Raw genomic sequence first — 72,089 nt, 5'->3', positions numbered from 1 at the left:
ATGAGAAAAATGCAAAACAAATGTTCTTGAAACAAAGCGGGACCATTCGTTCAGATGTAGTCAGTTATTAAGGCGATATTAATTTAGGCTATCCGCTCTATGTAAAGGCGAGCCAGGTTTAAGTGCTCGCCGTAATATTTCACTGTAATTACTTCTATTGAGTACAGTCAAATTGACCAGTCCGGTTATTGAATAAGTACTATTCCGTGTTAACAATAATTCATTTTCCTTTCACGGTAAAAGCTTCGTGCGGGGAAGCGAGGGTGTATGAGTTTATCCGCTGGCATTAATTATGAGCCAGTGTAACACTTATACTGTACAAGAATAATGAAGTAACTCTAAGCCGTGTGACAATTTTGGCGTTGTTTTGGTTTTACGACGAAACATTGATACAAAATGTAAAAACAGTCCCTACTTCAAGACAATAACGATGAAAAGTGAAAAAAAAAACATCATACGTGTATTTCGTATTATTAAAATCATAAAACGCAAAAGTTTCAACGTTATAAAGTAAATTATGATATTTTTATCGGTTTCATTTGGAATTTAATATCATTTACATTAAACTGTGAGATGAAAGAAAATATCGTCACGTATCCCGGCGCGGTGATGCCAGATATTTAATCGAGTGTCAGACCCGTTCTGAATGCTTCCAACTAAATGTGTCTACATTTCTTTAGTACTTAGTCCAAGCTCAAAGTGACATTCAATCGAATTTACTTCGATGATAAACATTTGATTAAACCATTACCATCGTTTTTTATATTACATTAAGCTGATGATACAGTTAAATTATGTATGTAAGTCTGACAGCACGTTGTTACACGAGGGTGTAGTAATTAATGGCTATTGTCTCTTAATTTCCTTTAATATCCCATGTGTGCTATTCGTAGATAACCCTAATTCGCGATGCCAAATAAACTATAAACTATAACTAGCACTGTGGAATAAAAATGTTGAAAGCTTCGGGATTACGTCTACATGTTGTCAAAGAGAAAATAAAACGATTTCAGCTTTATATTTTCTTGGTCGAGTAAATTTTACGATTGACAATTTCTAAACAGAATTTTATATCTGCCAAGAAAGCTTATAGTAAACATTAGTATTAGTATAGATATAAGATAAGTATTAGAACAGATAGTCCATATTATAAGAGTATCGATATGTGTTTACGACGACTTATTCATTCGCGTTGACTAAATCAGAGACATTTTGGAGATTTTTCGATTTGCCGCTACACAGGCGGGTGGCGCGATTGATTGACTCTGCGATTCGACGACGTAACGTTTTCCATTTATATGAAGATATCACAAGTTTCTTGAAGAAATACGCAGGGGAATTTAGGACTTTGTATAGTATTGCGTTGCTTCTTTACGACCGCGTCGAAATTAAGAATGATTGTGAATCAGACGAGTTTTCCTAGATATATATTTTTATATAACGCCGAGCCTAAATGAAAAACATTACGTAGTTTAGTGGCAAATTTACCGATAAATACAAAATATTTTATTACTGATTGTTTTCGACATCTATTTGATCAAATACTATTTATAGATAGATATCTTTTGTTAGAACTTTGCAGACGTAACTATCGATCAAAATGACAGTGAGATCAAAAAGCATTCCTTAGTTATCACTAAAGAATACCCATGTTGAATACTGAACGTTGAAAGCCGAGTTAAACCTCAGATGTACTGTCTCTTTAGATTTTCTTTATTCTCAGTCATTCAAAGCAGTGGCCGTTAGTAAACTGTAGAAGCGACAACAAACCACGAAATAAATTCCGAGGTGTATAAATACAAACGCGGTCCCGAGAGTAAGGTTCAAGATACAACTGAATTTGTGGAGCTTTTTGTACATATTCATTTTCCTAATCGGCATTACCGTGTGTAGGTGGGAGGTGTCGGGACTCGTTTTATCAGAAAGCATACATTTGTGTTCATTTAAAATGCAGCCCAAGTCCGCCAATTATACTGAAATAATTGTACCTATGTAAGTTGCTTGAATGTCGGGTAACAAATGCAATGTCTGGCTTATTTATGGAAGACGAAATTGCTGCGCTTCTACGTAATTAGGGAAGAGTGTGTTTTTATTTGTTTTTTTAATGATAAATTGTACATTTTCTGTAAATTGTTAACTTTTTGCTAACTATTACAGTTTATAGTTATCATCAATTGTTAATGGGAATATTTGTCTTGTACACAAGTAAACAAATAGGCGTAGAATCGATAGATATAACACCCCCTCTTTCTATTTTCAGATATCTTATAGAATTAGGTTAGCGGTATTTCTGTACCTCTACAAGGTTTTCGAACAATTGCCAATTGTTTCTGAGAGAATTTTTAAAGCGCGTTATAGACGGTTTTTTTGGCAACTAGTATCTTAGTCTCGTAGTAGTCGTTTCAAATTTACGAACAGCGTGTGTCTGTTTGTAGTACCTATAGTTAGTTAATTAATAGTTACTAGTATCTCGAGATTTCGTTTCTCTTTCAGTCCTATACAACCACAAATCATACCATAGTTTATGTTTCGATAAAATAGGCATGATTTAATAATAAAAAACGAATGTTTGATATTGGATATTTGTAAGTAAAGATATTCTTTAACCAGATAAATTTTGGCAAGTGAATAAATTGTATCAATATCTCGTTCAAGTCCGTAGCTACACTCGAAGTGTTATTCAAATTGTAGTGAGCAGCGCGAAGCTTAGAAAACTTACATTTGTGCCAGAATAACTGAACTCGGGTTTGTTTATTAAGGACTTGAGAGAAAGAGACTTGGCTTAAAATATTTAAATTGAGTTTCGTAGAGTAATACGTGCAGAAGTTATGGAGTTAAAGATGAAGTCTATTACTGAGCTATATAAAAATAAGGTTTGAGAAAGCAAGTATGTAAATTTCAAAACTTAAATCATCAACGCCGCTAGAGCCTGTTATTCGTTTAAGTTCTATTACAAGACTAAAGGCGGAATCTGCTTGAAGCAAAAGCGTGCACTCAAGCGGTTTTAATGTGACACGTCACTTACAGCTTCACAGAATTCAGGAACTACCGGCTCTGACCCACCTCAGACACCGTTCCTGTGTGACGTGGTCTTTAGTGATTACCCTTAAATACCATATCCATTTGCGATAAAGACAGAAATAAAATTAATGTTTGTTTTTATACCAGTGTTAAGCAAGTCCAAAGATAGACAGTGTTTCGTTACAAGAAAATAACAACCTTTTAATTACCAAATACATCAACATTAATTTTCTCAAAGAATGACGAAAATGCCAACATTTTTTTATCTTCGTTTTTTTAGATATCGAAAAAGTTCCTGTTCGTGAACCGGGTAAAATATGATACAAATGCCCTTGAAATTTGAAATAGATAAAACTTCCATTTAGAATCGGGTCCGACCTTTTTTATAGATAACAGGATGAGGATGGGTATTCAAGGTTTTTTCGTACCTACCTACTGTAATTTGCCAATCGAATGAGCTGACGGCTCCTGATAAAACTTGTCGACAGTTCGCACGATATTTGTATTATTACATGTGAACGTGGATGTTATTTTAATTATGTCATAATAAATGGCGGTCCTATTTATCAATAGAATAAAATTAATTTAATCCTCTACTATTTGTTTGCAGGATCGTATATTAAATTTACTAAATGTATGGGGCGTTTCATGTCGCGCGCGGGCGTATGTTGCGCTGCACTTTGTATTTTATATAAACTCTCGTTACCCGTTAATGAAAAGTCCAGTGCCGTGTATTCAAAATGTTGTGTATTGTTCATTTTTATTCATCCAAAACGTCGAATGAGTAAAATGTATCGATAGTAACAATAACGTTTCAACACAAGCGAGCATAAAATTTTATGTTCTCGAGTAAAAGGTAAAGGCATCAATCCACTTAGCGGCTTAAACGTTTTTAGCGAGATCTCTTACGTCTCAGAAATACAATTCATTGTAAAAAAGGTACGTAATGCAGAAAGAGGTTAGGAAATTGAAAATTGTGCCGCGGAATATAACCCCATTACTAAGGAAATGAGCTACGTGAGTATGTTTTAGAATTTTGCCTCCCTGCCGGCTTGCGGCGGTTCACAGTTAACTCCCTGTACCTGAGACGAACTCTGTTTTTAAGCAATGAGGAAGATTGTCCTTAAAATATCTCCACGTTCAACATCATAAATTGGTTTATCGAAATTTTATGTAACCAATAAATGTCGTATTTTGTTTTATATCGATGTTATGCCTGATTAGCTTGATGTGTGCTTGTAGACATGACTTGCTGTTTTACTTTCCTAATAAGGGGCGAGGAGAGAGTTATGTTATTGCATACGTTGCATTAAATTTAAATAAGTTTTTCGTTTTTACATTGTATAGCTTTTCTACTCAATAAATATAAAGGCACATCGTAGAGGAAACAATATAACTCCAACTACTGATGTCTCTGTTCTCTATCTACTTAGTGAACAGTGGCAGAATTGAATCGGCTTAATAGTTTACTACACGACTTCCACACGTACACTCAGGCGTTTCACTCAGATAGTAGGTCACTATTCTTTTTTAAAGGGTTGTGAGGAAATGAGTGGTATCTCCTTTGACCTAAGACGAGGAAGGCTGAAGGCTCAAATACAAAGAAGCTTCAGACTTTTAGGTAAGGTGTGTATCACTCACGGTAGCCACATTATAGATGCAGAATTATTTAAAATATCGTTTTTTTAAAGTCCATTCTGGTTTTGGCTAATGTAGTGGACGTCGGCGGCAACCTTTTTCGCGCCGAGATGGGAGCCGTGCCCGATGGGACAATAACGGGTTAAATTTATTAAGATTACTTCCCGCAGTTTTCAGGTAATTTTTACAGATTGCGCAGTGGCAGGATTGTTATGAATAAATTTATTTAATGGAACGAGATTCGATTAAGTAGGTATCTGTTACCGTCCGCATTCGCAATTAGGTGCGTCACGTTCTAATGCTATTAAACTGTATATTCACCGTAAATTTATATCAGTGTGATATAGATAGATAGGTGTTTATCTGTTTAGATATGGTAATGTGTTCGGATTAAGGTAATGAAGTTTCCAAACTGTTTTGCTTTGAGATTGGTTGGTTTTTGAAAGCTTCGGAATTGATTGAATTCAATTTCTTTGTTTACTATTACTACAAGCTTTGTTTTAATTTTAGAGTTATGATTGTATAAAGAGTTTATTTAAAAGGCTATGGTTATTCGTTTTGCAATGCAGGTCAGCGATTATCTGAACTTTATTGCGATGCACGAATACCGAGGGTTACGTTTGGCTAGGTGTTATATTTTTGTAATAAATACACCATACGTTTAAGAATGTGACACACGTGCGGTGGAGTCGCAGTCAGTTTATTAAATCCTTATATTATGAGTGTTTATGTAGTGACTACAACAAATAGAAAACGAAGAAAATATGTGATGTGTAAAAAGGAAAACTATTTACGTGGGTGGTTTCAGATCGAACCACGTCAACGACAAGTTTAGACAGTCCTATGTTCTAGGTCACTGACATGAGTGTCGACAGGTACGAACCAAAATAAACTACTTTGAATGAACTATATTTAGACCCGTAAACTTCGTAGGCGAGCGCGAGAGAAATTCCCATTTTTATAAATAGAAAGTGTACAGATTCTTAGGTTTTATATGTAGACTAATGTATAAATTGTCTTCACTGACAAAGTCATGCGACAAAATGGAGTTATTTGTGGAACTGCGAGAGAAAGAGGAACGATATCGATTAATTCTCCAGCTACAATCTCGACTGAGAAAAATGGATTGCCCAGGTGGTTCCGGCCGGCTAATCTTTCCATATTACAAAATATAATTAGAGCATTAATTAGCCGCCATGTACCTCCAGGCGCGATATCGGCCTGCACAACAACCGCTCCCTCATAGTAAACACATTCATTAACATACTTCTGTCGGTAAATAGCGACGCACAATACCAATAATACCAGGAAATCCGTTAATTAATACATTTAATCATACTGTTTAATTATTTTCCAATTGATGTCAAAATGTATAAATCGTAACAATTTAATTGAAACTCGGCGTTTCATAAAATTACCTATTGTTCATAACGCACCCCTGTAATATCGTAAGCGTTTCGATGGTGCGCCGCAACAGATCGCCCTAATGAGAAAAGTTGGATAGCCTTCGTGAGCCTCAGAAACAATGCCAACACCCAACAATTTCCTGACACTGGACAATCAATTCAAAAGCTTTTTACAGCGCCCTCCCCCACTTTTCTCGCCCCCTTCGTCGAGTTTCACCAACTTGCTTGTTTTCGACGTTTACGCTTTAAAAAAACCTGAAAATAAATTATTGCGCTTTGATTGTTCCGTTAAAAGTAATAAGAGGGAAAGACGGTGACGTCGACATTTTGGTGATTCGATTAAGCGCGCAGATAACTGTGCCGTTGCCGTGAGCACTGTTGTATTGTTAACTCTTTGTTTTTGACAGGCGTTAATAGTTTTGGTTCGGTTGTTACTTTACAACGTGTACGTGTGCCTATAGCGTTTTCGAATTACAAACTGTGGTTATCAAACGGCAGCCGTTTAAAGCGCCTTCTAAAGCATTATTAGTAAAGGAACTAGTGTTTTGTTCAGTCAGGCTAGCAGGTTTAACTGTTCTAAGTCTATAAATATATTGTTTTACGTTATACGGAATTGTTAAACATTTAGTGATAAGGTCAAAGAGGAAAAATATACTGCCATTGATACTTGCTGGATGAATGTATGTTTGTCCACACATCCCACTCACAGTCCTACCTATCTAAACATACGAATCTGGTAACAAAAACACATCTAATGACGCATATATTTTTAAACGTTCGACGATTCCGTTTTTTGTTTATATTTCCATCTTGTTCGCACCCCAGGGAATATTATAGGGGAGTTTGTTTTCTTGTTTACAAAAGATCATACAGAGTGCCGTGTTTGCCTTTGTTCCCTTAATTACATTGTTACTTTCGTACCGCACCTGTCGCCTTCAGATGCCGCTGACAAATTTTCACATTATAAGCTCGGAAACTTATTAAAAAGAACAATTAAGAACTTGAACTACTCGCTGTAGTGTTCTGTGTAAATAGAATTTCACACGACGGCGTAAATCTAAATCAAGTTATGAATAATAGAAGCTAAGAAACTTAATTACGACGGGAGGAAAGAATCACGCTTTCCGTGACGCCTTAAATCTTGTTAAATCAGAACTGGCTGTAATGAGCTCTCAAGAAACACTTTTACGTTTTCGCATTATTATCATTAGTGTGAGAAGCTACAAGACTCGCTTTACTTAACAACGTGACAAATATAGCTCTGAGACAGTGAAGATCTTGTGGCAACTCAGTTTTATTTCAGACCAAGTTACAGTTTGTGAACCACATGTTGGTAGTCAAACAGTCGAACTATTCAAAATTATGCTAAGTAAATAGTAAGTCTAGTACGTAATATATTTGTGAGAATGCACGCGATTGTTATCCAACAGTGAAGTAGTTCAATAGCGTGTCTGCTTGTCAATTTGTGACTGAATTGAACACCTTGAATCTAGAATGTGGCGGCTCTATTTACGTTTTCTTAGGCTGATCACGTACATAATACAAACCCAGGTATGATGTGGAACAAACATTTAAATAAATGTTTTCACAAATATATATTTGACATCGTTTCTTTATTTTTATGCCATAAAGATGTCATGACAACACAGAAACAATTAAAAGAACACATACCTAGGTAATTGCCTGCATAGGAACCTAATGACTTGTAGTAGGTATATTGTTATGAATGGGGGAAAGGGATCGGTCTTACCCACTTGACGAAAATCATGCATATTTTTTATTGCATAATATACGGTATATTTTACGTTATTTCAATATTTTCATCCTATGTTAATATTTATAATGAAACAAAGACTTTTTTTCAATATAAATTTACGTAAAAGTAATAAAGTTGATTTAAAAAAATATTCCTCATTATGACACGTATTTTCCGTATCACCGTTTCATTAATAAGTCTGATGAAGTCGCGCCGCAATTAAAATTGAATATTGGCGATACAATTTTATTTCATATATGCGTCAAACTAATTAAGGCCCGTTATCTGCATCAAAATACGAATTTGTAACGTATTCTCTGATTCGTATCACTCGTCATATTCAAATATGGCTGAAAATAAATCTGTATGTAAATCGGCGCAGTTCTGCGGTGGTATTGTTGGATTATTGGGTGTCATTAGTGGCCAAATTATGTACCTATTTTCAATTTACATAAAAAAATTGTACATCATTGTACGCCGTGTTTGAAACTGGCCTAATAACTTATAACGGAGCAGTAACGTATTTACGAGTAGTATTGTAAATTGCAACTAATACTGGCGTATAAAGCACAGATAAGGATATGCCACTAGAGGCCTTACTATATTAAACTAAAACGAATATCTGTGATATTTTGTTTGTTTCTTATCACAATTCTATCCGTTATAAATTGTCGAAACTTTGATACAGAAGGCATGCTACTCCGATAAATCCTAGTCCGTGTCAAAATAAACCTTCAATATTTCATGAAATTTTGATTCCACGAAACAAAGGAAGCCCTCAGTTTCCATGTTGTTGTACATTTATAGATAAGACACTACAAGTACGAAATATTTCTAAACAAAATCCACAGAACTTCTAAGCCCGTTGAAGGCAAAATCGTAAGTATTTTGTTTTACGTAGTCGAGTACTTTCTAAAAATAACTAAATAAAGAGCTACGTTTGTTTTTCTTGATGACGTAGCATTCACAACAACAAAGCTACGGAGGACTATTTGACTCAAATTCAAAGGATATTTTTTTCGGTCCATAGGAGAGTAAAGATGCCAAATATAGATTTGAGTTGTCAGTTCTTGCTTCAGAGGCCGTCCCTTGTCAAAGCAAGCTTGTCCTGTCGCAGTGGTACATTTTTTCTGACTCACTGGATTACCTTCAAATACATAAACATTATTTGATGTACACGCACGTCTTTTATGATTAGCTATCCGTTTATTTGCAATTTTGTTTGAATATCATGTTTTTTTAATAGTACCCTTCCTATAAGAGGGTGTACTGTAATAACATTCGTACATTCAACGTTGTATTTCAATTCCATGTATCTATTGGCATGTAACGGACAGTAGACATTGCACCCTAGAAACTAACACGGACATTCGTTGTCTAGATACTGGTATCTACATAGCGACATTTGAGCACAGAGATTGAAATGAACTAATTGCTTTCCTTGACTTATTGATGCAAGACATTGTCACTGATTTTGTCAAAGTCTTGGTATTGTTCGGTGTCAGTAATGTTGTGGAAATTGGAAGTAGTTTTTACTGATTTATATAACAGATGTACATATATGTGGTGAGACTGCTAATATACCGATAGTTATTTATAATTATAGATTTCAGTAATCAAAACATAGTCTTACAATCTCTACATAATTTCACGCCTATAATACTCGAAAGTAGGCAGAGGTGTATGGAATACACCTACGTTTCGCCGTCACCAATATCGGTGCCCGTGATAAAAGGGGAGAGTCTATAACCGTTGCCAGAGTATTGAGAGATATGCTAACATCAATTATAAATGATCATAAACAAGGCATCATAATCAGCAGCCGGATATCTACCTTTACGGTATTATAGACAAAAATAGGGTAACCTACAAGAAAGAAATCCAAACTAACATTCTTTTCTCTAATCAAACTAGAAAACCCTATTAGAGTTACAACAAGAATTACAATGAATAGGTATAGATAACTCTCGTGATATATCGATATAAAACAAGAAAAGAAACCGAAACAGTAACTGTTTTCTCAAATCCTCAGACATTATTGTTGCTAAGAGAATATCTTACGAGACGAATTATCTAACATGTTCGTACATTATTATAACACAATAGATATTGTTAATCGAATATTAATTGCTCGCTTCGAGAGAAAAATAAGACTCGATATTGAAATATTGTTGGAATTTTTTTATTATGTGCGCTAAATGAGCGTATGTTACTGCGGTGGGGACAATGTTGGGATGCTGAGTTCGTTCTGATACTACGATTTTCTGCAAGGAAATTGACTTTAACCGTCTCGGGTTTAGTATCAAAGTCAAGAAGCGACAATAACATCGTATATTTGGCTTATAGCTGTGATTCCTGTGCATCGAAAATCTATATAACGTCACCTTTGCGCCAAAATTAGCATTGTAGCAAGTCTATCTATACAAGCACTCTTCAGTTCAACGCTCTAGTTTCGAAACAATATTAACACAATTAAGTAGTAAACTCGTTAGCTAAAATATTACTATGTATTAAGCTATTTGAATAAAACCTGTATCTATCTAACAGCCGACAACAAAGAGAATACCTCGGCTCGTAAAATATTAGCACGATAAATGGTATTTCAAAAGACTTTTAACAGTTAGCACTTTAAACTAGCACGAGAGAGATTGCCGTTACAAAACAGCTTAAAATAACTAAAATCAATACGGAGCAACTAAGTATTTCCGATAGAGATTTACAATGTCTATCTGTTTCTGTTTGAAATCGGATAGTTTTAAAACTTACCACTGCCGCTTATTGTCGTAAATACTGTGTTGTATTATTTTATAGAAAAGAGAGAATGAGCTATTTTTATACAGAATAGAATATACAGTTTTGTAGCATTTGTTCATGATATTTTCGGTATGCATGTATCATCTCAAAAAATAATATCGTCATTATATCATTAGGCATTCAAGAAGATCTTATCGGGTAGCTAAGCGAGGTTAAGCCTTTGTACTAGTGTAGGAAATAATAATAGATGGCCCGAAGCAATATCGAAGAGCGTTAAAAATACAAGTTCCACGAAGTCTGGTTATAAAGGAGCCCGAGTTCATCGGTAAGAGGGTCTCAAGATTCTTGAGATACAACTCTTTTATGAACTAGAACTTTAATATAAATAAAAGTGATGCAACATCTAGGTTAGAAGCACAAGACCATACTAACACAATAGCTTTAAGTTTATAAACGGTTAAACAATTATTTTAATAACTAGTTTTAACTATCGATAATCCTGTTTTTTAAAAGCATTATATAAAACTGGGCACCCTTTTTACCTGCGGTTCCCAACCATTATGTGAATCTGTCTATTCACTGGTCCTAGAGTAAATTAGCTAGTCATTTAAACGAAACATCATCCAAATTACATTTTTCAAAGAGAATTTCATTTGCATAGATAGGAAATTTCACGTTAATTAATAGTCGACGTTGCTTTGAGAAATGAGGGTTACGTCTGACCACTTCATTCTCGTTTGACAAGATTAATGGAATAATGCCACGCGACCACTAATGTAGCAAAACAATAATTGAATCTAGGACTTTTGAATACACACTGACATTACAACATGTAGGTTAATTGTAATCTCCTGCAAACATACAAGTGGTAATGAGCAAGTGTAGTTATGAAATAAAAAACAAACTAAATACGTGAAGTTAACTGTTAACCACAAGAATCCGAGTTCTTAAAATAATGTAGGCAGTAACATCAAGTACTGTTAACGTAGTGAAAAGCCTTTGTTTTGTTAATTACTGAGCTCGGGGCCAGTCCGCACCTGCTTTCACCGCAGCAGAATAAACTGTGCGACTAAATTTCCTCTGTTTAAATTAAAAGATACTCCTGACCAATAGTTACTTCCGACCGCACAGAATGGAATTTCAAATTAACTCGCATTTCGGATATTTTAAGTGAAACTTTTTAAAATATAGTTGAGGCACGCTAGGTTGTATAGATCGCCTGTTAAATGATGACGTTAATAATTCCATTACAGGACCGGCCATAAATTCTTTGGGAAGAGTTTCTTGCGCTATAGAGAGTAGTTAAAAAGAGTAATGGAATGGCAGAGGTACTCGGAGGCAATAATTGAAGTTACGGTAAATGATAGCTACACATGTAACACGTGAAATGTTCGAGTGTTTTGTTTGCTCTCTGGAAATTTCCGCGTAATAATATTTCAACTAGTTCGTCTTTGTGAGTAAAAGCTTGTGGCGGTTTCGTTCCGTGAGTTTCTTAGAAACATTATTCACTTTTTACATTCAACAAAAGAAGGCAATAATATTACTATTTCCAACTTCGCTTGTTTGTAGTATAGTGGTTATCTAATTGTATCTCAAATCCTACAAGAAACCTACTTTAACTTTACTCCATATACAATAAAATTTAATTAGTGTTGTAATCTTGTCGTTAAACACTACAGTACATAATCTGGACCACAAACACAGTCTACCACAATCCACTTTCGAACATGGACCTTAGGTAGCGCCATAACGAGCGGTCACGAGAGGATATTGCCTTTATAACAGTGGACGAACCTGGTGATCGCAACCTACGTATAGAATGTGTTTATAAACAGGCATACCTTTGACAACGACTTATGCCCGGTTTCTGAGTACATTTAACGGTAGTTTATCTATTCAATAGCGTTTTTTTATAAGAGTTTAAACGCTATAAAATAGATTAACTACCGTTAAATATACCTTAGAAACCGGGGGCTAATGTTGTTGAAATGCTACTTAATATTTCACAAAAACAAAAAACTCAAGCGACATAAAGTGATTTTGAGAGATGATATCCAATAAACTACACAGATTGTTATCATTCGTTATCCTTGTCTCTTTATATTAAGAAATTAATTTGTCGAGGAATTTCTAAAACAAGTGTATTGTAAGCCGCCCTAATGAAATTCCGAAGTTGTACATGAATGTTTCTAGTGACGGATTGTCTTCAACAAGGAATATTTTAACGAATATCAAGATTTTCTTGTTTGACAGAATTAGCCTTGAACGGTAAAACGTCCGATCATGTCGCGATACGATTTAGACAACACTTTTATTTTATTCGCGTATCACTATTAATTGTAGTTATTCCATTTTAGGTTTTCGTAACTGTATTATTCAAAACTTATTTTATTTAAAACGTGTTTAAAGAAAGTAAACAATTTTGAAGTCATGAAAAACAAACTTTACATGTTACGCCTTAGGGCAGTGCTTGTCTGTAGACAGAGAACGAGTGAAAACGTACTTTTAAGTAGTCGAGTGCGTATCATAACAATCGTGGGGCTATGTAATCGCATTAACACTTGAGGGTTGAGGTGAGACGGCGCCACGCGTGCGCTATCAGCGCCGGGAGCCCAGGACTCGAGAGCGACGGCCTGGAGCATCCTTCAGGTCCCCACCGACACGCGACCCTTAATCAAACTACGCAGTTAGTAGCCCTGCCCCTTCAACCTTAAAAGCCGTTGTCTGAGCCCCCATTATATCGTGACTGAAGGAAAAATGTTCTGAAAGGACATGCATTTTTTATTATCACTTCGCTAGTCTGGTGTCAACAGACGGTGCGCCGTGCGAACGACTTACAATGACAATAGTCAAGTTGCTACTTCAAAATAGTTGATTTAGAAGAAACAACTTTAATAGTGTGTGGATTATAAAACAAAATGAAGTATTGGACCTAGGTGTGCTACATACAATCATTTTAGAGTTTTAGATTTCTTGATGTTGAGTGAGAACTAATTCATTAGTAAATTAAAGATCAGAAATGAAATGCTTTTAAATAAAATATCGGTGTTTAATGAAAATTTTCAGATAACTTTAAGTATTATGGTGCTCGAATAAAAAACCTTAATTTTAATTTTTAACGAATATATTTTGTTAAACCTTTTTACTTTGAATACAGCATACATTATATTGGAGCTGCGTAACCAACATATTAAAAGAATTCATATCGAAAATGAAAAATGGCTACAATATATTTTTACCAGTGTATATAATGTTAGTGATAATAACTGCTTTATTCGTATTAAATATCGTAAAGTATCTATTTTGTGTACCTTATACTTTAATTAATAATTATAATTTTTTTGTGTCCCTGACAACCCTTCTGTGCTAAATTATATTACAACATAATTGCAGATGTAAAATAATATTTAAACAATTAATTCATTAAACATTAATTATTGCTTTACGATTGCAGATTTAATTCAACGAACAAATGAAATAATGAACTCTGGTTGGTACCGCGAGATAGTAATGAGACTCATTATTACTTACTTCTGCGCTGAAAGGATAAATATGAGATTAATAAATGATTGTGCGACTGATAATTACAGTGCAGTCAGAATGTTCGGTGAACACTGTTTGATATTGAAGTTGTGTGCGAATACCACAAATATGTAGGTACAATTCTGGGCAAGTTGCGGCGCGCGGTCTCGGGCCCCACCGCAATTTCCCCCCGACTCGGCTACCTCCACGCAATTATAATAGAGCATAGAGAGAATTAGCTTTAAAGTTCATTTAAATAAAAGTACTTAAAAGACAATTGTACAGTATGGAGTCGGTCGAGGACTAAGGAATGTTTATTGTTATTTAGTAGAAAAGTGGTCGTTTGTTCGATTGGCCGAGGGTAATCTTAAACATTGTAGATGTTACTTTTTACTTGTGGAAAAAGTGGAAGAAACTTGATTTGTTTCTTTTGAAGTTCAGAAAAATGGATATGAGAACTTAAGCGGTACTTTTACTAAATCATTTCCAAGCTATTTTACTTCTAATTGGATAAGCAAAGAAATAGTCCAGAGAGATTACGGTCTTTGTAGATTTTTTTTATGTAAAGAACTTTTTTGTTCGGCTAGACTTAGACTAAACTACAAAATAATATATTTAAGATGAAATATATCACTACTTAAATGTCATTACGTAATTAAATTGAGAGGCAATGGAGATTAGAAATGGACGCAAAAGACACTATACTAAACTTTACTAAAATAAACGTTAATTCATCTATGATTTCTCGAGTTTGGCAATAATATGACACTCGTTGTAAGAACTAGAAATAGGGGAAATAAAACTATTTTTTGACTCGAATGTACAAGAGGCCCCTCCAACCGAGCCCCGCTTCCCCTAAAGCCACTGCGACCATGGACTGACCGAGATAAACTGATCGGTTACTAACCACTGAGTGCAGCTGGCCCCTCTTACACGATACTCTACTAACTTATTTTCTCCCAAGACCTACATTAGTGAAGTTCTTTTATATCTTAAACTGTTGCGTTATTTTTTACATTATGTACTTTCGTATCGCTTTATTGTTTCGAACGTTTGATATTAAAATTTTATTAAGAAGATTAGTTCTTGCGGAAAACACCAATTATCTTTTCTCGCAAAAAATAAACTACTGCTATTCGATATTAGAAAGCAACGAGGAATCTTAGCTAGTTATTTTAACTTACAAACTCCTTTTATTTGGGTACATAAGATCAAAATGTAGGCCATTGTAGGCTCTATTAAATGCTCAAGACACGAAAACGTAGTGGCTTTTTCTTATTTACTGAAGCCATGTAAATTTAGACGGTAAGTAAGAACATTATTCTAGAAAACGTGTACTTACCGTCGCTTTAAAGGATACGTTCATTTATTTTGAAACTAATTTGTAATTTTATTCTATAAAAAAGCTGTTCTTGCGGACAGATTGTATACATTTATCGACTTTCAATTATAAACTACTAGTTTAAATTTATGTCGTCTCAATGTTTTTACAATTACATTATGAAAAGAAGTCTGAAAATATCATTCATAATCACACTACAATTAAATAAACAACGTTTAAAGTTTAGTACAAATGTTAAAATAAATCATAGTTTTTAGTTTTAAACGGTTAATTCCAAGAATCCTACAGCATTCAGTAGTCTTTTGTGTAACGGTTAAATTCATATCATACGTGAATACTCGAAACAACTAAAAAATATTTGGCGCACTTTTATTGACATAAATACTTCGCGAAAGTTTGGGCTTTAAACACAAGAGTCTGAGTGGTTGATACAAAGTATACGAACCCTCTATGGACCTAATGGCACAGCATTTTGTATGACCTGAATTTTGGTCTTAATCCTCAGATACTTTGAGATATCGTACATCTTTTATGTTCATTACAATTTAAAAAAATAGTTGTGTTTTTTCGAGTTCTACATTTTGGTACATATTTTATTGACAAAACAAAATGCAGAGAGATGTAAAAAGACAGTTTGAGTTGGTATTGCATTAACTATATTTATCGGAGTATTCTCCGCACTTGTTAATTACGAAATACGAGAACTGAGATCCAATGAAAATAAACCCAAAATACTATATTTTTAATAAAGCCTTATACGCAAATTAATTAGTGAGGTAGAGCCGCTGTAAAAATCCAAGAGCATATTTTGGTAGGGTTTCACAAAACGCGCCATGAATAAACATTCGGGCTATTTTGGCATAAAAATTTCGTTGTCAATCGTCTGATACGTCGCGATGATTCCCTCACCCCTAATGGACATACACTCAATTAGGTTTTACTGTCGCACCGCCGTTCAATTTAACGCCTAACACCGACCGCACTGGAGCAGGTACCTATTTATTTTTATTGACAACAACAAAAAAGAACAAACTTTTATACCACACAACATTTGTACAATAAACCTCTGGTATTTAATATTTCATTACGAACAAAACTCGCTCTACAAACTTTACTTTTTAGTTTTATTTCGTCTATACAAGTTTGTGCGGTTTTGCGCGTAGGAAACCTCCAAAAGCCCTCTGTGATCAGCAAAATAAACGTTTAGAAATTCTTTAAGTTCACATTTCTAAAGGAAAAACTACAACCTCGCAAGGCGGACAACAATATATAAAAACCAGCCAAATATGTAATACGGATCGAACGACTTTTACAAATATTTTTCCCTTTTGTCATACCCATTGCCATTATATTTATCTTTGTAGACAGATAAAATGTCAGCAAATACATTGTTACTCACGTCACGTAAACATTAGGGCCAATTCTTTTTTATTTACCTGCCACGTCATATAACATTAGCCTTAATAAAAATAAGTGCGTACTTAAATTTAGGTGCAGTCCATAAAGTGTTCAATAGGTGTTACATGAACGTAACGGAGCGCAGACGTACACCGAAGACTAGGCGGTTTTACTATCGCGTAATTAAATCTTTTTTGTTCCCCATAAAAACTTTCGACATAAATTTTAGTGTCATTCCTTTAAAAATTAAAAGGTCGTTTTTACGAATTCTATACGCGTCTATTAACTGCTTTATCGTTAAAATTTGAGTCGTTATTTTATTGAATAATATTACCCTTACGGCTTGTGTGTGTTCAAAGTCTGGCCGCACATGTACTGCGGCCCTTATACTCATTCCTAATGTACCTATTTGATCGTTGAACTTTGCTAATAAACGTTAGAACAATCATTTCAACTGAGCTCGGCGGTCGGTATTACACAAAAGTGAATAGTTTCTGAGTTGCCACTCGGCGCTAGAAGTATTTGACTAGATATGTGATTATTGCCACCGGTACGGTTGGAAAATTACCATTAAATCTGCCTTCATTTATATTTCTCGTAAATGTCGAAAGTTTAAATTTATGGTAACTGCCTGATATTTTCGAGTCAATTAAAATATCATGTAGGGAAATCGTAATGAATTTTCGTAAGTCTGACTAACGAAAAATAATATATGCGTAAAAATAGTAAATTTAAATGATAAGAGTTAAAATTCTTCGATTTTAAAAGCGTTGCCCGGGAATGGTATAACAAAGTGAATAGTAATTGAGAGCTCTGAAACTGTTTAGTACTAATTGTCACATGACATGAATTCATAACACGGCTTTTAGATTGCAATAAAAGTCGAGGATCATAAACGTTAACGACTGCGTCATTTAACTTCGATTAAAAAGAAAACTCATAAAAAAGGGCCATTGCGAGTTGCTGAATTCGTACGAATTTTATGCCAAAACATTTTAGATGATGAGTTAAAAGCAACCACAAGAACATTGCATATAATATAAGCTTTGTTCTAATATATTCTGTTCCACAGCTGATTAAATCGCTTAATGTCATACGATGTCATACTTGCGTAAAGAGAATTCATTATTGGATGAAAAAGGACCAGGAAAAAACAGCAATTTAAAAATTCTGAGTGGAATTACTAAAAATAGACTCTTGATGAGAATTATCAGCTTAGTGTAAAGTACAATTATTCATATATTTAACAGTCTTTTAAACCTTAAGTATCTATATTCTGCGTATAACATTCTAAATAACAATAAACTTTAAATATAATATAGTAGCAGTCATATATTGTCTGACGTTAAGCTCGTAGTATCTGTGGGTTAAACTTCGGTAAAATGGAGCTAGGACATTGCTAGGGATTTTAATCATCCTATAGCAACCATCGCACTCGACTGCATCGGCTTTCGGCCGGATTATTCACCCTAAAAAAAGAAAACGGCTTAACGTTGTAACGTTTTCCATTCTCTCGGGTACCTTTAAAAATGAAAGAATAATACGCATATTTTTAACTTGATTAATATAATGTTTTTGCGGACGGTACCGCAGCTAATGCTTAAATTCTGTTAAAGCTCTTTAGTTGGAGCTAGAGACACTTCCGATTTCTAGAGCTACCTCTATGAATTCCAAATGTCTGTGTTAATAGACGCTAGAAGCTTAAAATGTTCTATCCTTAGTTCCCTACAATCTTCCTACTTATATTAATATCATAAGTGCGCGCGATTGTTTCAACCTTCGTTGCTGAAGTGCCTTATTGTATCGGGATTTTCACTTGAATTTTTTAAAAGATTTTTAGACAGTCAGTATTATTTGAATAAGCCAAAAAATGGCTTATGAAGTCTTATTCTATTATTATACACATTGTTTAGTGAGTGACGTACCACAAGTATTTAATTTTCAGGCCAAGGGTTATAATAAGTAGGTATACACGTAGGTATAATTTCGAACGGGATACGCAATTTGACTCATTAAACAAAATGTTTACTTAGGTCATCTTGTGTGGTGAAGGCCTCTCATAATGTGTTCAGTACAGAATATAATATATGCAGTAAGAAATTTAGACGCTGGCAGCTGGGCCGTTGGATATTGCCTTTGGCTCATTATAGTTGTCAAGTAATAATATATCGAAGGATTAGTTGCGTGCGCGCGGATTCCGATTAAGCATAGTTAAGTTACAGTTCGGAGATACCGATTTATGACGTTTGGGCTCTACGTGCCGAAGCATCGAGCACACGTTAAGCTGTCGATAAGGCTATGACTCGAAGTAGCGTTCATCATCTCATAATAAATGCTTTAGGAGATGTTCTAGCTAGCTAGCTATGTAATATTGAAGACAATAATAATGTAATATTATGCACGATGATACAAAAAACTAGCTTAAAATAGCATAGCATGTAAGCGCCTTGGTGTCAAGCTGTTAGCTAATATTGCTTTCTAATAAATAAATAACATAAGTAAGTTTGAATTTGAATTTACCAAAGCATAGTTTTAAGTATACTTTTTTAATTATAATACCAGTGAAACAATTTTTATTTGTATTAGTACGTACTGCATTCCATATTATAAATTGCGCTCCGCAAATAGTTTTGGATTTTATTTAATCTGCTGTTTGAGATTGAAATAACTCCTTAGTCGACAGAAGTTTCGAGTCAATAGCATTGCAGGGTTTAAATCAGCTAGCTATTCTTAGCTAACCACATGACGGTAATACGGCATCTGCCTTGAGGTTTCCACTTTATCTAATCTAACCAAGTTTGTGTTTCTACCCACTCCTACTATATCTTGCTTAATGCTGTTTGCTTTGAGGAAAGTCTTGATGAGTTGAATAGAAAAAGTTTTTGATAAATATAATGACAAACGACGTGTTAATATGTATTCACATACGCAATAAAGATTCGTCTAGAATGAAACTCATCAGTTAAGAGACATAATATACGAACGACAGAGTTAGTTCTTCGATAAAGTGTACAAGAACAGAACGGCACATACGTAACTATAGTAATATCTAGATAAAGCACATTTTCTTTAAACCCTAAGGTGCAGAAATTCTCAACGAACGGTCCCAAAAGTGAATCTTGTGAAGCTTTTAATGATGTGGTTATTACAGTGATTATTGTGCGATTGTGTTATTCTATTAGATGTGACTGTATCTCTGCTTAGCGGGTAAGTTAAGTGTTAACATACCCACTGACTTAATCACTTTATGTTAAACCATTACTTGTACCCTAATGTCGAGTAAGTATAATTTTGTTGGTGTAAAACGCCCAAATTGCGGAACACATGAGAGAGGTACAATATTAGTTAGTGGGGTTACAAGCAGCCGCGACTATGTTATAATAAATATATCATTGTCTAGGGGTTCAAATATACTACGGGGCCCGTGAACAGGTACACCGAGGGAGCAGATGCGTCTTGCTGCTCGTGAAACATGTTCCTTAGGTATCTTGATGAATTTGATTCTGGAATTACACTACCCCATTTCACGACAAATATTCTAGTTACTATTTATTTGTTGTTGAAATTCACTAGTAATATACAAAATATTATGATATTTTTTTAGAATCTAAAATTCACTTGAAAGAAATACGCAGAATGATACGATATTTTCTCAGAAGCTATCATAATCTGAACGATCTAGATCGTGCCAGTAGATTTCGTAGTTGACACTTGTCCCGAGTATCAAAAGTGTTGCGATGTGGCGACGAGCGCGGGGTGAAACGAACGCAAATTTGAAGCGCTTTTTAGTATAAAGCGTGCAATCTCGTCTCCAGTAGTAGGTAAAGTGTTGCCTACAATTTACTGTAGGGGCCATTGTGACGCTGCGTCGTGCGTGCTTCCGACGACTGAATAACGGATACAATAAGAATTGATATGTGTTGTATGTATGTGCGACAACAATATGCACTATTTTATTTCAACGCAGCGATGGAATATAGTGCAGCCGCCATTGTTTCATGTTATGCGTGACTTTGATCCTACGTCCGTGCACGGTATGATTTGTGAGCATATAGTTTCTCGGAACTGCTGGGAGATGTATTTACTTGAGAGTTTGCATACATTAACTCTAACCGGAGTTGAGATTCACCCAGAGAGTATGTTATCTAGACCGGCTGGATTAGTAACAAATATGTGGCGTAGAAGCCACTTATCTCACGTTTGCTTTATCGTATAATAGTAACATTATTTTATGTTGTGTCCTGCTAAGCAAGTATGTGTGCCTTTTCAATATAACTATACTAACAATAATTTCTTCTTAAGTGTATAAGTAAACAGATACGTTACTTTTACTCTAAAATAATATATGTATTGCACATGGCATGTACGTACTACATACACTATTATCTATTAAATAGTTTCGTTGCTTTTAGACCAAACCATTACACCCACTCATGCAGTATAAAGAGATGCTAAGTCATGAGTATAACCTCCTTGTATTTGGATTGTTGGGGAGCTGAGCGTTATCGGGGGAGTTGAATAGTTGTGCACCCAATGGAATATCGATGCCTTAAGATACATTCAAATGATAATCAGGATCGACAGTGATCGCTCTCCACCCCACATGTCCATCTCGATTATCATTCACTATGTAACGTATAACCAACATTTCATGCAAAGTGCTATCGAGAAAGCTTAAATGCAACATCCCTCACACAAAAACTATCGATAGATAAAAATCCCTTATTAAAATCGCACCTTTCACACTCAATGCTTAATGCAGACCTCGTTATCCACGTAAATAACAAAGCCTTTTGAATCATTACCATAATTCATTTGCAGACACTGAATATTGTTGCAAAAATAAATTCAATTAATTCGATAAATCGTTCCTTTCTCTCGACGCGGCGATCTTTTTGTATAAAATTTCACGAGGTTTGACGCAATATGCTGGAAACATACGTGTTATTTCGATTATTTTAACTGATATGTTATTTCAGCAGTCGTAAAAGAGCGCCATGAAATTCTACGTCGGATATTCGTCACGGAACACTCCCGAAATCTATGCACGTTTATGTTGGGTTTAAGTACACTTGTGCCTCCCGAATATACTCTTTTATCGTAAAACTTTCGCCTTTTGTTTAGAGAGTACTTGTCCTAGTTCCTCGCATTGCTTTTCAACTGTTGGCTGAATAATGAGGTGGTTTTGACGACATATCACACAGATAGTAAGTATAATATTGAAGTTTTGACATACGTACCATACCATTTGTTAAAACATAGCTCTTTTAAAGTTAGTAGTCTAGTGCGCTGCGCAATAAAAGCGCGCAATCTAGATAGCCTCTTCAGCTGAGTTCCTAAGCTAGTGTTTAGTGGCGGTTAGTGCAATGAGTGGATTCTTTACCACAACATCGCAGCTGAAACTATTCTTAACTATTACATCGTTACTTCAACTATCAGCCTTTGACCGCTGTTACAATCAAAACTCAGTCTCCACAAATTAATGACACAATTAACAACTACGGGCAAAATATAAAAATATTGAAGCGAAGATATAATTAAACGAAAAGGTTCATATTATTTTTACAAACAATTATAAACGTAATAATTCTAATGGAAAAGAAAATAATACTGTTTGACCCTAGTAGCTACTTTATTTGTCATCAATATATTAATGTCTGTTTCTTCGATTCCTTTAACTCGGTACATACACTCGCTAATGTTTACTCATTTATAATGATATGTAAATATGTTCTTAGATTGTAGAAGAAGCTATTTCATAAATAATTCGTGTAAACTGAGGGACGTAAGTATCACATTATGTCTTGCTCGGCTTATGTCAGAATCGTTCTCGTATCCCATCCAAGTTTCTTGCAGCTTACAACTCAATTTCCTTTGGCAAATCCTGGATCAAGAAAGGTATACGCTCTTCAGCTATTTTATGAATACATCAGGGCGTCAAAATAAACATAATGCTCAGTCAATCACAATCTCTTTAAATAAAATCACGCCGTTCTTGAATTTGTAAACAGTTTCCGTTTTAAAATTCTTTATTGTTAAATCTGTACGTATGTATGTAAGGTAAGACAATATTATATGGAATACGTGCTAAATAAATCGCACCTAGTTATTCTTAAATATAATGTCTTGGATGCGTGATATTAAGGTAATACGGTTGTGTACAAGTGAACAACAATGATCGCGCGCATCACGGCGCACGTCGAGCGAGTCCTTATTACTCGTACTTGTGCTCGCTTTTATCGTATATTCATAAGGGCGACACGTTATTTTGACGTGGGAATGATTATGTCACTCGTTACCAAAATGGCGGTGGTCGTCATTAAGTCGGAGTGCCCTCGTTTAAGTCCGCGGCGCGTAAACAGCAACGGAAGGAAGGCAGGCTAAAAGCTCCGGGGTAGTGGTGCAGCTTGCAAATTAGCCACGCTTGCTGGATAGAGCACGTGAGGACGGGCTAAGAGATTACTTTCTACGAAACACCAGCGTATTTGCATAGGTACGTTTAAGGGCTTGAGCTTTGACTTTTTTCACCGTTTGGAAAATTTGCACGCGCGTCCTACTTACCTACATGACAGCTAGTGATACAAGCTTGTTTACGTAGAACGGTTGAAACTCCTTACTTCTAAAACAATAAAGAAATTGTAACGATAAAAATAAACAATAGTTTAATAAGTTATTAGATTTCAGATTGTAAAACCTACTCCTGTCTTCTAAAATTCCATTTTAGTACTATTTAAAAACAATTTTAGAAGAGCTTATGAATTTTCTCACTAAACATTAATTATAATTAAATTAGAGAAATGAGAATTAAGGTGTTCAAAAATAAAACGAACGAAATACCAAAACGAAGATATAAAAAGCGGACTGTAGAGCGGAAAGTCGGGAAACTAATGATCTTATAATGATTTCATTATTTATCTTAAGCTTCAACGAGTCAAAACTCGCGAAGTTGTTAAGGTAATGGAATGAAAAATCAGTTAAATAGTATAACGTTGTTAATTAATTAACAAATAGAATTTAAACTTCTCCCCGTTCAGGGAAACGAGATTAAATATTTTATTTGTGTTCGGCGCTTGTTAATGTATAGTAACTTAATCCCCGCTCTTCTTATAGCCCTATAACGGCAATGACTTGTGTAGAAGTTTTTCTTCGACTCGCTGAGATATGATATTACTTTCTATAAGTTTGCCTACACTCGTACTTTTTTATCTCGTCGCTTTATTATGAGTTTTCTTTGAGAAGCACGTCAATTTAGGCACAGTATTTCTAGGTACCTAATTAAGCGATGTTTGCCAGGACTGGCTTCCAATAACTTATCAAGACTTAAGAGAACTTAGAGTGTAGTGAGCGAACTTGAGGGGTCACATTCTAGAAACGCTGTATAAGTTAAACGTTTATAAAACTACTCGTAGCTGAGCTCGAGAACTGGGGAAAATCGAAGTTTATTAAGTGAGCATTCAATTCTCATTAGCAGTGAATTTATTTACTGGGAATAAACTGATGCCATTAATTTTATATCGTCTTGATGCGCTGAATATTGGGTACAGGGCTTTTGATAAACAAAAAGGATAGATTGTACTGACGCATTAGGCTGATCGGACGAAGGTTAGCTCATGTCGTACACTTTCTAGTTAAAACTAATTAGATGCTAATTACATCGGAAGCATATGAATGAGGATATTACGAAGATAAAGTATTACTTTTAGTATTTGGTTAACAAACCCGCCTTATTAGCTAATCAATCAATGAACAATTATTCCAACTATTGACATTTAGTTTATTACAAGCATTGCAATACAATTGTTGTTTATCTTCTCTTAGATACCGTGATCGGTAACACGTAGAGAACAACAAAAGCGCCCAGCACGCAGTAAAAACGATCACAGTTAAAGATAATGCCTGGATCGTATTCTGTGTACAACATTTATTGGTCCCATATTCGCTAAACTCCCTGTTCAATGTGCGTTCCTTGTACGCATATGTGCACATGTGCGGTATATCGTGTTTGCGCGTTCTACACGGCTTAAGGACTGAATGTGTCGCTAGAGAACTACACTGATTTTGTGAGTGTTTCTTTGCCTCTTAGCATATTTAATCTAGAAATTATAAAAACCATACTCGTTTCAAACAACCTGCAAGGTATTCTACGATAAAGTTAACACTGTTTTGAATTATTTTTGCTCGGAACATTGACGTCGGAATTTCAAAAGATACAGTATCGTGTTACACGTATAAAGCAGCCGGTTAACATCCCTCTTTTGTTGATCATAAGTCAAACATTGTCTTATACCGGCTTCAAGAATCGTAAACGTGTATTCCCGTGAACAAAAGGTTTAGATAATCCAATTTAGAAAGACATAAAATATATCTTGCAGACGGGGGCGAGTTTAAAAATATCCGAACAAGTTGTAGGTAGTAATAAATGACGATTTGCCCTCAGAGCATAGCTGTCGCAATGTTAAACAAGTCGTCGGGGTCCAATGTGGCTGAGATTTACCGCGGTCAAACTTAGACGGCCCTCCCCCGGGATGATCACGCAAAACCACCAACCTGTAGCCACGTACACATGCCGACACGTCTGTGTTTCTACGTTTCTATGATGTATTACTTCATATGTGTGTGCTACGGCGAAATTCTATTGGCCCGGCTTAAACGTAGTTATTATGGTTCAGGCTTACATATTCAGGCTTGGAAGAAATCCAAGCCTATTAGTGAGCGTGCAACGAGGGGCTAATGAAAGACATACTGAGTCAAAAGAGACTTGGAATATGAATAAGCAGAATGTAATCTAAAATGAAATACTGAACTTTAATTTAGAATTTGAAATGTGAATAAAGAGAAATCCTTCAACTTACGCTCTGGTAAATAACGTTCCGACTTAGACTTGCTTTCTATTCACTGTTGCAAAATAATACAAATAGTTTATAATGCCGTCTGTGGTCTGGTTGTGGTGATCACCACGCCATGCCACCATTACGGGCAAGGTTTGTTGGTTCGACTCCAAACTGAAGAAATATACCTGATGATGCAAGGCAGTTGTTCCACTTTATGGCCCTGATGCATTAATATCTTTTTTTGGTTACATAGCTTAGTGTACGACGGGACTGACATGCGCTGTGCGTTCTAAAAGTCCCTAAAATATTTACGAATAAAAAAAAAATATACTATCCAAAAATAAATTTTTGTTTGACGTTCCCTTAATGCAAGATCAGATGTGACATCTTTTTAAACCAGAAGAAAATTTTTATCGTTAAAGTTATCGACTACTTATCGTTAGTTAGACAACACTATTTGTATCAGAAAATTATTCAGTGGATGGTTTATGTCAACAGTTGCGCTTGAGGACAGTTCGATCGATTACAAAACGCTTGGGAAATGACTAGAACGCTAACATGTCAATTTCGAGATTGTCGCCTACATGAAGCTGGAAGTACTACACATTACATAAGTATTGCACATATATTACATAACATTATTACCTACTTGAGTAACTATCTCTCTTATCAAAGATATGTAATAATAATTTATAACAATTCTGTTCCTTTTATTACACTCTTTTTAGATATTTAAATATCTTATTTAAGTTTATAGTTTTAGAAATATTTCCGCAAAATAAAAATGCAGACGATCGTAGTTTTTTTTTCTAGAATTTATTATATGAATTACCTACCTAGATTGAGAAAGTATCTCCGTAAAACATGTTTTGAATTTTATAAAAACAAATCAATCCAGTTTGATTTTATTTTAAATCTTATCTGAGAGTAAATACATATTTAATTCCGTAATATCCGGCCTTATAACAAATTCATATAGAATTTGCTATATTTAGTACCATTTCCCTAATGCCATTAAGGTGTTGACGTCGAAAGGCTCACTCGCAAGGGATGACAGCGTGACCGATACGAAGAAAATCTTCTTAGCGAAATTAGGCGATATAATTACCTACTCGACCGACCGGCCCACACACTCGTCAATCACTCGAGTGGAAAAAAACGAACCACATGTAAGTCTTCTCATTCGTAAAAGTAAAGACTTGAAACTTATAATAACCGGCTTGCAAGCGCGGCTGTGACTCCAGAAGATGTGTGCTGTTTTGGTTTTATATTATATCAAGCAACTTTCACAAGTAGCCCAAACTCAAAACTTATGATTCTGATAAATGTCTGCAAACTTAGATTTTTGTACATCTTCGTTTAGCTCCGCGAAGTATAGGCGTAAGTTTATTGTCTTGACTTCCAAACAAATAGCTGCTCTTAATAAGAATTCGTGCCGTTCTGTTGGCAGCACCTAACGCTCCTTCAACTAAATTGAATAGATTTATAAAGGCAATAAATTTGCTTTGTTTGAAGATTTTTAAAGGAAATTAAATGGTCATACCCTCTTAAACTGAGTGGCTCACAACAGCGCAACTGCAATTCTCCGGAATAAAGCGGAGAGCACATGTGCGTTTATTTCAGCCACATTACATGTTTTTGTAGAGCGGCTAATAGCCGTCTTATATACTTCTCTTCTTGTTTATGAGCGTGCACTTTGCAATGACTGTCTGTTGCATTTTTATTTTTCTTTAGGTTTGAAAGTAAGGAGACAACAACGCCTCTTTGTAAATCAACGTCATTCATTAGTTCAAAATCACTTGTCAAGATATCTTTGAATGTTATAATAAATATTAACAAATACAACAGTCACACTTCGTAAGTTACATTGGATCCCACATAGGCAATCTATTACCGCTTGTCAAGGAACAATCTAAACTTCAATCCAACGGACAATTTCCAACAGAAAAACTTAGGAACGTCCACCGTTCGCCCGACAAAACTCTTCCTAGTTAGGTTTTTACAAAGTCTAGAATTCACTTTTGGTGGCAACAGTTATTTCTTCAATTTCTAGAATTTTCTTGATATTCTTTTTTCTAAGAAAATTAAATAGATTAACGAATCTTAGTAAGTACAATAGCACAAGCAACACAGCAGCGCAGCTCAAAGCAAACAACTCGACGAATCGATCTCAAAACTTCAATATCCTGTTGCGCTTCGTATTAAAGTAAATCAAAGCGTTCGCGTATTCCTCGTAGAGTCTGTATCCAGCCTTAAATAACGTTCGTTGTTTTGGCTGTCATCCAACTGCTTGTTAAGGAAGCTAGGGAATTTCGCGGAGCCACCGTTGTTTCTTGTTGTGTACATAAAGGCGCGACAGACCCATGCCCCAGCCTCTAAATGTATGCAATGGAATAATTTCCGTTCAATTATTTCGTTATCCACTGCAATGGGAGGCTTTATTAGTCCTGCGGTTTCGTTCCAATGTTGTAATAGGATTAAATACGTGGTTTTGTTGCTCACTTCTTATAATTGTTGGAACATTTGTGTAACAGCATTCGGATACTTTGGTGCATAAATTCTCGTTTTACTTTGCACAAACTTTGTGGTGTACTATTTTAATTCTTTGAAAAACTTACAATTTTGTTGTACGGAGTGTTTGCTCTACATTAATAATTAATATTTATTTATTAATGCTAACAAGTGGTCGTTTTTATTTGGACGTCGTCGCACTAAAGCGTAGCACAGGGATTGACTGTACTTGTTTAAAATTTAAGTTTCACGAGATCGTCGAAATTATTAGGTTTTTTTTTTACTTTCAAATCTATATCTACCTGTTTAGGACGAGAGAAACTTACATTTGATAGTAGATTAAGAGTGTTTCATCTAAACGTTGTATCAGTTGCCATAGTCACACGGTATGTGGGACCTTGGACTCGAAGACTTAGTTGCTATGGTTTAACAGAGCTTAGTATGTACTCGTACATATGAATACGTTACAACGGGTAAAGTATAGTTTTAATATCTTAAGCCCATAATACGAATATTATCAAGTATCATGTTATTACTTTTTTCATTTTTCTGAGTAATTTAAACCTTTTTGGACAGCAAACATTAAATGAAAATGACTTATGATCAAAAATACTTTTATTAAATTACCGCCTGTTCGGAAGGTACAGTCAACGAGAAGAGTTGGCGAGAAACTCGTGACCACTCTTTATCAATGATTTACTAATTAACAAATAAATTATAATTAATTTGTTGGGACGTATTTACTAGTCCCTAGAATATACCCAATATTTGACTCTATCATTATAATATTTTTAAGTGTTAGTTGGTATGTTTGAATACGATTTTCACAACCCTGCACATTTTATTTTACATGCAATGTCACGTCCATTGATAAATAATTAAATAAAATGTAGGCTTATTTTGACAGACATCAATCAATTGATATGATATATCATTTGAACATTGTGGTTGAAATTAATATCAATAATTACGGACGACGCATATTGGTAACTCACAGAACGATGCTATACTGAAATTTAGAATCAATATTGTACTGGAAATTATATTTCGGACCGATACGTTTGAAATGTGTTTACTATCGACTGCAATAAAGTCCCATTTACGAAATTTTTTGAGTCCCATTGACTAAATATAAATAAGGCAGAGTTGTATTCGTTTTCCTTAACTCATAATTGTCGTTTAGTCTACATCGCTGACTGTTGGCAGCTGCTCACATGTTCAATTATTGTATCAACCACATTGTAAATCATTTGGCAATTGAAAAGAGTGACCGTGAGTTTCTTGCTAGGTCTTCTCATAAGACTTCGGCTTCTCCGAGCTAGTGGTAGATTCAGTTATTGTAACGACTATCACGAGTATCAACAAGGGACCTAAATTAATAAATTATTTGATTTTAAAGTGAGGCGCTATCAAAATATTTAAATATTTCGTTTACGTGTTTTATAAGAGGTAATAGTTCAAATTTTTATTTATAATCATATTTTCTTGACAATTTAGCAATGTTTCAGTAGCGCAGTTCTTTACCATTATCGCGATCGACAACCTGCTAGCTATCGATAAATTATGTATAAAAATCTGATCAGCGTCTCTAAACGCGGCGCCGTATTCACGATTTTTGTAGCACATTTTAAATCTTAAACTGTCGATACCTAAATCGTGCTGCCGGCGTGTTAAACTAATTTATCTATCTAAATGGCAATTGTAAGTGATATGTTTTAGAAGAAACTACTGAAAAGGGTCCAATATCTCATATTATACTAACATTTAAATTCATCGATTTCATGATATATAGTAAAATTATTTAAGAAAATCCTTCTGAACACCGTTTGTACAGAGCCCAATAAACTGTGCTTAGTTTAAGAGTACTTTGTGTAAAGCCAACTTACACGGCCATTACGTAAACTAGACTGTAGTTGAAAGAAAAGCAAAATAAGAACAACCTTTATACAAAAACGTAAACGCAGTAGATATTAACTACAAAGTGTATAAATAACGTTAAGAAACTTACAATCTCTTCAATCTTTCAATTAATCACGGCGCAGGAAAGTTGAAAAACTTATTATTCGTTGGATTTGCTGTGAGGTAACAGGATAATTTGAAAGTTAATACCATTCGTGTTTACCAAATAAAGCTGTGGAACAACTTCACTCGCCTTAAGCATTTATTGGAAAAACGATTGTATGTAACATTCAGTTAATGTGTGTACGTCGGCAATTGCCGTACAACTTAATTTACTGCATTCCGCCGAGAGCCTTTACAGCCGTGACACTTATTTGCGGGTGCCTACTTTTTATTGATATACGTTTTCATTATGTCACTGCGAAAGCGTAATACGATAGCTTTTATAATGGGAGTTAAAGATTATGAAGTCAGATTCAGATGTTAGTAGATAGACTAGTGCCATCATATAAAAGTAATAAACTTGGCTAATGAAACTTTTACGTCTTCATATCACAGGGGTATAAGTATACAATACTTCATTCTTGACATAGATTTCGTTCGGTTTAGAAAAAATGTTGGTGTATTTTCTGTTTCTAAAGAGCTTTTGTGTATTGTGTAACTCGCGGGTCAAAGTGGCGTAGTTAGTTAATTATCTAGTAATTATGAGAGCTGTAAACATTATTAAAGTAGCAGACGCCGCGAGACAAATATTTTAACATTAGTAGGTGCTTATTAACTCAGGACCTATTGTTGTTATAAATTTGTCCTACAATAAAATATTGTTCTATTTTCCAGCCGTCTGTTAATTACAAAAGTATGAAGTACATAGCATTTTCTTCTGTCCATAATAACGTAGAGTATGTCGTATTAGTCATAGTATTTGCTATAATAACGTTTCATAACATAAGTAATTATTATAAAAACAAAATTGACGGTTCGTGTATGTGACCGCCGAAAATGATTAACCCGATATGAGAGTGTACATCTAATGGAATACATGTTTTGTTTTCATTTAAGAACTTTCCGTTTTCTTCCTAGTACTGTGCAGATCCAAGAGTTGATATGTTTAATTAAATGTGCAATTATAAAGCCTTTTAAATCAAAAGCTTTGAGAATTGTCATTAAGTACTGTCGTACACACGTAACCTTTGAAATTGTGAATTTCCCAGAAGCTTTTAGCAAACTCTCATGAAAGACTCAAAACCCGTACATTTTAGACACACCCATAGCTATACATGGAAAGGTACGTAAGGTTAGTTAAGTAACAAAAAAGTAAATTAAAGTCTCAATTTATGTGTTAAAAAGAACAAAACAAAATTGGAACTGCGTCGAACATTCGTTGACTTCCAAATGTCATTCGAATCAGCTTTTTTATAGCTTGTTCATTCATTTAAATGAGACAGTATATTGCAGGAACGAATCCTTATTTGATTGAATCTTTCTTTACAAGCCAGATACGACCCACTCATTCCCGATTCACTGGAAGAATTTGAATTTTATTCCAATCATGGTACACCATCTCATTGAAATCGACACGGTTTAGGAAAATACGGGGAGATGTAAGCAAACGTAGCCAACACAATCATGTATTCAATTTGTGCCGGGATTACTCTTATTTTTGAATTTTATTCAATATGTACATACATTGTTTTTGCCGCACGAAGTACGAGACTCCCAGCGCTGCCAAGACGGGGCGCATTAGTGCCGTATGAGACCACGAAATAAAACAATTAGCATTCAGCTTTATAAATATCATGAGACTTTAGTATGTTGACTTTATATTGTATTACTTTATCTTCCACGTCTTTGTTTGGAATTGTTTCGTAAAAGATGTTATTTTAACTATATCAAAATACAATTTACTAACGACATTGTATTACATTTATTTGTAGGTTTATTTGTAATTCTATTCAAATATTCATCTACTATATTCAAGTACAATTCCTTGGTTCTGAAAATACTGTGAGATCGAAAATCTGCCTGATTTTTCAAGAGATATTCCTTGTGCTTTGGAAGCTTCACAATAAAACCAACTTGTATTGAGAGCAAAATATTCAATTTGATTCGAACCTGTTGTGTAACAAAGGTGAAAGGAGATTAAGAAGTTTCCGTGTTGTTGACTGTTTGACTTCCAAGTTCCGTTCAGATAAATTGATTGCAACTATACGATTGTTATAAAATACTGTTCGATCGTTACTCTTTGTACCTAACTAATTCATTCCAGTTATAACACGAACGTATTACATTCATAATTAAAAAACGTGACAATATACCGTAACAATGTCAGTTTTACCGAAATTTTCTACAAAATGGAGACTTCATAAAATATTTGGAGCCATAACGTAAAAAGTCGGTGTATTTTTTCCCATCATACAGCTTCCATTCAATTTACGTGGTGAATATCAAATAATACGTTCCTCTCTACGTGAAATTATTTTGACAAATTTTATTCGTCGCGTAGTTTTGGCAAGTGCAGAAGATATTTCTTACCGCGGCCCGCCCTCTCCGCATCGTTCCCGGTGCTTTTGTCGTCATATAGCAGTAAATCTTAGTAGCTTCTCTTAAATTTAGTTGCTTTCTTCATCAAATATTCCCTCGGCTAAAGAGGATTTTCTGAGAAATGGTTTCCAAGACAATTTTGCTGAAACTTAATTCAGAAATAAAATTGATAAACATAAAATCAAATTACAAGTGTAGAAACACGTAAATTACAAATAGAACATCAAACACAGTAATTCAATTTACTATTGAACTGTACCTCTTCTAATGCAATCTACGAAAATGTTCACTTGTTTTGTTTTAATTTTCAGCTTTTATACAAACTTGCCAAATAAAATCTGATGGAAAGAAATAACAATGGCAGAAAAGAAATGTATATAGCTTGAGATTTTTAGTTTGAAGAATGTAATCAATAAAATTGTGACATCAAAATTAAAATAATGTTCTGAGTGATTACGATATGGGCCTGTTATCTCGTATATCTATATTGATTATATTAGATTATATTTATATTTAGAATACCTTTGTACCGGGATTCGGCCTACACCCAAAGAGGTGCAATATGCTCGCGCCCTATTATATGGGGTCAAACATTATTACAGTTTAATGTGCCCAACCCTTCAGGGAAATAAAGGCGTGATATTATGTAAACAATAAAATTAATAATGACACGAATTTTACTACTCACGTTAGATAAGTTTCCATTGTTAAAAGTTTCAATGAAATACGATACCTACTTTTAATAGGATTAAGCAAGTCTTTTGTATCTGTAGTTTCTAAGAGAAATGCTTGTGTTTTTGCCCATACTTTATATTATAATAAATTTTCTTTAAGCACCTATATTTTCGCTATATAAATACTTTGTTGTAGGTATTATTTTCTACGAATCTCCCGTAACAACCAAAGAGATTGAGAAAATCAAATCATACCTTGTGTTATTTCAAAATAGCTCTCAAATTAATTACATAAGTCAATAAAAGTGTGGAAAGTATGTTCACGAAATACATTTGACTAAATACGTCCTTAAATCATCAAGTATATCTCCTGTGTGTTTATTATTAAAATACTTACATAATAAATTTCTTTTCAACGCAATGGGTTCTGACGTGGGTTAATTACATTCTATTGTTATAACTGTGTAATAATTGGGCGTGGGATAGATATTATGCTCTAGAATTATACTCTATTGGCTCGTTTATTTATATTAAGGCCAGAAAAGGGTATTTTCTTGGTCCAAATAATATTTTTCGTTAATGCGTTGTGCAAGTTCGCGGGTACGTCCTCGATTCTGTCGTAGCGAGGCCGAGTAGCGATAATTTTGCGAAAATGGCCGCCTTGTCGACAGCAGTGCCTCTGCTACGAGCCCGGGTGAAATAATAACCACATTATGATTTTAGACAGGCTACCGCTTAAAGTGGTTTAAGGTGACGCAAAGTGAGAGCGCGCCTTTGTGCCACTGTGAAAAATGTAATCAGGATATCCGCCTTTTCTTGTTTTGTTCATTTATTTACCAACTAAAAGATAAAACTATGAATGGCTCGTAGTTTGGACACTTTTATTTCCTTGCGATGGTAAAGTTATAATAATAATGTCACTCATGAAGTTGAAGACGTTTTCATTCAGAGTTGTGGTTATTTTCTTGAATGCTACACAACTGTTCTTCTTCACTCCTTCTAAATATATAAGTACAGAACAAAAAAACTTCTCACTTTTATAATACTGGAGTGTGGAAGCTATGAAAATGAATAAAATTATAAAACGAAATTTAATTCTTTCTGCAATAAATTTATACAATATAAAAATTACAGCACAATTGACATTCCATTTACACACATTTTTACATATCCGTGTTTGTATACAGTTGAAAGATCACAAAGTAGACACTACCACATCGATGTTGTTAAAGTAACAAAGAAATTAATTTCCCCCGTCTCGGCTTTCACAAGTAATTATTTGAAAACAGATTGCGCCTGTCACTAGGAAAGACGTTGTGTACCTACAGATTTGTGACACTTTCCACGAACAATATATACGAATTTTAAAGCTTTGTGAACATAAAGTTTATCATATTATAAAACGGACCCATTTTCCGGTTTGGGTAAAACAAGCTCTGATAAATTTTAGGCGAAATTTGAAATTAAATTTGAAACATATTGTGATCGGATAATCATAACAAAACTCCCGGGAACAATACTGCGTGAATTGTAACGAACATTGGCGATTCTTTATTTATCGTTCGCTACAAGAACAGCTTAACAGGCCTACGTAAATAGGGAACTGGAGATTAATTCACACACGAGCTTATTCAGGGTAGAACTAATCAAAACCGGCTCTCTAACAAGTACCCATGAATAAATTTGCGCGTCACATTTGCATATTCAGCCAAAATAGATACGCAAAAATCTTTTCGGCAACAATTAAATTAAATAATAAGGGAAAGGAAGCGTACACCCTATTGTTGTATTGTCTTAGCGCCTCCCAGTACTTTGTGATGGTAAATCGGAACTCGTTGCCTGGCCGTCATGTTCCAGCTACTTGTATTCATCTCGTTTACTTTCAATTCATATTGTTTATAAGAAATGAAAATGAGTTAAGAGGCAAATCTTTTTACTTAGTGCGCTATCCTTTTATGAGCTTGTAGACGCGCAATAAAATTTAATATTCGTTTTCAATGGTACAAGGATTCCATACAAACACCTTGATATTATATTTTCACAAATCGAGACACTAGTGTGATAGAATTGTTATAGTGTGTAAGTTCACAAATGAAGTTATTTTTGTTTTAAAGAATATATCTTACTATTAAAAAAGTTAAATTACAAATGCTCAAATCTATTAGCATTTAAAATGATTCGACAAGCCTAATTACAATTTTAGACAAAATAGAGGCGGTGGAAATTTCCTAATCAGATGGATTGCTTTAGAAGGCTTTCATAGCATATTGCGAAGGTTCAACACTTCTTACAAAATTACTTGTTATCTCGCTATTGAAATAGAACAATAACAAAATTGCGCGCAACATGATCGCCTTGTCGAAACGCACACGCTTCCTCGGTGGAATCTTCGCCAGGTTCACAACTTTTCTTTCACTACACAAGTACGTAGAACCGGGCTCCAATGTTTTATAACAAAATTAATTACACATTACATGTTATTATTCTGCTTAAAAGCCTTGTTTTTCTTCGCGAAATTTAGGTCGGCTTCTTATTTAACCAATTACGACCGAGACCCTTTATTCTATAAACCTACACTCTTGACATGTCAAAGAAACGTATATTAAGTTAGACTAATTAATTTAAATTACTTTAACAAATAATATGGAGTTGTATCATAATATTCTGTACAAAATGTTGGAATATTGAAATGTATTTAAGAGAAAAAATCTTCAAATACTATTTTTCTATCCCCGATTTAATATCGGTAATATTTTATTTTTTATACATTGTTTGCAATTTATTTAGTGCATAGAACCATTAAGCTTGAAAACCAATGTGAAATATTTGTTAGGCTGCAAACCACCGTGTGAACACTTTTTTTACAGGTTTCAGGTATTTGACGTATGTTCGCAATTGGATTAGTGAATAGAGCGACCATGTCGATACTAGTTACTCTGAATATATATTTTATTTCTCTTATTATGGTTCCGTGTATACCGGTTTTTCGTTTTTTTTTCTAGTCTATCGATGTTCTAATATTTTCGTGCTGTGTAAGGTACTATGTATTATTTATTTCTGTCTCAATTTTGAAAAACTATACAGTTCTTAAATAGTTTCATTAAAATTTAAATTTAAACAAGAGCATCATTTTTGTAGCTGCTATTTCACTTTAACATAGAAGTATTTATGAAGATCCTTAAAACCAAGATAATTTGAGCATTCTGTGCATCGTAAACTTTAATGCAAAGCAATAATGGCTCAGACGTATACATACACATATCGTTTACTACGGAACCCTGCACTTCATGTAGCCCGTTACGCACTTGGCCAATTATTTAAATCTGTGTGAGAGAGATTCGGTTTGCGGAGAGCGTGGGTGCGTTTTTAGTGACTAAGTAACGATAGTTGTACAGCTTTTGGGTCACTTTTACAGTTACGGAACCCAAATAGAGTCGTAACATGCACTACAGACTGTTACTGTGATGGTGTACAAACAAAACTAACAGTTGTTTTGCGAATAAAGTTTAAAAAAGGCATTTAAAATACAGAGCAGTTTTAGAATATGTACCTTGGCTTGTGCTGTTCTCACATTGTCTCTTTTTTATTAATACTGGTTCTAGCCAACTCTTTCCGCGTAGACTATAGTTACAGGGCATATAACATGTAGTGCCCGTTTCCGTGAAATTTCTATCATAATAACTCTCCTATGACCTGTCTCGGGTTTCAAACTATCTTAGTACAAAATATCATCTAAATCGGTTCAGTGATTTAGACACGAAGAAAAGACAGATACACATAATTACTTTGGAATTAAAAATTTTAAGATCGGATTTTGGACATTTATGTTCGTTATGATCGCAATTCCGACTTTAAGAACAACTTACTAAGGCGAATACCGGGCCGATTCCACCAACAAACAACAGAGTAAAAAATTCACTTCCCATGAACAAACCCATTAATATGTCTAAGTTTTTTTAATACATCTCGAGGGGTTCTGACGGAAACTCACATCTAACTTTTCACTTAAGACTGTGCTCGGTTCCATCGCGTCCTATGAATAAGACAATACATTAGTTAGTCCTCAGAGACTGAAGACTAGTTCACCATATTTTAGCCTCTCCGTGACCGAGAGTCGTTATATAAATACATACTATTATTGTGCAATAGTCTGTCTGTCCGTTCGTCTGTCTGTTTGTCTGCTTGTGTTTTACATTTTCACAGCTAAGGCGCCGAACCGATAATGATGCAATTAAACACGGAGATAGGTATAGTCGAGTCTTTAGCAATTTTTGTTGATGATCTCACATTAAACATACGCATTTTTGAAATCTTTGCTTACTGGCTGGAACAGGGATTAAAACATAGTATGTGAGTGTAGCTGCGAGAATGAGTCATTATATAACAACAATATCTAATTTATGATATTGAGCTCTGAGACCTTTAGACTCACATATAAAGCAAGGAGCTTTGTTGTTAAAGCAATTAATTTTTTAATCCATATTTTTAACTATCCGTATCCTACGTTGTCTCAAAATCGGTTTAGCAGTTTAGCCTTGAAAGCGTAACAAACAGACTTTAGCGTTCATAATATCAGTATGTACGAAATAGAATTACTACAAGTACTAATTCTACAATATGTGGGGATCTATTAATAACTTATGTTGGGTAGAAGCATTTCTCTTTGATGATATTAATATGTTTACATAAGTATTTAGTTGTAATAGCTCAGGGTTTTGTATAACACTGTAATATTAATTGAGTTTAGCGCTAAGGTCTTATTTGGAATCCTTATACACTCGTATCGTATGTTCAGTCATTTGAACACTTTATGATTACTATGTTATTAATAGCCAAAATCCGGTATTAACTAAACATAAAAATAACACGGAAAATTTAGCCTTCAAGAAAAAAAAATTGGAAATGTGTTTTTCTAGTTAAAATATTTTTTTACTAGAAAATCACATTTCCAAAAATCTCCTAGAAACTCGAAAGCACGCAAATATTTTTTGAGCCTTTTGGATATAATCATTACGACAATCTTTGCTTTGGTCATCATTCCCGTGTAGTACTAGAAAATAAATAATTTGTAATAATTGAAAATCAAAGACTAAGAAATCAAATCTTTTATTTAAATTTTTTGTTATTGTAATCTTTAATAGTATAGAAAAAGTTCCAACGACCACGTTCATACCTACAAGCTACCCTTCATCGAGTTATTTTTTAAGTTATCATCATAATAATAATGTCAATCGGTTAAAGCATATTTTTATCCTCCCAAAACAATTAATACCACAATGATTAACCATAAACATGACAAATTGTATCTGACACACTTGATAAAATAAAGGAGGAAAGTTTACAGCATCTTAGATCATTAAATAGCAGTACCAAGTTGAGTGTATGAAGTAATACTGCGGGTGCGCCGACGCCATTTATCAACCGCAAGCTGTTAAGATAGATAAGAAGCAATTTGTGTTATCACTTGGACTGCTGCCAATTTGGGAAAATAAACACTTTAATGTTTCGTTGTTTTGGTTTTTGTTTATCCCCGCGGATCTTTTGTTTCTGCAGACGCTTCGGGATGAATGATGGTTTTAAGTTGAAAATATTTGAAAAATAGATTTATTGTGATTTAGTTGATCTGTAGTATAGCATATTCATCAAACAACTCATCCAAATAATTTTGTGTTGTTATGCCTCCCTCATTACGGGAGGAGACCCTTGCCCAGCAGTGGGACAGTAATGGGTTAAATTTATTTTATTTATTTATTTTATTTTAATTCAAATCCATTAGTTCCGGATATTTTAAGAAATTTTTATCTACTGCTGATCTTAAATACCCTCAATAATTTTATTAAAAAGAAGTAATAATATTATGTAACTACAAGGACAAGTTTTTATTTCTTTTTGCTATATGTATAGGTATATAGATAGAAATATGTATATAAAATTTTATTTTCATTAAAGAATAAAAATTAATAGTGTGAAGCAGTCTCCAAAATATTTTTGTCTTTAATAAACTATTCCCGCTACAATATGTTTAGGGTTGTCACGTCGCCGCGACATCGTGCTTGTCCCAAGGTTTGTCGCTGTGATTATTCTAGCCCACAGCTTGTTGGACATGGCGAAGGGATATATTAATATTGTGACTTTTAATTACCATGTTCTTAGTAACAACTTCATACATCTGAAAACTGTATTGTTGACAAATGAAGGTAAGATAGCGCACATATAGTTCACAAAATAAACACTTAAATCTCATCACTTATTATCTATACTATATAATATTATAAAGCTGAAGAGTTTGTTTGTTTGTTTGATTGTTTGTTTGTTTGTTTGTTTGAACGCGCTAATCTCAGGAACTACTGGTCCGATTTGAAAAATTATTTCAGTGTTAGTATAGCCCATTTATCGAGGAAGGTTATAGGCTATGTATCATCACGCTACGGTCATTAGGAGCGGAGTAGCAACGAAAAATGTTACAAAAACGGGGAAAATTTTAACTCATTCTCTTAGGTGACGCAAGCGAAGTTGCGCGGGTCAGCTAGTCTCTTATGTTGCTGTGTTTAGCAAAAAGTTGATAGTCTTCCAAATATAAGAGAGCTAGTCGATCTGAAAATGATATTAAACGTATAAAACTAGACACATTTTAATTAATACCGAACAGTATGCCATGCAAAAATATTCAATTTTATTGCAAAAATATTAAATCTGACGCTACTTTTTCTAAAATATAAAAGTATTGTGATTCATATCCTGTTGAATATGCAAGAAATCAAGAATATTCATAGCTGGCTCGTTAGCGAGCGGGTCGGCTGTGTTTATGGAAAGTATCGTATAAAGGTGGCAACTGACCTACATTATATTATTACAAAACGAGCCTCACACCGACCAAAGAGGACACAGCGAAACAAACACAGACCTTAATGTTTGCTACGTTTGTAGCATGTGCTACGTATTCGTAGCCAGTGCTACGATTTTGTAGCGCATGCTACGTTACACATGTGTCTAAGTTTCAAATGACGCTTAGTGCTTGCAGGTAAATTTCCAATTTAGTTACTATTCTGTAGTAGGTTGTAAATTAAATTAATTCCGTTGCTATTTTTTTATTTCGGATTTGTCATACGATTATATAACAAAATTAGCTGCAACACATTCTGACGATGTCCTATAACCTATAATTTTACAAATTCACTAACTTACATTTAAAACAACAATTAATGACCCAGTGTTACAAGACCCAAATGCAAAGTAGCAAAAGAATAACAAAATAACACTGGAACAAACTGAGAGGTAATCATAATGTATGAGAATGGACTTATTTTGTTACTCGGCTAATAAAAACTGCTACAACGTGATGAACGAAATAAAAACATAAGTGTGAAAAGCAGCGACTGGTGTAGAGAGTGTGAAAGAACAAAACAAGATTGAAAAAGCCTTTCTATCGCACCTCATAGTACATATGCCGACAAATATTACACAGCGGGGATTTTACAACGAGTGTTTACTTCATTCCAAATATAAAATGTTTCATCCTTTTTTTTTGATACGACGTTGCTGTGTACGTTGTGCAACATATTTTATTTTTAAACTTGTCTTTTAAAGAACACTAATTAAGAGATCACTCTGCCTAAAATGAACATTTTATATCACTGCACTTCTATTTATATAAAGGGACAAGAATCTTGTAAACACAAAAACAAGAGTGTACACTCTCGAAATAAAACCGTAATACTTTATACGGCTGTTGTTGACAAAAATAAGAAATGATTTAACGGTGGGGAGTGGCGAAACCGCAAGCGTTCGCTCACGACGTCACCGAAGCTTACTTATGTAGACGCTGCCTGATAAGTCCCACTTTACTCTGATTTGTGGCCCACCGTAAGCACCGATATATATTTTCATCAACATTATTTATACGAACAAGTTATTTTTATGACATTCTTAAGGAGCACAAACCGAGAGAAACCTCTTACAAACATTTGAAAAATACTTCTATATGTTACGCACGTTTCTGTCTCCTTACCCTCAGATAGCGTGTAGGTATTGCACATAGTCATTTATATTTTCTTTAATAAATACTACAAAAGAGAAGGCATAGTCCCTTTTCATACATTCAACCAGATGTATCCCTCGTCAACTTAACTGAAGCATACGAAAATACACTTTTCCCAAGTTCCGTATACCACGTGTAGGTATGAGTAAAACATTTAAAATACATTTTCCTTTTCAAATATGTTAAATATCTAAAGGCGAGCAATGAACAAATACGCGGCTTGTTATGAAAAAGTCAAAAGCAAAATAACCGTTTGTTCAGCTTTCCCTCTGACTTTGTAAGCGAAATCGGTAATTGACGCTGGACACAAGCTCTTACGGGCTGCTGAAATATCGAATTAGGTCATAATCAAAGGCTTACGAGGTACAGCCGGTGGCAAATCCTCCGTTTCATTAAATATTACAAAGAAGCTTAATGCTCACGTTGTAACGTGTGAAGTGATAAATATGTAAACGAAATTGATATTGCTCACAGTAATAATAATACAAATACTTTACGTCTTTACAAAATATTAAAATATTATTATCTTAATTGCAGAACTACGTAATAACAAATTATTTCCAAAAAGTATACTCAGTCTATAAGTGAAATAAGACACAAATTTACTTTAAAACCATAATCCAAAAAGGTTACAAAAGTCTTAAATATAATCTAATGCATAAATCACTGCGAGAGAACGAAAGTAATTTTTAATGTAAAAATGAAAGCCAAGTAGATAGTACATCCGACAGAAAATGAGCATACGATGTAGATATTCAGTTTCAGTCCCCGTTTTCCTCTTGGGCAAGCATAGACTCGGATTGGAGCTGGTAAATTCTCCTGGTAGAGTAAAAAACGGAAAAGAAATACAAAAGGCGTCCGCCAGCAAAATTACCTGTAGCCACGTAACAATGAAATATCGACCTTACCTTTTAAGGAATAAAACTGAAATAGCAACAAATAAAATGTTGGTAGACATGTTCGTGAGCTTCATTTGGGCAAAGGGAGGTCAAACACTTAAACTCCGGAGATACAAGATTGCAGACGAGTTGAGGCAAACGAAGCAAGCTTCATGAATCGCTTTCGTGCATGCGAGGGAGAATTTTTGAGAGCCGCTATGTAATAAACCTCCTACTTCGATGGTACCATGCACTTTATTCAACATTTTCATGCTTTTTATGAGAATTTTAATTGGTCTTCAATTTCATTTATTATAACTATTACTGCAGTTTAAATATTATTTCATTCAATTAAAATGAATCGAGAATTAACTCGTAAGTTAACATCGTTTGTTTCGATACATCTAATTGGGTATCGTTTACTTACACACAGGCACTCTATTTTCCTTTGTTTGTTACAAACGTTCACGTTTGCTGCAACAGCATGTACGTTTACTTGTATACACAGAACAGATCATCATCGTTGAAAAAGGGAAAACAGGAAACGTGTGAAAAAATAAGCCTTTTTCCCCGTCGAAAGGCGTGAACGCGACGCATCACCTATTTCTAAAGGAACGTAAATAAACGCACCTTGAAGAGTGCGTTTGAATCGACACATGTCCGTACATCACCCTGCCGTGAGTCAACACTAACTAAAGCCTTATTCTGAGGCGATATGGCATCACTAATTTACCGCTGGATATGTCCTTTTCACTTAACCCTTTGTGAGACCGTCACTCGGGAATAAAATCATCTCGGAAAAAATGCCGAAAAGGCATCGCACGCTTCTAATTTAAATCTTTTATTATATTTACCTTTGAAGTTTGCTTAGTGAATATTTTACGACAATTTGTCCCATAAAGCCCGGGTGTTTCTAATATAAGACGGTTTTATTCGTATATACGAATGAGAACACCATAAAAACGATGCAACATTAAAACCGCTGACTGTATACGCGACCGATAAAAGTTATTATCAGTGTATTAGCAATAAGTTGAAAGAAGTAAATTAAAAACCAAACGGAATAATCCTTTCTATCGGTAAGTATATTCAGAGGAACGCTTCTAATTACTACAACTCGTTGGTGCGGTTGCCTTTGCCACATCATCAAAGGGGTTGCAAGTGACGTAGCTACTCGCAAAGAAAACAGCTTTTGTTTCCTTTGACCGGGAACTAAACACGTGACAACTGCACAGATTTTCTTACCTAGATTCGTTCCACTGATTTATTGTTCTCTGTTTTGATTGTTCTTTACCACAGAAAAAATACTTTGCAAAGAGGCATTAAGGAAACATGTTTATTTTAATAATTGAAGTAAGTAGTTAAAATAAATAAAGCCGTTTGACAAATCAAAACGCTTAGTGCACAGGAGCAAAGTTCGAGCGCGCTCCGTTGTAAATCTAGATCGTAAACTAACATTAATCGTCCGTAGAGAACAAACTAGTTTCTCTAATTATTTCCTCGCCTTCGACCCTCTGGTTTTGTCTCACGGATTGCTGCATTCAAGTAACGGCACCATTAATCCTGAAATTCAATGGGATCTTTAGTGTGTCACTAAATAGCATGAAATAATGGGTTCAATAAATTTCACACTGCGTATAATTAGTTAAAACAAACGTATACGTAATCGGGGTTCAAATTATTTTCATTAGGAAACTTTATTGTGTTTTCGTATCTCGACTACAGGAGGTCGGGCGGAAGAAAATATGTAATACTGAAGTTTTAGTAGATAATGCTTCCGTTATTTATCCTAACATACTCGTGCGCGAATATTAGCTTTCGGCGATGAAAGCTTCGAAGAGGCAACCGAGACTAACAAAACATCGTAACAAAACCGAGCGATAGTCCGTAGCTAAGACGAGGTGAAACTAGAAAACAAAAGCCTTTATTTACGCGGTAAAAAGTAAAAAACGTGATTTGTGGATTATAATAAAAGAAAAATATACATGAGGAGTGAACGTTATTAACGGGGTGGAGTGTGACAATGTAGACAGAGTCAGGAAATAGAATATCCGCATGCACTGTTTCAAATCCCTGGCTTGTAGGAGTGTCGTCGTATCTCTACGGTATAATAATACAACCGTGCAATCACGGGTCGTGTTTACTCAAGGACCGTGGTATTTATTTGCAAAACTCTTGAGGGTACGCTTGGTAACGTGGGCCTAATTTCAAAACGAAAGCTGAATAAGCATTCGATTGCAGATTAAGTAAACATACTGACAAATGTAATAATTTGTATTCATTTTGATTCGGTAAGCAATTTATATTCGAATAAAAGCATTTTTATCAGAACAAGGTATTTCAGAATATATATTTTTCTCCAAACTAAGGGATTTAATGAATATAAACTTCAATGACTCAATTTAAGTAAAAATGGTTTAACGAAGTAATTGTGTTACATAATTTGATAGGTACTCCTTAAATGATGTTATTTTTATTGAAAAGAGATACGGTATATAAAATAAACTTCTATTTATTATTTAGATCAAATTAATTGCTTGGAGCTTTAGCGCATGACTTTCAAACTATCAGCGAGTATTGTTGAGTTAGTGCTGTCAATGTCAATTTGATAATTGTCATCTTGACCTACCCGCGTTGAATAATACACAAACAAACTCCGACTCTGTCAATAACTGATTCAGACTAAAACAATTATCAAATGAAGGGGCTGTGAAGACTTAACAAAGTCTATATCTATACAGAATATTATATATTCGCTCAAAAGTTTACCACAAGGTAAATTTAATCAATCTTTGAAGTTATAATTTGGAATGAATTCAATCACTGTCATTCTTTTTAATGGCCGAGGTCGACTGCTTTCCAATTGAATGGGAGTTTTCAATTAAAAGTGAAAACCGAATGGAACCCCGTTTGATAGGTTAGTGGCGAAGCAGCAAAGTAGTACTTACGATCCTATTCAGATATCGCTGGTGCACGGATGACAAAGGCATGGCAATTAAATTTTAGATTGTCAAAGCCAGTTGAGCTTAAATTTTCGATCCTGATCAAAGATCGGATGTCTGAATCTAAGGTATTCGGTATTCAAATCCTATTCACACGAAATATTAATGGTTTTAGCAAGTACTTGCTTAAAAGTAAGGAAAACAAGACGAGTCAAGTATACCCACAAACCGCACGAAAGAAGATCAGAACATACACTTTCTCACAAAGTTCCTCTATGTTTACTTAGTGCGTGGTATTATGCACATATTTTATTACGAAATATTCTCCGGGGCTTTATAATAAATTCATCGTAATCTAAAACATCCACATCATAATTTACTTTATCTTGCGTATAACTCACATATATTCGTGCGTACCTACATACAATACATACATGTATATTTCTTGTTGGTATGTATTTTGTGATCCAGACGACTTGGGAGCAGTATATCCTAAACTTTACCCAAAACCGGTTTGCAATATTAATGTATCGTACGTGGTAATCTTACTGATGTCGATACTGAACCGAACAACTGAAATTATAATAACTGCCTTCCTTACACGCTCTGTGTGTATTATGATATTCTATCTGCCGAGATAAACGGGTTAACAACGTGTGTATCTTCACCATACATATATGTATATATACATTCGTTTTATCAAATATTCTTTTTATTTTTGGCGTCTGTTTTATAATTCTTAAATGTTGTTAGTTAAGATATTGACAATTACGTAAAAAGCATTGAGAAAATAAGGTGATAAACTCATGTCAATGTAAAGTCTTCATTATCATGATTTGAGTAAAATTAAAAAAACCCGTAAGCCATAGTTGTCATTTTTATCCAGTATGATAAAATTACTCTAAAATTAATAAACTCTGCAAATAAATCTGCCATTGTAAATAGTAATAACATAGGAACCGTGTTGAACAGAGTTAACATTCCCCGAGCACCCAATAGCAAAAGTTTTTGTATAAAAATCGGTAGAGCCGGTTTGTGTGAATTTCCTGCAAACGAAACTTTCCCTTTGTGATGTTAATATGATACTTGGCGTATGATAATTGCCGTGTAGTCTCCGCTGAATTAGACTAAAATTAGGCCCGGAAGGGTACATCAGTATTCTCAAAGGGCAACGTGTTAAAATGGTTTGGCAGCTAAGAGATTTGACCGCTTGTTAGTGAGAGAATATTATTAGAGTTTGTCTGCATATAACTTGATGACGTACGCAGTAAAGTGTTTAAGTTGATCACTAATTGGCTGTTTCTGCGTAAAAGAGTACTTAGTTGATTTGATTTCTCCTTGGAAAAGAACTCACGCAAGATATGATAGAGAAACACATACGATACACTGCAATCTGCTATTTTTTGTTGTAATATAAGTTCTCTTGAAAAATAATAGCAAAAGACCAGTATTTATTAAATCAACACCAATCAGATAAGTTCGAATCGCCAATTATCATTGAAACAAACATAGTATAAAGCAAACTGTGTAATAAATTATACAAAAGGTACTTTCTATTTTTAGGAATCATATTCCATTCATTGAAGGCGGGATATTGCAAACAAAACAGTAATTACATAGTCGAACGTCGCCGGTAAAGTGATTACTGCACAAGCCTTTGTGAAACTCGCCCTCGGATTGAATATAAAGTTTCCATCCTCTCAATACTTGATCGTATTCCGACGTTTGTATTAAAAAGTTTTGAATTGGCGAGTGCTAATTGTGCTCTACGATCCGGAATCTTCATGAAATTATAATAAGTTTATTTTCAGGATGTGTGTTGGCATGTACTTTAACCATATTGAACTGAGTTCGGATTACTTTAGTAATTATCTCCCGAACTGTATTGACGGTAGGCATTTTCATTACTATCCAACTGCGAAGCAAGTTTGACTCTAAAGGTCAAGTATGTGTTTGGAAGAGTAGATCGACATGACGGCGAAAAGTCGCCAGACTTTTGATGAAAACACTAAGGAACAATAATTTGGTCCGAGCCGATCCTAACTTGACGCCTCTGCCTACCAATCTGAAAGATTGAAAGAAGAAGATATAAGAATATTGATCGATTTTAGATAAAATTTTATTAGCAACGCTTTGTGTGTAAATAAAACTTATTCCAATTGTGTGAATTTTATGAAATATTCAATTTTCAAAGCGTTAAGGTGCATGGCTTTTCCAATATGATTCTTAATATTAGTTTCAGTACCTGTCCATGCTATCTATTGATATTCTCCGGGGCATTCCGCGTCAACTTTATTGCAAAAATACCTGGCGCACGTTGAAATACATCATAATATTCCAGGCCTTATGAACTCCCAACTATAGAAATGCACGAGCTGTTATGGGATCATCGACCAATGAAAAATAATATCGTGAAACAAAGGCTGTTGTTTATTTGAAGTAATGTCGAGTATTTTTTTTCATAAATGATATAAAACACAACACAGATTTAGTTTATCAAATTATGTTTGAAAAAAAAAACAATTTGGTCTGTATTGGATACCAAAAAGTGAAAGAATTTATAAATTCGTACAAGTAATATATTTTCGATATAACCTGTCTTTTAACAATATAATTTACTTGAAAACATAGAAACTAGAAACTAATAACAAACTTTGCAGAAATATAACTCAAAGTAGAAACATGTTCTGTAGCTCAAGACTTACAAGATTAAGCCGTTCCTCCAATTTAATAGGAGTCGTCGAACAAAACAGATCGAGAGAAACAGGATATTTCATCGAGGTACTAGATTCGTCGCCGCTGCGAGCTCTGTGCCCCACTATCAACTAGATCATATACGCGCTTGTAATTAATCCTTACATTAAACCTGCATTTGTATGTAAATGTGAATCCATGCTTCATTTTACTTGCACATAATTCCCTATAGCTTCAAAGTGAATAGTCCGGTATTTTATGACACTCTAACCTCGACGGAACTTTTAAATTAATGTTTTAATTCATGACCGCAGGTGCATGAAATGTCAATACAAAGTGGAAAATTCAGACGTGACGTAAACTTGCTAGCTTTATTGCTCGCTGCTTACATTAAAGCGGACTAAGGTGCTAACACAGGAGTAACTGTAAACAGAACATCTACGGCGTTAACGTGCAATAAAATAAGAAATGGACGCGAATCTACGTGAAATCTTTTGTTTTTCCTCATTCTCCGTTCCTTATTTTGGCAAATTCTGTTTAAAATATAAGTACAGACGTCGAAGAAGACTTAGTATAATTATTTAGACGTCTCGTCCCGGCTTGAAATTCAATTTACTTATTTGAAACTTGTTTGTCGACATAGTTGGCACTTGTGTCCTTTCGACAGGCTTGCGAGAAATTGCTTCTTTGGCTTTTTAGAATGAAACAATCAGTCAAGATATAGCTGTTATATCTACTTGTATAAATTGTAGGGTTTGTGGATGATCAGACCTTTGATTAGAACATCAAAACGTTGAGCGTTCCATTGTTGGAGCGGTGTAATTTGCTTCAGCCAGTATAAACCAGCGTAGTGGTTTATGTACTCACTTTGTGGGCGTCCAGTTAACATGGACGGGTACATTACGACGACCGCAAGGCCAATAATTGTGCGCTTGTTATCTTATTGACCAGTCAAACGTTACTATCGATATTATTTGATGTTCAATGAGCGTTATGTTAATGCTATTGTCAATGAAACTGGAATGAAAAAATCTATGTACTTTCAACATCAAAATTCATACATACCATGCGTGTTATACTCGGGGGTGTAGGCAGAGCCGTCTGAAATAAACCCATGCCGTTGATGTTAATCCCATGTAATAGGCGGCGAGTCTATTGCCATATACCGGACACGTTACCAAACTCCGAGCTTCTATTGAAGAAAGATCAATAGCACTTTGACCAACCCGTGATTCGAACCCGAGACCTCACGATAAGCAGTCGATACACGACCGACCACGTACATAAAAAAGAAAATTTACTCATAATGTATTTTAACTATGTAATATGTATGTATGTCGTAGAAGATCAGCGTACAGGTGTTGTAGAGTGGGTGGCCTATAAAGTTTGTATAGGAACGTTTTAGAACCTTACATTAGTAAAGTGTTCGTTACTTAACCAGCTAAGTTGTAGAATTTGTAGCAAGTATACCAAATTTTATAACAAGTTATCTTATATTAAATATTAAAAACAAAACAACAATGACGTTGTTTTACTTAATAAAGTTACCTCGAATTTCAAATTAGTCAAAATTAAATAAACGAGTAACTTTCACAAAATAATAGTTTCCCAGCTCCAAAGATTGTTGCGCGGTAGTCTCCCAGCTTCAAAGCACTCCAAGATAATTTCTTCTTCAATTAAAATCTTTCGTGCATTTTGACAAACAACATTATTTCAAACCTAATTGCTTAAGATGGAGGGAGTGTTTGAACTGCGAAACTTTTCTTATTTTCGCGAGTATTTTTTTCTATATTCTCGCTAAATTCAGAATTTGATATCGTGAGGCGTAGAATTAATATGAAGCAATTTGTGCGGGTGCCGATCATTGGCCTTATCTTAACGAAATCCCGTCGAGTCAGCATCAAACTCAGGCCGCGAGAGCCTGCTACTGCCGCGTTATTTTAATTTGATACATCTATCGAATCCGATCTGAACTCACTAAACAGATATGTGCGGCTTGTTTTGATATGTTGTAGGTTGTACACACGTTTTGTTCCGGGGTTCATAGTCGTAGAAATAACTATGTATTAACTTGTTTATTGTAGCGATTCGATTTCGGTAAATGGAATTACTTAAATTATCGGTAGTATATTTTGAATAGACGTGTTATATTTTAGTTTAATAAAGGATTTAAAATTTGAGATCCTTTAACTCATACACTGTGTGCTTAATACAAATTTCTTGACTTTCATCATATTTTATTGCATCTAAAGTTTTCTCACGACGCTCCTGTGTGGAACGATATGAACCAAGAACATTTGGAGAGCGTTCCAACTTAAAATTCACTTTACGAGTGAATCGAAAATCAAATTCACAATCTTTATCCACTTCTGCAGTACATACGTATTAAAAAGACTTCCATAATCGGTTTTTTATCATCCAGTGGGATATCATTCTGCATTTAGGCAATAAAACCACGGCAACGCGCCCCCGCGCCTTATCTCCGCCGAGCAGCCACGAAAATATAGATCTAAAAAAAATTGATAGCAATTTATATGTTAAACATCGGCTTGAATGAGATATTTCGCATCTTGTACGTTCCGTGCATGATATATGGACTTAAAGATGAGCGTTATTCAAAATTGGCTTCTTCTGGCTTATGATGAACGTTCTAGATCATATATTAAGAAAACACATAAAATGTACTTCTTTTCATCTCGCCGCCTTGGAAGTACGTTTTAAGGGAAATGAGTTAATAATACTTGCGGGTGCTACACGCTACTTGCTATTGTCGTTACTTTGAATATGGTTTGATGTGTCTTCTTACTTAATACTTGACAATTTTGTGGAGCGTAGTTGTTTATAGAAGTTTGTAAAACATACCATCTCAATATTACAATTAAAAATTAGACTCGTAAACAAAATCAACAAGAACTCGTATTTCAATACGAATAATTACAAATATTTTAGTCTACCATCAACATTTTTGCTATCTATTGGTATTTTTTTTCAAATAAACGAAGCCACACAACTGCTGCCACTTTGTACTGGAACAGTATCTACATCAAAGTAAGTACGCAAGTAGTTTAAAATTCCATTAACTTTTTTCTCATTTTGTATCTCCTTTTAACGTTTTTATTTTCTAATTACGGCTTTCTAGCCTTTTTCATGACTATAAGTGTGTATTCTAAATCACTGGCACGTAATGTGTCTATCACTGACGATAAGCTTGCAGTAATTATGGATTTAGTGATATTAAACGATTAAAATCGAGTCGGTGCTATAATCCTTCAATTAATTTAAATGTACATTGGTAAACATTTATCCATAAATTACTAAACACCAATTTAGATATTAGTCGGTACACACGCAGACCTAAAATCAATTATCTACTAATCTATTGGCTATTAAACGTAACAAAATGTTGTTAAAACGTCTAAAAAACGCGAACCGAGAAGAATATCAGGATTCATTACTTATTTACGAACGTAAAAAAGCTGTGAACGGATTTGGTTGTAAAACGCGATGAAGTTTATTAAACTCTCATTTTATAAGCGCGAGAGCGGAATACGATAAATGGAAAAATACTGACATGCGGGGATTTGGTATCAGACCGAGGCAACACGGGGCCGGCGGGAGCATTAGCGCCAGTAGTGCCGCTTGCTTTACATACATAATATACTAAATAAATGCACTGCATTTTTTAAAATATAGCTGGTATAAATTAGGTCATTACATGCTTTAAAATGTTGGGTAATAAATATTACGGTATACCCCGCCCGTCGTAAACGATGACTAAAAGGACTTTTATGATCATGGGCGATCAAAATTCTATCAAGGGTGCGGCCCAAGAGTATAGAGGGAGTCGTGGTCATGCCTACGTCAAAGTGTGGGCGGAATGCTTTTCTAGCCCTAGTGAGAAGATATTCCTAAATTGTTAGGCAATACGACCGATTATTCTGTCTTTGTCCAAAATGAATTCTGTATTCCAAACAATCATAGGTATCATTATTTTAAGTAAGAATCTTTTAACTTTCCCTCACCCTCAAAAAGAAAATGTTAAGTATTACATTTCAGTAAAAAATGTTAATTACGTGGTCGTAACGTTAATTATTAAGGTCGGTAATTTAATTCTTGGAAACTTAGCGTAGGTGTTATCTAGGTAAGGTATCAACGTAGAAGCCAGGTATATGCTGAGGCTATGAAATAATAAAATGAAAAGCTAAGAAATAAAATAAAAATCAGTTTCAATAAAAAACTAAGAGCGAAATCAATTCTGGAGCTAAACCTAGACTCTTGTTTAAGCAATTTATGAGTAACATAAAAAAGTGAGGGTCGCTCTGTAACTAAAACGATTCGTCTTTTAGAAGTGTTTTAAGGCTAAATAAATCCGGGCAATATGACGACGTCGTGAGGTAATGCATAACTGATAAGGCGAGTTTCCAAAAGGTTTTTCCTCTAAGCACTGTAATAAAAAAGTCTTTCGTTAAATGAGCCATTTACTTTGTAGAAGTCATGTTACTTGTCGTGTAGCTTATGACAAGCCGCGGAATGATGTCATTTGGCTTCGCTGCTCTCACATGTCACTCGCATTTGCCTTTTCTCATTCACGAAACTCGTGCATGCATTATAAACGATTTTATTTTTGTTTTATTTTCTCCTTTTGCCTATACCCAATTGTGTAGACCAAGTTGCAAGTAACAAATACAAGTGGAGCAATGGTTGTGTTTCGATATCGATTCCAAAAGGGATACGTTACACACGTTTGTGTGATTTATATGCCACCAAAAACATTCTGTAAAAACCTCAAGTCTCGCAGCTCAGTCTTTCTGGCGTAAAAAGTGGTGAGATCTATATAATACCAAGTCGATTAATCTATTTCGTCTCTACTTAAAGGACCTTCTGTCTTAAGTTATTACATAAATTATTATCATGCCAATATTAAAAATATTTTACGTTTAAAACAAATAGACCGCCCTGGCCATCGCATGATTTGTATGTATTACACTACACAGCACGACGAGAAGTTAATGCTCCTGAAATTTTTATGGCGAATTTGTATTTTCATGCGATGACCAAGTCGATCTATTTGTTTTAAACGTAAAATATTTTTAATATTGGCATGATAATAATTTATGTAATAACTTAAGACAGAAGGTCCTTTAAGTAGAGACGAAATAGATTAATCGACTTGGTATTATATAGATCTCACCACTTTTTACGCCAGAAAGACTGAGCTGCGAGACTTGAGGTTTTTACAGAATGTTTTTGGTGGCATCTCACTTCTTTTTGTAGAACGAACATAAGTCCAATTTGTATGGAAAGACGTTTTTTCTTATAATTCAACATATTTTCCTATGGGAATGTTTTTCATTTTCATGGGCTAAACACCCTTACCCACCCTATATCCCCTCCCGTTATGCCTCGTAAAGTATGTACCCATCTACACCTATTATTTATTATTTTCTACAGTAGTAATTATTCTTAACTGCAAATGTAATCTTGTAATCTTATACATTTATATGGGATTACAAAGTTAATGTTGCAGTTAGTGTATTTAGAAAACTGGACTGAAATTAGAAAATATTGAATTTTTCCCATGATTAAGACACTAAACCCTATTTGTATTCTAAATTTGAAGCTTCTAAGTCTGCTAGAAGTACCTTAGACTTTTGATGATCGGTGAGTCAGTGAGTCAGTGAATCAGTGAGTGACAAAATTCAAAATTTTAACAAGTTGTCATTCTTAACCTACTGGTTCAAATTGACTGAAATTTTAAATATACCGTGTTTATACAATGAATAATTAGTTGCTGAAAATTCAGGCTTCTTGTTTTATCCACAACGACATTATAGGGGGGTCGAAAATAGCCCGAATTGCTTCGAGAAAAGGATGGTACGGCCGTGCCGCTTTTTTTTGCTCGACTTGCGGGGGCACTTCCGTGCCCCCAGATACATAAGCGTGATACCAATTTGTCGATGGCGTTTTCTCAAAATGCTACAAAGAAAATATAAGCCAAGCTAAGATGAGTTTCTTCTAATGCAATATCCGTAACATATCGTTCAAACAGCGAGAAATATTCCTATCAGGATAAATTGTTATTCACGTTTCTCTAAATTCACTCAAACATTGATAACAGTATAAACAGAGCAGAGTATGATTATCTTTGTGATTATCAACAACATTCAAAGGATATATTATAAACTTTCTAAAAGTTGTTCGCCCGAATAACTACCCTTTCCGAGAAACGCACGCGTAAGTAAACGTAACACGGTGCGCCGTGTTACCGTTACCATGGCAACGTTATCATTATCACTGAACATTTTATATAGTAGAAACATCTTAATTTCAATATTAATGAAACCTAGTCATCGCAGAAGCTAGCAACCGTTTACGTGGTTAAGTTTACCGGGAACCGACGTCAGTACATCCCAGTTACGGCTACGTCACTAGCCTGAAAATTATGGGCAAAGTTGCTCTGTAAGTTAGCTCCCACCTATGCCACTCTCAAATGGATAACCATATTAGGCAGCACATTTCCACTACTACCTAATTAGGCTGCCAAGTTCGGAAACATGTAAATGTATCATTTATCATGAAATTATTGCGCGTGAGAGTTAGTCAGCGAATCATTTTAATGACATATTGTTAAGGATATTCCCTATTATACTTATTCATGTATTTTTGCTTGCGTTCTAGATAAAGAAATTCACAAAGCTTTTGCTTTATAAGGACAAACCGTCCTTGTACGTTGCAACCTTTTTAATATTTACCTAATTGGGCTAGAAGTATGCTAGACAAAATCCTCTTTTCATGGATTAGGGTAAATGTTCAAATATTAAACATGTCCCGTACGTAAAATTATCGCAGGCTCGGAAATAAAATTACACGCATACGTACTCCCGCCGCCGCCTCTGACAACCCTATTACCGGCTACGGTCTGCCAGAGCCGGTAATACGGGTAATATTTGCTACATTCAGACTAATACAAAATAATAGTTATAACGACACTGCGCACTCCACACTCTACACTACAGCAGAACGCATCCACTTGTGAAAATCGACGAGATACAACAATACCGTAAACGAGTAAGATATTGATTGAATCGTCGGCGATATCCGAACATGTATTGTTTTTCTCTGGCTATTGTTCACGTAAACAATAGTAGTAAACGGTGTTTCCATTCCAGTGAGATATCATTACAGCGGTAGCCGGCGAGACGCGTAAGTGCAAACACGGGGACGCGTCTACAGGAAGGTATTTGTCGCGCAGCCTTGTCGCTCCTTCCTTTCATCGTTATGATTAATGACACGTTATTTTTCATTGAAACAGCTGCTGCGTATTTTTTTCTACTTTCAAGTCTTCTGTTCCATGACGTTCACCTATTAGTCATGCTCTGAAAAGCTTTCGATGTGGGTTTTTAAACTTGTTTTTTTTCCTCTATCTTCGACATTTGAACGCAACGCGGTTGGCTTTGACTTTTAAGAGCGGGCCCTCATTATTGTTCCTACCTTTTTTATTTAAGAGTCGGAGCTCTTCACACATTCTCCCTGTAACACCTTTTGTATAAATGCCTAGCGTCACATTCGTCGTGTTTGCAAAGGTGCTATAAATCCGTACCTTTGTAAACACGTGTAATAAGAGTACATTCACTGTACTTGATAAATAAATTCTCTGTTGGACTTTACGATGAATGTACTCTAATTACGCTGAGTACAGTGAGTACAGTGAGTACTAATACAAACACGGATGAAGCGAAGTACGCATCAGTCAAATTACCTACGAGTTATCACGGGGACATGAGGCGTTTTCATAATTTGCTTCCAAACATCCATCATTTATTTACGCGTATTTGGAACACAATTGCCCGGACAATGCGCAGGTGAACAATAACAACTCGTAAGTTTAAATCTTTTCGATGGAGTATAATTCCAATGAGTGGGCTCCATTTTCGTTCTTTATTATTATTCAACATTAACTATGTATATCCAAATTAAAGAACTCTTTTTGTTGTAACCCAGTAATGCGGCGAAAGGAAACGGTTTTCCTGGTAATTTAATAACATTTTTATTTAAGCTCGGGTACGTTTTTACAGCACTCAACCCATACGTTGTGGAGATAATGAAATTATCTAATTACATAATTTTATCGTTCACGAGTCGTCGAGTACGGAACAATGTTTAAATGGCTGATTTAAAACGTAATAATGTAAAAGCTGAGGCTGGAGGACAGCGGCGGTGGCGGTGCGCGGCGGTACATCACGGTACTGGGTACATGCGAGGACAGCGCGGGTAGGTACGTGCCGGCCGGCGGCGCCAGTTTCTTTCATTTCCGTTTTTCGTGGAAGTTTTCGACTCTTCCTGTCTGTAATGGACTCAACTCGACATAATTTTATCCACTTTGCAGAAAAATATATCAAGTACGAACAGCGCTCAATCAAATCAGTGTTCCGTCGACAAATAGATATGAAAATACCATTTCATTTATAGATTTGAATCACTTTTTGTTATACAGAGTGATGAAATTCGACGTGTCGGTACTATATTATTTTACTTGCACAATAACTAAACACCTTTTACATGGTGTTTTGTGAGTGAAATGTGAGCACCGTCGTGAAGCTCCCACTACTAAACTATCTCCGGCTGAGAACGTTTAATATTAATACCTCTCAATGACCTTGTCAGAGCCTACTAAAATTGATTACGTCGAGTAACCTTGCTATGAAGTTAAACTTCCTAACGGGAACTAACATAAAGTAAATTTTGAAGTCAATTCACACTAATAAGAACATTCTTCGGACAGCCACAAAGTTAATAACACAGAATTCTCCCGGCTACATCTGACGGTAGTGGGCACGACTAGGCAAACAGTCCCTCAGCTCGAATTTCACAAATTACAACGGCAGAAACGCGCCCTAAATATATTGAGTGAGACTTTGGCCAACTGTAAAAAGGGCTCACGGGAATCTCTCGAGACCTAAAGCCTAATTGTAGGTACGTACTTAATACGTCTCGTGGTTTCTGCCTCTCACAACCTTTGGGGTGACAATTCCGCCCTTAAGTATCCGGCAATTAAGCTGCCGACTTAATAGAATAGATAAAATGTACGCTGCAATATACTTTGTATTGCAGTACACGTTTTATAGCAAAACTTTTACAAACGTTTCTTGAAAATCCACTCCCATAATTTTGTAACTAAACTTAGAATGGAGCAATATTTTATTTTATAGTCTTCGCCCACAATATCAGTAAATGTCTAACTTTGCTTGAAATGTTTACGGAAATTAAGACATTGAAGTAAGTACCTTAGATACTTATAAAGCTGAATTACATTAAATATCTCGTTTACTGTCCAATGATAACATAAAGTAATATTTTCAATACGTCGGTTGATATTTTTATATAATTCTAATGATTGATTTTGATTTGAGTTTATTTAAAAATAAAACATATTATTGATCCCAACAAACTCAGACGGTATACACAAATGTGTTCTAATAACATGAAGACACAAACAGAAATAATGAGTTGGTTAAACATCTCCAAATTGTATACCCATACAATGACACGGCAAATTAGAATGAGATTATCCTTCCTCTTGGCTTCCACCCGACGAAGACTTAAAGACACATCAGTAAGTATAAACAAACAAACAGAGCGCACTAACACAAGAACGCCTCAGTTCTAGCTTTAGTAGATAGTAAACCTATTAGGTCCCGGCTAGGCTAGGTAGCTTAAGCTTAGAACCTTTGCGAGCTTTTCAATTTCCTGGCTGTGTGTGCTACTATAAACGAGAAAAAGAAAACACTACACATATTTACATAGATGTTACGTGCGGAATTCTGTATAACAAAAGTAATAAAGCTTTAAATAAAGTATTGTTGAAACAATAATGAACACGTAGCTAACGGTATTGACGAACTTTTCCCATAAAACCTTTCATCAAAAACTAATTTGGAAATCGTTTAAATACTTCGAGATCAGTGTAGAACAAAGAGCTACGAGTGAAAGAAAAATTTATTACATCATACTATATTTTTACAACTTAAAATGTTACTTGAAAAAGCTGCGCGAAGATAGATGAGAGCTCGAAAAAAACTTTGTCATACTTTAAAAGTTAAGCGTTTCTTTGTCAGTGTAATAATGTGTACGTAAAAAATGTAAGAAGAAGAATACTTAGGTTGATGTTCGTATGCAGCGGAACCCAGTTATTGTTACGTTTATATTAAAATGATGAACTTTCGGCGACGCGAGATGTGACTGTAACTGAATTGTCACCGCGAGTCTTGTGCATATGAATGAATTTAAGTTAACTCTGTAGAGTGAACGCGGGTGTGAGTTTTTATAGTAACTCGAAATAAGGATACATTTTCAGTGTGTTAAGATCACTTTATAATCTAAAGTTTATGTATAACTAAATATTAAAATGAATTATTAAACTAAATATATATATATAAATAATAGCTTACTGTAGCGCAATTCTCTACTACTATCGAGTATCGGTTACCGGCGAGCTATCGAAAAATGTGGTACGAAATCCTCACTAGCGCCTCTAGTGGGCGGCGTATGAAGTACTTTTGCAGAACATTTTTAATGACAATCTCTCGATACTCGATAGTATCGATTATAGATAATCGTGCTGCTGATAAAAGTATAATATCTACAAACCTTCTTGATCGCTGTGAATAGGTATCCAGCTAATTTTAACGCAACCTCATTTCATTTTATTAATTTGGAAGTATGTTACGTGGGTGTTGAGTATATTAATTCTTGACATCGTAATTACAAAACTAATTTGAACACAATATTGTTTAGAGGTAGTCTGTATTAAACTGGAATGTACTAATAAATAACTTAGAGCCAATGTAATCCTTTTTAGACCTATTTTTTAAATTTGCAACATTATTGTCCGTACTTATTTGTATTTCTTCTGTTGAAGCCATGTTTATTTTTAACGTCATGATAATTTTAGTTATTTTAAACGTGTGTTATTAATATGCATTTAAAATAGTTAAAAAGTGACTGACTACGAGCTAAAGATGTACAGCAAAATACACATACATAATTTAGGGAAGCACGGCGTTCGTTCGTTAAAGTTGTTCAAGTGTCAGCTTGTACACAACATATGTACGCACATTGTGATGTGAGAAAGCCTTGCATGTACACGCTAACCTTTGTAGGTATACGTAAGTAGGTTTAATATAAACTTCCTCTAACTTACAGCATTCATTTTTCATCTCGAACTTGAAGAAAACAAAGTTTGTAACAAAGGCGTTTCTTGCTTAGAAACTACTGATTTTAAGTAAATATTAAAATGACTTGGTTTATTATTTCTAGCACGTAGCTTCTTTGATAAATGGCTACACATTATATTAGAGAGATTTACTTTAGTTTCTTGTATATGTGTTACGTTTTCGGCGTTAGTTTTAGCGGATTCTCGCATTAAGAAAGTATGTAGAGAAAATATAATATCATTTACCCTCGGTTTCTGAGGTACATTAAGCGGTAGTTTATCTATACAATAGCATTAAAACTCATACAAAACAAACGCTATTGAATCGATAAACCACCGCTAAATGTAGTCAGAAACCGGGGGTTAGCTATCTAAACCTTTGTATTTAATCTATCAGAAAATCGTTACCCGATAACAACAATTGGTACCAACTTTATCAAAATATTAAAGTAAATGGCCATATTTGATTGTATGTAAAATTATAAAATTTTGTTTCGTTTGGTTATCCGCCTTACAACTAACTGGTACACGTATGTTTCTTCTCCTTCATATCTCGTTATTTTAAGACATCGTACCACAACAGAGTATCAAAATATAAGCAAATATGGACGATAAAAGGCTTCAGTGCACTATCACGTGTCATAGCGTTTGCCGTCACACAAGTTTAATAAAGTTTTTTATATCAGTAACAAAGAATATAGTACGAAAGTTTAAAGAAATGGAACTGTGGCAGGAAGACGGTGCCCGTAATATATTTCACTTGAATATATGACGGACATTGCCGCTTTTATTTTCTAATAAAATAAAATAACTATGGAAAGCCACACGTGAGGTGAATCTCAATTTTACTGTTTATAGTGCACAAGTGCGACTACAAATACTCAGCAGCGTATGCATTTGTACCCACTGCTGAATTTAGGCCTATCTTTGTCTATGCCTTCGAGATCCGCTTCCAATCTCATGAAGGTGAAACCCACAAATTTTCTAATATCATCCATCCAGCACATTACTTTGAATAAGAATTCTAAAGAAGAAAGAAGAAATAATGAAAATTGTGTCATCACCCCTGGCAAATAGCAGAACAAGTTTTTAAGTAATAATAATTAAAAGATCCGATACGAAGGCGATGTCATAGTTCGATTGCGAAACTAGGAGTGAGAATATTAATTTTCCCGGCATTTTTTGTTCTCAATTATGGAAATAAAAAGAAAATGATATCTATATTTACTTTTTCGTAAAATGTTTTAAAAAGGTTGAAATATAAAAGTGAGATAACAGGGTCAAACGGGTATGATATGAAAAGGCTTTTTTTGTACATTAAAATAAATGCATTTTCATTTTTTATGTTTAAATAAGTAGTCTTAAGCAGTACCGATAAGTACAAAATGTTTTAAACAAAAAAGTAATTGATTGTTTAATTTATTTCTCAGTTCAAAAATAAAATTATATGAACATTAAACGATAAAAACAACAAACGATAAGTCCTTTAGTTCCCATTATTATCCGAGAGGGAATTAAAACGTGTATTTTCAAACTAATTGATATGCTAGAGCATAATAACGAACGTCAATGCCACAAAGCAGATGGCCGTCCTCTGCAGATTATTATTGGCTTTCTGTGAACTCTCGAGACAGGCCAGACAAACACAAGTGTATCGATATACACAATGCAGATTCCCAGCAATATCATTCAGCGATGTCACGGATACAAATCTTATAAGACGATTGAGAGCTCTTGCATATTTTGATGATCTAGAAAGTAAATATTCAAAGAGTAGTTCTATATTTTTTTTAATTTGTTTTTTTTTTTTAAAAGACAACTCCCGCACTTAGAGTTGCTCTTGTGTCGCGGGGACTTTTACAAACATACGAACAACGGACACAAAACACAACCAGACCCGAAACAATTATTTGTGGATCACATAAATAATTTATACTTTTAAGTTATACTTTTTAACGTACTATTACGCGGTATTTAATGATGATTTAAAGCACAACTCTTGCGCGTACTTATTATCTTTCGCCTATACGACTGACTTACTCATTCCTGGTATTAGTAACAGGAAGATGATACATACAAAAGATCATATCATAACAGAACACATATCATACAAGGTTTAACAATATACCTATTATATTAGGTAACTGATTTAGATTTTCTAGCGACTACTCATTTTGAAGTTAAAAACTTTTCAATTTTAAGGACCTAAGTACCTATCTAAGAACCTAATACACTCTCTTACTCTCTTCTACCTATTGTCGAGTATAATTTTAAATCACAATAAAATAAACACATAATGTTCGAATTGGACCGTATCGGTAATATAGCTCTGTTAAACAGGAGACAAGAAAACAACTCCCGTTTAGTTTCATCGAAACTTGCTATCTTAATTTGTTGAATAAATACTACTTTTTGATATGCAGTACGTGCGCTGTGTTAAATAGTTGCCCAACTTCAACTGTCGGACGGTTGCATTGTACTAACTTTAATACATTGTTACTTCGCCGTGTTTATATTCAAAAGTGCATTAAGTACTCGTAACTTCTGACTTTGTTGCCTACTTCTTGAACTTTCTGTTCGGCATTCTGTGTTGGCTAAACTTACATTAAAATACTCTTTGAGACTATTCTTATATAGTTTAACTCTTCATAAACTGATAAGAGGTTTAGTTCCTGAGTTTTCAAAGGGTTTGTTTTTCTAGTGGTTACAAAAGAAGTGTCTGTTGCAAAATAATTATGTGTAGAGCGATTACATAACAAGATATAGAAGAGGGCATAAAAAATGGTTTATTTTGAATCGTCAGAATTCTAATAAGAGCAGATTTAAAAAGTATAATAAGTTTTGCAGCATTATTTACAAAAGGTATATTTTCTCATTTTAGCAACCAGTGGACATTATTTAATCATCATAGCTAATAAAATATTTGTAAACAAAGGGGTTGTGTTTTCCTCAAAGTTCTGCAAGATTTTTAAGGAAATACAAAAATTCTATTCCCATTATTATATTTTTAACAAAATTTAGAGAATATTTTTAAATAATGTACGAATTATGAATATTTTTAATGGTCATACCCTTTCTCGGAAGCGACATTACGACAACAGGCTCCTCGCTACGTTCCATGAAATCAAACTTAATTACGAAATATGGATGATACACCTCTACAAAATATTTCAGGGAATTACCGGCGGGCTACATGATGTCATTAGACACCTGAAATTTTCAGAAACAAAAATGTTTTATTTTGAGCCTAATGAGGTTTCACAAATCTTTTTTTATAACAGAAATAAGAGTAAAATCACGACAATAGTTCGTGGGACAATATTTCACGTTACGGGGATCGTCACTCAGCACCTTAGACGTTAGTCCATTGTATTCACTGCATATTTCATCATAACTTACCATCATAACGATACAATAAATAACCGTAGTAGATATAGTCTAACAGCCTAGATATTATATTGCTGCGGAGGCTCAGTTTCTTCTGACAGTTTATTAGACCTCAAAATTTCGTTATTTATAGCATTGTCTTAACGTCTTCGCCCGCCCCTTATCTTACACGTTTACTACAACAATATATTTTTATAAGCTGAAAACATTGTCATTTAGTTTAGGTCATAAATAAAACGAATAGAATCTAACAAAATACACTGTGAGTGAAACACTTAATATGTTATGTAAATAGCTGTCACAGAATATTTTTTTCTTTTCATAAAATCCTCGCAAGAACACAGCCACTTCAAATAAAAATAAATTTATTTGACGTTTCACAAGTGGGAATTGAGCCTTAAAGATACGTTGGCAACTGAATAATTATTCGTTTAATTAAACTCTTGGATTATAAAAACGTTTTAAAAACAAATCGGCTTACGTTTAATTAGTATGTAATAACATCTTAATGAGGAGTTAAGCCGGCGAGAAGTGTACACTTAAAAGATGCTTATTCACGATTCATTTAAATGGCTAAGTAGTTACGGCTAGTAATTATCTCTTACATTTCAATTTCCACGCTGTGTGGAGCAAGGGTTTATTATGAATACATTTTGTTAGTTTCAAAATAACAATATGGCCGACAAACCGCTCGACAGCAGGATTAGATTACACAGCCAGCATAAACTAAGTAAATAAGCAAACAATTTCCAATCGCAGTTTGGTAATACTGCAGATAATAATATTACACGAACGTTAAACATTTTTGATTGCACTTGTGATGAATTAGAAAATAATAACATGAAATTCTCACATTGTGAACGTCCACGGGGCATACAAGGACAAAATTCTGATTGAAATACTAGTTTTTAATGCTTGAGATTAGTATTTTAGGTTTGTTAAATCTACGACCGTCAGTTGTAGGTGGTGGTACGTTCCATAAAGCCCACCACAATACAAAAATTATTCTTTCTTAATTCGACAGTTGTCTTAAAAAGGGAACTAAGCCTTTTCACATTGAAAAGGATTTGTTGTTTTTGTCTAAATCCCTGAGCTTGTTATTCAGGCCCGGTAGGATTTAACTCACGCAAATAAGAAATCATCTTTTAAATCCAAATCTCGTCTAGTTTAATCAAAAACTTACTTGAAAAATGAGGATGTTTTCACGAAAATTCAACTTTTAATGTCTACAATTTAGGAATAAAGCACTTGGAGGAAACGCTCGGAATAGACACTTTGCTCAAACTTAGAGTAGTTGCACACCTACAAAGTTTATTAGTAGGTACAGCCGAGATTTCTGGGCTTTACGGTATACCTCGTGGCTATAAACGTATGTGCTATTAAGAGCTGCAAGTTGTCACAAGTAGTTTGGTCTACGAGCGACTTAGCATTCGCAATGATCATCCGAGAGAGCGCTAGGGACTGTAATACTAGACAAACTGTGATTTAAGGAGAATAACTTACGACTACGCCACGTTTAAGTGCACTTGCCTGTTGTATTCATGAATGCTTTTTATACATCACTTAGGGTTGGCGTTCTGTATCGATTGATATAGGTAGTATGGATAGTAAGACAGATTAGAAAGAGTAGGTATCTATTTAATATAAAGAGCTTTGTTATCAATTTATTTAAACTGAGGTATTATACAATAGTGATGCGTTAGAGGCTTTACTACTAACGATACGATAGATAGATAGAAATGCTTAAATATTTTTTTTGCACTGATGAAGTAAAATCAGTAGGAAGATTTATATTTCCGTATTTAAACAATATAAAAAACGCTTCTTACAAACGTTGTACTTCTATTAAGTGTATCAATAAAAGTGCACTTTCCAATTTCTTGTAATTTTACTTCTTGTGAATTTGTAAACTCTGAAACTATACAGCTATAAAACATTCTACATTTATTGGGAGCGTTCGGATTTTCTACGTCTTGATACTGCAAGATAACATGCTATTTGTTTTTTGTGCAACGCGACATTTCTATTAATAAGAATTATCACGAATTAAATTAGTTTTAAAGTATCTAAGTTCACGAGAAAAAAATTTACAGCGAAAAGTGCACTCGTAAATGTATACAAATTCTCTTGAGATCTGATATCTGATATCAACCCACCATCACTCTCATGGGGTTTGTGAGAGGCGATTAAAAGTTTTAACAAGAGACGCATCGCCTTGTTATAAGTTTTACTACATAATTATGAAATGTGCGTAACTGGGACACTACTCATTAAAAACTAGTGTAAAACAATATATTACAATATTTACGTTTAAATTATATCATTTTAATATGACGAATTAACAGCGCAAATATAGATTATCTTTATTTAAAAGATTTATAAGAAATTTGAACATGTAACTACATGTAACTTGAAAATGTAGTCCCATCAGAAATATCAGAACAAAAGTTACAATTAAGCTGCTCTATTTTTGACCCCAATTAGGATCAATTTACTTAGTATAATGTAAATAAAAGTATATTTTCTTCAAACATTACACTTATAATATTCTTACAAGATTAAATATAATATATCATAATATATTCCATTTTTTTTTTTTTTATTAACCTATACTGTCCCATTATTGGGCAAAGGTCTCCCCCAAACTCCTCCACCGGTCTCTATCCTCAGCCATCTCTTGCCACCCTTCCAGATAGTCTAAATAATATTCAATTGACTTTGAATAATATTTAGACTTGTAAATACTATAAGTGTCAGTTAATACCTTTAAAATAAGCCTAGAATTTATCAGGCAAACTTTATTTATAGCACTTTAAGCCGGATTTGTTTATGCATTTATTTAAAACTTACTCCATCCCACATTGGACAAGTGTTTATTTTGATTTCCTTGGCCGCCCGGCCGTTTTGTAACGTTAGATAGCCCTTTACTACATAGAAATGGCTATCATATACAAAAATAAACAATTCCAACCGAAAGTTCCAGATATTAACTTTTTTATACAAATAGTCATTTACGATATTAGTATTGATAACAGCAAACCCATCTACGGACAAGCTGCGGCCACCCCACCGATACATTTAACCGATGCAACTTGCTACAACCACTTTGGTGACAATAACTTTGTTACAGAAACATTTAAGTTGCTGGTCACTAATTTGGTTTAACGACTGCTGTCTTAGACACGCGCCAGACGACGACACTTTAAACCAATAAATGGACGGCCATTTGTAAACTGAACATTACTTTTCTTTAACCAATTTTACGATGAAACATAAAAACTTTTAAAAATAGATTAATAAGCGATCGATAATCAGGTACTCGATACTCATCAAAGGGATCGAGTAGTCGATTCCTAAACACCAATTACATATTAAAAATAGTTTTCTTTAGTTATTTTGTTTATTTTAGCTTATTTTATTTTGTGTTGTATTGTAGGTGGTGGGTATACTAAGAGATACTAAGAGCGTATCTCGCCAACTAGCTAATGAGCTTTGCGAGTAAATATGTCAAAAGTTTTTGTACTTACCATTTTATAAATGAATAAAAACAAAGGTATTTTATTAGCTAACAAAGCAATAATAATAACATACACGGCAAACAGGTTGCAAGCTTGTACAAGTGGATTACAATGTAATTGCTCCTGTAATTTCCACCGCATTGCGTTAAATTTAGTTTGATTTATTGGCCAAACGTTTATTAATTTAGAACTGACACAATATTTATGATAATTGCCCCGCAGTTGTCCATTTGACTGCCGAATTGAGTGCCGATCTGATAGAATACAGATCACGTCTGTACTTAAACGGTTACTCCTTTACACAATTATGTCGAAGTGTAATACGTTTATAGAGTACATTTATAGACTTGAATGTTCTGACTGAATACGAATTACATTTGTACTATCGTTTATTTATTTAAAAATCATAGATGAGGTAATAATTATAGTCAAGAACTACTTAAAGAGTATTCTAAAATATTGAATCTTAAATGCAATATTTAATTGTTATTTATTTTCAATATTAATTCATTGGTATCTAAGGATAGTATGGACATAACTTATGTCAGAATAGAAGGCATGAACACACTAATAGAAAGAAAACTCACAACGATAGTCTTCTGAATAATAGCATGGTGATTAATACACCATATGTCAAACGCGGTAATTATGCCAATATCACCTCCACAACGGCCATTGTAGTCATAGGGGTGGGCCGTGTTCCATAATTGACTATTAAGGGCCGTTTAGATTGATTACCACCGTTTACTTCCAATAAAATCCCCATAATATTTATACTTTCGAGATTGAATACAAAAATAGATAATGTTCATTGATATCAATAAGCGTCTAGTCAACAGCTAAGACTATAAATATCGTTCCAGACGAAAACACATCAACGTCTACGGTAATGAGATATCGAATACCCACAATATTTTAGTGCAGTCACCTCCAGACTCTTCAACTATGAATACAATCACATAAAGTCGCGATGTGAGCGTCTCGCCGCGAACACTATCGCGGCTTAATGTCCCCGTACTACGTAGCGGTATAAATTGGCCTTATCGTGGCAAGTATAACGAGAGTTCCATACATTTAGCGCGGCTGACAGGGGCTCATGTCTCACTCCGGTTAGCAAACCAAATCACGCGATATGAAGTGCATTTATAAATGACCTCGCGTTCGTGTAGAGCCACGTGCTACGCTGCTACGAATGTTCTACGCTGTCTCGGGGCTACTACGTTTTATTATCTACTAAATGAAAATTTACTTTTCTTTGTTTCATATGATATTGTAATGGAAAATTTGTAGTTTTTAATTTAGATACTTTGTGGCGCTGAAATTCAATCTATTGCAACTGACGGAGCGCCAAATTAAAATAACAATGAGTCCCGAATTAATAGTTTCGAACATTTTCCGAGCATATACCTACTAATATAATGTCTGTATTTATAAAATTTGTTTTAATAATATTGTAATGTTTCGAACCCAATTTAAATTAATTATTAACATAAATAATTAAAATGTTGGCTAGAAGTTCACAACAGTCACATGTTGTTGACATGAAACTAGAACAATGTTGGCCAATCGACAGTTTTTGTTAATTAAGTCCGTAATACATACTGTACTCATAGCCGATAAATAAAAGATTCCGATTTCGATTATTTTATCGGGTTGGATAGATATCTCACATCAGTAAATATTATCCCATATATTACGAGTATTTGAGCTTACAATTATCATTAAAAGTCTATCCCTGTACCAAACAATGACGTCATGCCATCATTACCGTAGAGCTTACAAAAAGGAAACCTCAATTAAAGTCATAGTCTTAGTATGTTACTAAATACACCGATTGAGAAATAAGTGTTATAAATCTTAAATAAATATATGTTTTTGTGTCATACTTACAGACGAACCGTTGTGGATATTATTTGTACGTATTGCTTACGTGACGCGGATAAGTTAGCAGTATCTGATATTGAACACCACCAAATTGTTTGCTCTGAAAAAATAAGTTTATTTGGAGGTCGTACGTTACAACACAACCAAAGGTACGTATTAAAGGAACACCCCAAAGCTGGGACGTCATTTTTGTTTCTCTCGTTAAAATGTTCCGTGACAGTCCAAGTTATATCGTACCTTTTTACCGTGCTACCTAAAAGGCACGGCAACATTTTAGTTTACCCATGTTTTACATATTTACATACATTGAGTGCGTACTTTATTCATAACGACGCAACTTTTTTTATTAAAGCTGAGCTGAAAAGCTAGTGGGTTCGTGTGGCGGGCGCAACATAATCATTGAATTAAATCAGTACGTAAGCATGTCAGGGGGCAACAACCCATAACTCAGAAGTGGAGAGCGTCTCGCGGCCCATAACATTCAATCGTCCGCACGGGGGGAGAATTTTGATGACCTCAAGGAAAAGTTTGCGTCAGAACACTCTGTATAAATCCGGGGAGTCATGTCGGGATTTCCTAAATCGCCTTTTTTATTTATTGCGCGGCTACTACAGTAGGCAACCGTTTAGGGAGTGACGTCATGTTACGTCTACGTGATACTTTTTCCTAGACAGATGAAATACGTGTGTGACTACGTCTTTATTTCACGTGTACCACTAACCTAATATCTCATGGCGGGAAATTCGCATTTTCTTCTCCTTAATACATTAACATCGCGGGGGATTACTTCATTTCGTTGAACCACAACAGGATTATTCTAAACAACTGTTGTTCCTTTGAGATAAAATACAACATTATGAAATGTTGTTTTGTAGTTTGTTTAATTAACGTTAATTTACCGACGACGTATGTATGAAAATTATTACGCAAATATACTATACAATTTTATTTCAAGAAGATGAGAATTCAAACTACAGTCTCGAGTGAGTGTGTAATTTATTCTTATCATATTTCGTAATAAACAACGTCAATGAATATACAGTACGTCATGCAATTCCTCGCCTCATAAAAGTGGCACACATCTGAAATTGTTCATTTTAGAATAAATTTAAACGGCACTCACTTAAAAAGATATTTAAATTTCAAAGTAAACGTAATTCCAAATTAAATAAAGATCCGATATAAATCCTTATTACATACAAAATTCGAGTCATGTACACAATCGGTCTTCCTCCTGTTAGCCGTTCGCTTTTATTTAACTGACTTGCTTGTTTGTTGTTGTAATGGTGTGTACAAAGCAAACACAGACACGACGATTTTTACCTAATAAAGGTAATTCTTTACCAACACCAACGTTACTTTCTTTTTCGATGTGAGAATGAAGGAAGGAGGATGTAATTGCCAAAATTTAATGATCCGAATACATTGTCGCCAAACAAAGGAAATAAAAGTCGAAAGCATCCCTTTTGATTTTATATACATCGTTTTCTTTGTCAGGATTAACTAACTGATCTTAATATTTAAGGGCGTTTTCCTTTACTGAATAACCGGAGTTTCAACGATGTTGACATTCATTGAGTATTGTTGCTAACTTGATTTTTGATAGGACTTTCGCATTGTAAAATTATGTAATTGGTTATCGTTTGATGAAGTTACTGTTTAAACAATACAAATTTTCAACAAACAATTTCTTATTCATGTTTTTTTATTGATACATTTACCCCCGGTTTTTGAGGTACGTTTAGCGGTAGTTTGTCTATTCAATAACGTTAAACCTCATATAAAAAAACCGCTATTGAATAGATAAACTACCGCTAAAAGTACTCACAAACCGGGCATAAATCCAACAGTACCTACCTAATACTATATATCTTCTTGAGGTGTTGTAAATAAAACAGTATAAGTCGCAATTGACAAAGGTGACACAAATGACCATCAAACCAAAAATACGCAAAAAGGAATACTTAATTATTTTATCCTTTGAACTTGAAGTAGGCCTCTTGTCCACGGCTCGGTTTTTCAGTCGTACGGCGCGTCGTAAAATAATCTTGGAAGCTTGAATTTGACACGACTAACCGCTGTATACAAACAGCTAGGTAAGTAAAGTTGTTCTGAGTTTTTCTTAGCTGTAGATGCATGCCATGGAATGTTATAAAATAATTATTTTCGTTGCTAATTTGTTTTCTTCATTTGTTTATTGGAAAATAATTTATTTGATATTATACTTACGAATATATTCGGGGCATTATATACTTAATTTTTAAGAACAAAATGTTACAATATATTTGATTTAATTAGGAGATAAATCTTTATAATTGCTTAAAACTTTAAAACATAACTGTAACCCTTCATCCTTTAAAGCCAGTTTGCACAAAAATGCTAAAAATAGTGAAGGTAAGCTGTCACAAAAAGAGTGACCACCGCAAAAAAGACCGGTGCCTTCGACAGACAGCCGAATCAAATAGAACCGCGCGTACGCGTTCCAGCAATTGACAGGCTTCGATTTCATACCTATCCATAGTTTTCATTCAGAATAACTAATTTAAAAAAAATGCTATGGTTGAAACCGTCCCAAATGAGTGAAAATTTTTATTATAGGTTTATGCTGCACTAAGCAGTGTAGTATTTTTAAAAATACATTCTATTTTAAAAGAAACAATTTGAAGTCGGTTTTCACAACAAAGGAAAAAGCTGGATCTGTAAACCTCGATATCAAACCTGAATTTAAAAACTCTAGATATTTTTTAAAAAAGCTTTCTTTGCAGAGCGTAGCCAATCGTGAAAAGTGTAACGAGAAAAATATATTCCTCTACACAATTTAATGTTAGTTGCAACAGTAAATATGATGCACCGTCAACCGGTTCGAAGAGTTCGAATACTGCATTCGTTATTTTAGCTCGCAGTCTATTCATAACAGTGAAGCTCTATTGAGCATCGCTACTCGCACATGTTGCAATAAAAAAAGCTTTGCATCAAAGGCCCTTAATGTAATTGCTGAGTGGGAGCTCGAATAAGCTCCTACTGGCGTTAAAATAATTCCCCTCAGTGCGGCGGATGTGACGATGGCGGCCGGCACCGGTAGCGGGCTGCGCTACGGTACGTCCTTCCGGCGCCGCTCTCTGCGGCTCCCTTGAGCCCCTTAGGTGGCTTTCATGCTACATACTACGACAAAATTATACGAACACATTTAGAGAACTGTGACGGCGTCTACGTCTTTGTACACGCGCGATGGAATGTGAAAGTATCTACTTAATAGCTGTATTATACCTACATATACTCTTGAAATACATTTCAACACGCATATCATATTTTTGCTAAGCATTTTCTTAACAGAAATCTAGTTGGTTTAGTCTGTTAAATCGCTGAAGCTAGCAGTAACAATGTTTTTCAGTTAAGCTAAGTTACTACGTGCGGCAGTTTAGCTACGTTAAAAGTTACCTGTACTCGCACAAACTAGATTTCTTACAGCGTCTTTAGTGCTCCGCCAGATTAAATGTATGGAACTGACTCACTTTGTTAATCAATGTTCGTTCGTATCGCGATGCAGATAAACCATTCTACAGATTTACAGTCTCAAAGTACACTTTTCACTAACGTTTTTGTCCAGAAATTTCTTTAACCAGAAACTCAGTAAAACTAAAATAGTTCCGCTTATCCACATTTTTCCAGTAACGTTATATAGTCGTATGTCAGTCATTGTGGCGAATGTCCGGACCCGATCTATCCACAAATCGAATTCGCTGTATCATGATATCCCCTTTCTGTCCGATCCACGCTTCAATAGTACCATTACTTTACTCAAAGAAAAGTTTCAAAGCTCTACTGGTATATATCTAAAACTAGACTGAACGCGTATGGCTTACACATTAGTACTTATGTAATGTTACTTTTATACTTAAGATAGGATATGAGAAATCTCGCAGTGTTTAACATCCAACATTAAAATTTGGGCGACTTTTTGTTACGTCATTTACCGATAATATATATTTGTGACAAAGAATCCAGAAAGGTTTAAGGTTTTACGTAATCAAGACGAGATTAGAAGCTTATTGAATTCAAACGTAATTAAAATGTCCAAGGCGAGTGCAACGTCATGTTCTTTGAAGTCATTGATGTTTGACACTTGTTCTGTGAGACAGGTCGTTGCGAAGTCGCACGAGTGTGCGGTCACGTTATTTGCCGCCGCCAACTTTACGGAGTACTCTTGCGAACACTCCCGCCCGACTGTAGTGCGGCCTTATTA

The sequence above is a fragment of the Anticarsia gemmatalis genome, chromosome 9, assembly GCF_050436995.1.
Source record: "Anticarsia gemmatalis isolate Benzon Research Colony breed Stoneville strain chromosome 9, ilAntGemm2 primary, whole genome shotgun sequence".
Lineage (NCBI taxonomy): Eukaryota > Metazoa > Arthropoda > Insecta > Lepidoptera > Erebidae > Anticarsia > Anticarsia gemmatalis.
Note: the sequence above shows the minus strand (reverse complement) of the source record.